At 38.0% G+C, this 72,089-nt stretch overlaps 2 protein-coding genes and 1 long non-coding RNA gene across 3 annotated transcripts; 1 reads left to right on the forward strand and 2 right to left on the reverse strand.

Annotated features, from left to right (window-relative positions):
- Nucleotides 1–25,178: 25,178 nt before the first annotated feature.
- Nucleotides 25,179–35,759, reverse strand: LOC306991398. Its single transcript, XR_013796078.1, has 3 exons — nt 35,635–35,759; nt 28,285–28,369; nt 25,179–25,314 (listed from the first exon to the last, which is right to left on the reverse strand). It is a non-coding gene; the product is annotated as an uncharacterized lncRNA (long non-coding RNA).
- A 5,675-nt stretch (nt 35,760–41,434) lies between these two features.
- Nucleotides 41,435–49,907, reverse strand: LOC306991399 (uncharacterized protein). The gene is made up of 4 exons (XM_079599173.1): nt 49,879–49,907; nt 49,543–49,615; nt 46,109–46,274; nt 41,435–44,551 (listed from the first exon to the last, which is right to left on the reverse strand). The coding sequence occupies exons 3-4, from the start codon at nt 46,237–46,239 to the stop codon at nt 41,998–42,000; spliced, it is 2,685 nt and encodes an 894-aa protein (XP_079455299.1). The 5' UTR covers nt 46,240–46,274; nt 49,543–49,615; nt 49,879–49,907; the 3' UTR covers nt 41,435–41,997.
- Nucleotides 49,908–59,233: 9,326 nt separating this feature from the next.
- tdgf1 (teratocarcinoma-derived growth factor 1) lies at nt 59,234–63,234 on the forward strand. Its single transcript, XM_079599174.1, has 6 exons — nt 59,234–59,738; nt 59,827–59,879; nt 59,960–60,115; nt 61,184–61,298; nt 61,388–61,497; nt 62,112–63,234. Exons 1-6 carry the CDS (start codon nt 59,719–59,721, stop codon nt 62,210–62,212), a joined length of 555 nt encoding a protein of 184 aa, XP_079455300.1. The 5' UTR covers nt 59,234–59,718; the 3' UTR covers nt 62,213–63,234.
- The last annotated feature ends 8,855 nt before the right edge of the window (nt 63,235–72,089 follow it).

Consider the following 72,089-nt stretch of genomic DNA (forward strand, 5'->3'; position numbering starts at 1 on the left):
TTTGATGACTTGAGATTAAAGCAGAAATCATTAAGAACATGTAGATGATGCTTCCCTTTCCAGCCTGCCATTTCCTATTAACGAGTATTCCAAGAAAACAACGTTGAGTAAATGTACCAAGCCTGCCAGGACTCAAAACAAGGGGGAAGAAAATCAAAAGTGAGATCTCTTTAAAGTCCTCCTGTGGTGAAAATCAAGTTTTTAATGTTGTTTATATGTCTATGTGGTGTTTTTAATACCATGTGCAAATTCATGAGTCAACACCATTGCTGAGTATTTTCTCCTTAAAACTGCAGTGAACCAAAGACAGACTCAAAAACACAGATTTGAAATCGCTGGTGTTTCTGACGTCACAAACTACCTTGTAACCAATTACGCCAACAGGGGAGTCTCAAGGGAAGCCAGGTTATCTCGGTATATTAACATTAGCAACACATTATTAGCTTTTTGATAATGTAGTCAAGCAAAAAGCTAATCATATTAATTGCCATTATGTGTCCGACGTTGTAAAGAGAGCGATACCATTGTGCAGCGTTTACCGTGTGGATCTCTGAGCTGGTGTGAGTGAGTGGAGGCGGGGCTAATTTGCATATTCACGGTTCCGTGTATACTAAATGAAGCAAGGGTGTAGAGTTGCATTCAATCTATTTTAAAGCATGAAGAAAAAATGTTCAGAGGAAAAAAAACTTTAAATGTTTTTTTGGTGATCAAAGATAAGTTTTAAGGGATAAAGTTATTGACTACAGGGGGACTTTTAATATCTTCGTTGTTTCTCCTAGATACAAATGAGATTAAATGGAAAACAAATTTGCTGAAGTTGTTAATCTACTTCTCATATGTTTCTCTTGACAAAACGTTATCTGACGTTTGTCTCAAGGGACCATGAAATCCAAATTGACGTTTCTTAATAAAGCACATTGTTATTTTAGAGATATTGATATACTATTATAGTTTTTGTTAATATTTTGAATTAGATTTTTACATTTTAATGTTTTAGTAAAAAAAAAAACATTATATACAATCCGGTTATTTTATAGTTTTTATCAAGTTTTAGCATATTTAGTGTTATTTATATTGGTACTTCTACTTAAACTAAATGACAAACTTTAACAACGAATTAACGAATTGGTAATTCTGTTTAAACCTCGGACCAGTGTTTAATCAAATAAAACTCCAGCAATTTCACAGCACAAGTGGAAGCTGATCTCCTAAAGAAACGGAATATCGCAATCTGTGATCAAGAACAAGATCTTGCATCTGACAACGGTAAGAATCAGACGCAAACATATTTTGCCTCCCCTCAGGCTGATTTCCTGAGCAGTTGGTGCAAGGCAGTCTGGCATAGATCCAATAGGACACATTATCGCAGAAGTGAATGTATTCAGCTGTTTTGCATATCTCAGAGGGATTGAGCAATTGGCATGAGTGGGAAATGTAAATCCTGAAGCGCGGCACCAGCTTCTGAACACGGCTGCAGGCAAAGTGTGGGATATTATCAAATGAAGTTGCAATCTGTGAACGTGCAATCTGCCAAGAACAAACATTTAGCGTTCCTGTAAATTTGCTCAATAGTGAAGTCAGATGGGGCGTTTAGAAGGGTGAAAGTGGAGTTCGGCGGGACACGCACCTGAACACTGGCTAAGAATACTTACTGTTTACTGCATACAGAGAGTGAAAGAGCACATTATGTAACAAACATCCCAAACAATAGTATGGTACATTGTCACATCATGACCTCACCATGTTGCCTGTGAGAGCCATCCAGTTCATCATCTTGGAAACAATGCAATGATTATTTTGCATTTTAAAATCAATCTTGTGTAAAAAAAATGTCTTATCTTCTGGCAGTCAGATCAAAATATATTATAATCAATGTATGATTAACAGGCCTGTTGTGTTTTTATTATGCTTATATGTGGCGGCAGCCATCCGTTAGGGGCGTTTTGTAATTTTTTTATTTATAAATTAATAATAAATAATAATCTATATTCAAATGTAATTGTGGCAACCAAGGCGGGGCCAAGAGCCTTGGGAACGGAGCGAGGCCGGTGAAGTGAGTGTTAATGCGAGTCAGCTGCGCGTCACACCGGTCTCGAGTCTCACGGAGGAGCTCCGGAAGTAAAAAAGGAGTGATGACAGTGAAGGATGAGAGAGGACCAGGGGCCTCATTTATAAAGCTTGCGTACGCACAAAACGGGGCTGAAAACATGCGTACGCCAGTTCCTGCGCAAAAGGTGGGATTTATAAAGAAAAACTTGACGTGAAAATATGCGCACCTCCACGCAAACTCTGACCCATGCGTACGCACATTTTGAAGACAAAGCAGTTTGGCGACACTGATGGTGAGTTGAGGAATTGACTGCGGATAAAGGGAATTAACCCTTTGCAAAATGGCATTATTAAGTTTGACATATTTATATACTTACAATATTTACAAGTTGCTCATAGGTCCCGGTTACAACAAAAAATACAAACTAGAAACTACAAACTTGTTGAGACAAACTTTAAGTTGGCTTGAGAAAGCCGGACCAGAGAGTTTGAAGAAGTTTAAAGTAGTTTGATGTTTAAAGTAGGTTAAAGTTTGATAGATAGATAGATAGATTTAGAATGGTAGTTTAATTGAATCTAGGGCTTCAGGGAGTTTATATTTGAGTTTTTGGCTTGTACACTAATGGCCCACCGTAGTCTTGGCTCAATTTGAGCACTCTGCAATGTAAGTCTATGGGATTTTTATGATTTTTAATATTAATTTTTAAGAAAACTGAAAGTCAAATCAGTTTGAAAAGATATAGCACACCAAGTCAGAACAGTCTGAAGGTCTGACCCGAGTTTGGAGTTTGTAGAATTAAAGCTCTAGGAGGAGTTAGAGTTGTACATTTTTAGTAAAAAGAATAATAATAAAAAGTTTAAATAAATTTCAGTAAGTTGGCTTTTGCAAGCCAACTTAATAAGTTTACATAGGATTTGAGTAAGTTGGCTTTCTCAAGCCAACTTAATAACATTAAATCACCATTATGGGTCCTAAAGATACATACATCCATGTTTAGTTTAAAGACATAAAAGGAACTATATGCTGAAAGTACGTAAATTTAATTTCTTTCACTTCCATTCTTAAATGGATGTAGGCCTATCACTCATTATGTTTTAAAAAACACAAATTTCCTTGCTCCTTTAATATATGCATGGCTAATGAGGTAATTTGCATTGTCTATATATGGTTGAATGTGGGCGGAGAAAGGGCGGTAAATGATTTTTTTTTGCGTGTGCAAATTATCAGTTAGGCTGTGATTTATAAAGTGAAAATTGCGTGCAGGTGTGCGTACACACGGTTTTATAAATCTGATATTTTTTTTGCGTACGCCATTTTTGGCTTTTGTGCGTACGTACACTTTTAGTAAGGTTCCTACGCACAGTTTTATAAATGAGGCCCCAGGCCTGGACTTTACGTTGTGTTTTTATTATGTTTATATGCGGCGGCAGCCGTCCGTTAGGGGCGTTTTGTAATTTGTTTATTTTATGATTAAAGTTATGTTTAACATTAAAAAAAAAATCTTGGTCCGGTTACCAGACACACTGCTGCTCTGCCACCATTTTATTTGTACTGTAATATGTGGAGAGAGAGATATAGGGTGTTAAAAATACCCTACTATCATACTATTTGTTCTAGCCAAAAATGGTGCCATTTCGCATTGTGTTCATGCACGTCTTATATTTTTGTTCCGAATGAAGTCATTAGTTTAGTTACAAAACTATCAGAGCAGAAGGCACTTTTAAAAGATAACTGTCTATGTAGATAACACACAGCTCACTAGGTTCTGCAACAGAGCTTGTGTATAAATAGGCAAAAATCACAACATAAAGTCAGCGGGGCCGTTTTTGACACGTTCACTGCTGTGGAATTACACATTGCAACAGCTGACTATCACTAAGAGTTAACAGGCATCTTGTTTTCTCCATGGTCATCTGACTGATCGTGCGTGTTGAGGTTGAGTGATCTGTTGAGGTAAACAATTACCTTGCTATCACTGACCTGTCATGTAGCGCATCCCTCTAGCGAGATCTTATTTTCCTGTTCTGCATGAAAATAAACTCAAAAGCCTCCCAGCGTGGATGACAACATGAAAACACCCCTTTATACTGAGACTTCTTCACGGCAGCTGGTGCGTTACAGGTTACAAGTTGATATTATGGCATTTAAGAGAGTCGATACCTTATAAAAAAGTTCATTATATGAATCTTTGTTCACGAGTGCAATAACAGCAAAGGTTTTTATAAAAGCATCTGTTCAATAAAATGTTATTGAAGGAACATATTGCATCTCAAAATTGGTTGGTTAGTGGCGAGCGTGCTGCTCATCCTCCAGCTTCAGAGGTCAATTACTTGCTTATTTTCCTTTCATGCAATTAAGTATGATGCTAGTCATTACAGTACATCAAACATCTATTTATGTAGTGGGATGGGAGTAGATGAGATGCGGTTTTCTGTGCCTCTTACAAATGCAAACATCTGACTTCAGCGAGTATATCAGGTCACACGCAAGGTCATTGTCAATGGCCACAGATTCACGGGTTGATAATTACGCTAGAACGAGATGCTCGCACGGCTTCTTCGTTTGTCCGAAGACACTTCTCCTTATCAGAGGTAAGGGCATGAGCGCATGAAGGCAGAAGATGAATTGGCTCCATTCATGCATGCACTGTTTGGCCATAATAACTTGATGCCCATGATAAATGAACGCGTCAGTGAATAGTTAACGGGCTTCATCTTCTAATACATATGCATGGGGAGTTTGGGTGGGCGGAAACTTGTGATCAAACTACAACACTTTTGTTCTCCAAGGGCTTTTCAGAGGACTTTTGGTTCTTCTTATTATGTTAAAAGCTAATGTTTTTGATGAAACTCTGATAAGTAAGACTTTAAAACAAAGAAAAAGAAATGAACGCTTTTATTCAGCAAGGGAGCATTAAAGGGGTAGTTGATTATGATTGCACTTTTTTACCTTTAGTTAGTGTGTAATGTTGCTGTTTGATCATAAACAAAATCTACAAAGTTATGAAGCTCAAAGTTCAAAGCAACAGAAGATATTTGCTTTTAAAGAAATGAAAGCTTTAGCTTAAGTTCTGCCAGGAAGACTTGATTACTACGTCACTTATTACCTTCATTTCTATCCAATCACGTCTTTATACTTTCTGTATAAAAGATCGGTACTTACACATGTTTGAGTTCGCAGATGCCGACGCGACCACAACCTCCACCCTCCCCACCACCACCAGGATGTTCCTGTCCATACCTCCCAGGGGGGTCGGCTGCGCCCCTGCCTTCGTCTTCAGGCAGGAGATGCAGATCCGCTACCCTCAGATTACGAACTATGGACGGGGCCCTATGCCAAAGAACTTTATAAATGATGCTTGCTGGGCTGTCAATAAATGTATGCTTCGTTACATCATTTTATCTCCCGAGTCTTTCTGGTAGAAATGGCTTTTTTAAGGACTACAACAAACGGCTGGTAGGGACTACACGACATTTCTCATGGGTTAGTGACATCACCAACCCTAAAATGTACATAAACCCCACCCCCATGAACGCGATTTATAGATTATCATGACAAAATATGCTAATCAATGACTAGAAGATAACTACACATAAAATACCAAAATCTATCAACTAACCATTCAAAAATGTCCTGTTGCATAATCTACATGTTGTCACTTCTTCTTGATTTACTTTTTTTTTTTTCTCAGTGCATGTGTGTGTGAGGTAAAAGAACACAAGCTCTTGAAGCTCCGCCCCCTGTGCCGGGAGCAGCAGCTCATTTGCATTTAAAGGGACACACACAAAAACAGTGAGTTTTTGCTCACCTTCAAAAAGTGACAATTTTAACATGCTATATAAAAATATCTTGAGCTAAAACTTCACATACACACTCTGGGGACATCAAATACTTATTTTACATCTTTAAATCCATTAAAAACTTGTTTTGTAATTAACCTGACTGTAGACAGTTTAAGCATCATTGTTTGCATCAAGTTCCAAATAATCAACTGAGTTTAAGTAACTTTCATTAGATTTTTGGTTATACTGCACACTCCTAGTAGGAGCTGCCCCTTATTAAATCAAATGTTAAAAAGTGAAGAATATCCTGTTAATAGATGTCACTGCATTCTCATTGATGAGGTAGAGTTGGCTCTATTTTTGCACACAGCATGGAGTAATTACTATCTCAAGCCATCTAATCACGAAAAAACTTCACCCGAGCACAAACTACCTCAGTCCAAATAGTTGGTCCACTCATTATAGCTGATGACTAAAGGACAAGTCTGTGTGGATAGTTAGAACAGGGTCATCGCATGGGCAGCCGCGGCGTGCTGGTATCGCAGAAGCTCTCTCATTATAAGACTACAGTGCAGAACGCAAAGCTTGATGACTTCTCTTCTGCAGTCGTCAACCGCCCTTTTGTCAGCAGCTTTCTGAGACGGAAAGTGGGAGGACGATATAAGTGGAAGAATCAGGTTGAATAGCGCTATCTTTATCTGTCATTACCCTTCAAAGTGTTGTTTGGGAAGATTTGGCCTAACAGAATGATAATGAACTTGTTAATTATTCAGAGCGATACAAAACTATCAAAGCCTCCGACAGAATTTACATATCACTCGCCACCCCATCTGACAGTTATTAATCTCACACATTTACGTATTTAAGGTAATGCACTGAACTTGATACGACGTTATATTCCCGAAACGCAGCTATTCGTCACATAAAACGAAGCGTGTTCTTTTAAGTGTGAGTAATGATCTAAGTAGTCATGCAGTTGGTTCTAATTGAAAATATTATGGTAATTTAAAGTGAACATAGAATGCCTGAGCATTAATTTAATTAATGTTGGAACCTTGTGGAGAATATTAAAGTGATTTTTTCTATAATTAAAGAAGCCAATCATTACACGACTATAGATAACGATTCACTTCTGTGATTTTGTGCAGATGCTTATTCTAAAAAAATACCAACTACAGAACAATTGGCATTAAGCAACAAGTGTTTAAGTTAAAGAAATGCTAGGTATAAACAAAGCAATGAACACGAGCGAATCAACAAAATGAAACCCCAAACTAGCAATGAGAATAATCCTAAAGAATTTAATGATTCTGGCTCCAATTCTGATTAAATTTGACGATTGCATTAAGATTTCTTTTATGAAAGCTCATATTCAGGCCCAGACAGAATTGACGTTGTTCACATTTCCAGCAATGATTTGCAGGGAAATGAGTGGACTTCTGCAGAATGAATGTAAACTGACCTGAGATTACTGCACTGAACAGCATTTGAGTCTGATGAGCCTTTTTGAATAATTCAGTATTATATATTTATTTATATGCATATTTAGATGATATGTTTTTCTATTCAAATGTACACCACACCATTTCATGTTTATGAATTTGTGGAATTTTTGACAATAAATTAATAAATAAATAAATAAATATAGGGTCCATTTAGGGTCCAATTCTCACTATTAACTAACTATTAACTATGAATTGTGCCTCAATAAACTCCTATTTAGTGGTTATTAGTAGTAAGGTGTTAAGTTTAGGTATCGGATGGATACAGGAAGGGATGTAGAATATGGTCATGCAGAATAAGGCATTAATATGTACTTTATAAGTACTAATAAACAGCCAATATCCTAGCAATATGCATGCTAATAAGCAACTAGTTAATAGTGAGAATTGGACCCTAAACTAAAGTGTTACCCAAAAAGTTTTCAAAGGTCTTCTCAAATGTTACTTCAAAAGCTACCTCAAAAATATTTTTTCCAAAGCAACAGCATTTTTCAGAGCAGTCTGTGGTGCCTTACAGCAGTGTTGTAGTCGTGTCACCAACTGTCGAGTCCGAGTCGAGTCTAGAGTCCAAGTCACCAAAGAAGAGTCCGAGTCGAGTCACCATTACCTGAGTACGAGTCCGAGTCGAGTCTCGAGTCCCCAGTGTTCGAGTCACCAAAGAAGAGTCCGAGTCGAGTCAGAGTCACCATTATCTGAGTTCGAGTCCGAGTCGAGTCAGAGTCACCATTATCTGAGTTCGAGTCCGAGTCGAGTCTCGAGTCCCCAGTGTTCGAGTCCGAGTCCAAGTCCGAGTCACCAAAGAAGATTCCGAGTCGAGTCAGAGTCACCATTACCTGAGTCCGAGTCCAAGTCGAGTCTCGAGTCCCCAGTGTTCGAGTCCGAGTCACCAAAGAAGAGTCAGAGTCGAGTCAGAGTCACCATTACCTGAGTTCGGGTCCGAGTCGAGTCTCGAGTCCCCAGTGTTCGAGTCCGAGTCCAAGTCCAAGTCCGAGTCACCAAAGAAGAGTCCGAGTCGAGTCAGAGTCACCATTACCTGAGTTCGGGTCCGAGTCGAGTCTCGAGTCCCCAGTGTTCGAGTCCGAGTCCAAGTTCGAGTCACCAAAGAAGAGTCAGAGTCAAGTCAGAGTAACCATTAGCTGAGTCCGAGTCGAGTCCCCGGTGTTCGAGTCCGAGTCACCAAAGAAGAGTCAGAGTCAAGTCAGAGTAACCATTACCTGAGTTCGAGTCCGAGTCGAGTCCCCGGTGTTCGAGTCCGAGTCACCAAAGAAGGGAGTAGGGAGCCCGTGAATCATGCACTAGTGAAAGTAAGAGCGAGAATGCAGCGTTAAGTGAGTGACGTCAGTGAGTGTGTTGTCAAGCAAGGAGAGCGAGCGGTAGCGGTGGTGTCCGACTGAGAAGCGTATGTGTGACTGTGAAGGAAAAAAGAGACTGTCAAGTCCGAGTCCAAGTCAAGTCACGAGTCCAGAGAATAGGGACTCGAGTACTCCATCACTGCCTTACAGTATTTCAAGTAGTGTTCAATCCAAATCAACAGATGTTCAAGAACCATTAGTAGAATCGAACAAATACAAATAATTCGGTTCACATATAAAAAAAATTATAATAATAATAAATGGATAGCCCAAAATATCCTGCTAAAAGCAAAGGTTTGACTCTCTCCAAACAAATCACAGACATGCAGATGTTGGCCCCTGGCACTGGAGCGCTCAAAATCCTCAGTGTTATCCCAGACAAACTTAGGAGTGAGAGATAACTTGACTAGCTTCACACAAGTGCATTTCGAAACACTGGAAGCTCTAAATAATAACCAGCAGGCCAGGCCCTGACTTGCTGATAAAAGCTTAAAAACACACACACAGTATCAGGATACTTCTACAGAAACCTTCAAATAACTGTAAGGAAATCCTATGCGATCATGTTTCATGACAGGGTGGAATCTGTTACGAGAAAGACATTGCATTTATAACCCCTGATGGCATGTTAGGTGTTTGTACCTTTGGCCTCTCTCGTTCTTCATGGATCTCATATTTATACTGAGAGCAAAACCTACAGGAACATTTCACTTAAAATTCATGGAGTTGTTAGTTCTAGCAAACTTTTTGCGTGACTGATTTCACAGCAACAGTATATTTAGTATTTATCTCAAACTATTTTATCTCTTTGACTGAGTGAAATTCTCAGGTACCTTCAAGGGGTCCGTCAGTCTGCAGAATACAGATTACACTGAACTATCTCTGATATGCGTCGACCTGTTTACTTGTAACACCACCAGATACTCTTTTTTGTGTGTTTGTTTACTACACTTTAAAGACATAAAACGGCATCAGAAGTGAGCTAAATCTCTCTTTAGGGAGACATCCTTAAAGGTAAAAATGATTTATGATTCAGTAAGTAATGTTTAAGTCTTTCATATGTCCTTCGTGACATCTTTTGGCTGTCACTTCAACCACATTTCCTTTTGAGTGAAGAAAGGAATGGCATACTGTGCAGTGCAGACTATTCTTAAAGATAGTATGTGAAATATATGCAGTATGTTTCAAACAATAATGCCGCATTGTTGTCACGTCTCAGTGTTTAATTCAGTGAGTGCCATCAGTTATTTAAAATATATAGGGTACAACGGGGCTAAATGCACACATGGGTAAAAGGTGCATTTGACTTTATTCACTTTTAAACCAGATGGCAGAACAATTCAGCTCAGCGCTTTCCTTAAAAGAACCCCAGTGGTGAAAATCAAGTTTTTAATGTTGTTTATATGTCTATGTGGGGTTTATAAAATGCATTAAGACAAATCATGTGCAAATTCATGAGTTAACACCATTGCTGAGTATTTTCTCCTTAAACCTGCAGTGAACCAAAGACAGTTTTAAAAATGCGGTTTGATATCGACAGTGTTTCTTACATCACAGACTACCTTGTAACCAATCACGTCAACGTGCGGCGGGCTTTAGCATATCATGTGAAGCAGGGGAGTCTCAAGAGAAGCCAGGTTATCAGTAAATCCTTCTGTTGATATGAAAAATCAGGTACATTTAGCAATATAGCGGGTGAATTATGTATATTTTGATGTTATGATGAACTAGGTCTTTCTCCACTGACGTTAGAAGTTGTTCAAACTAGCGTTTCTAAGGATGCTGATTTTTAGAGGGCAACTTTCTGACTCTGAGATGGCGAACGGGAACATGACTTGTGTAACATTAGCAACACATTATTAGCTGTTTGATAATGTAGTCAAGCCAAAGGCTAATCATATATTAATTACTGTTATGTGTCTGACGTTGTAGAGAGTCATAAAATGCATTACCATTATACAAGCCTGTATGAGTGAGTGGAGACGGGGCTCATTTACATATTCATGAGTCCGCGAATATTAAATGAAGCAAGGGTGTAGAGTCACATTTAAGATATTTTAAGGCATGACTCATTTTTTTCATGTTGAAATGTGTCGATTAGGTGATCAAAGATTAGTTTTAAGGGATAATATTATTGATTACAGGGGGACTTAAATTATTTTGTAAATGCACGTGGAAATTTCTCTGATCCTTGGCGTGATTGCGGACAGCAATGTGATGTTGATTCTGAGCTAATTAGATCTTATATTTAATTTGTTTTTTTAAATGTTGTAGATTTATGTAGCAAATGAGAATCAATAACATTATTGACTATATTTTGAGCCAAAGGTCTTGTTAATGATTTTCAGTTTTGTTCAAGTTAATTAAAGCAACGGTTTTTCAATAATGGAGGAATATGTGAAACTATGGTATGTGGGGTAACTGGTAGCTGCACATTATGGCAGATGTAGTATGACACGGCATATTGCATGCATACTGAAAATCTACACTGTGTATATAATACACACAGTCTTTACTGCAGAAGCGGTGTGTGCTGTTCTGAACACGACTCCTGACTAACATGACATCACACTCAGTCTTAATATTTTCATGAGCATGTTTGGCATTGGTTGACATTATGTAAACAATACAGTGTTTAGTAATGAGCATCTGTGCCAGGGTTCCTCATGTCGTCTAATTACTTGCATTAGGCCACATAAATTATTCTCTGTAAGCCCCTCTGGATAACAGCATGTGTGGATCCATTATGAATAAGATCATTTCAGCCAACCAATTATGACCTCTCATTTCTACAGATAGTAAACAGTGTCAGCTCAACAAATCTGCTTTGAGGTTATAATCAAAGAAGATTAAAACTTCACACCCTAAAACTAAAATATATATTATAGACAAAAACATGTTTTATTTCCTTAAATAAAAAAGTTCCTTGGGGTACAATGCAAGTACTATAGTGCTGCATACCTATTTTAAAAATGCATTTGTTTCCCCACAAACGCAAAAAGGTATTAAACTTCACAAAATATGTATAACTTTATCTATTATCTTTAAAATATATATATACAGGTACTGCGTTAGATTAAACTAGGAATGGTCATAGCACTTGCATATTGTTGTCCTATTTATTGTTCTCATTTGTAAGTCGCTTTAGATAAAATGGTCTGCTAAATGAAAATGAAAATGTAATGTAAAATTAAATATTTACAATTTATTATATATGATTATATAATACACAAAAAGAGTATGTTCTTCTATTGATGCATTATTTACCTGGCACTGCAAGTCGCGAATAGCCCTACATATGATAATTTCTCCACACATCTACAGATAACACACACTGATCGTGTTAACACTTAATATCCAGCTTGGCTTCACAATTCATATTCTCCATGAGCCACAATTACGCTCTTAATCTCTAAAACTAGAGCATCACCTCAGATTCTCCAGCACTCTTGTTCTCTTTGTCCTCTAGTTGCATTTACAAATTGCTGGCTGTTATCACGTTAGGGACAAACAGCAGATAGGACGTGTAGGATAGCAGGAGGCAGAAGGGCTCTTTGATTTTAACGGGAGGTTTCGTCGGAGAATAATGCGAGCGAGATAAGATCCACGTTTCTCCCCTTCCAACGAGACGTCCCTGGAGAACAGGGCAAAAGGAGCAAATGTTTAATCTGCACGTATTTCTACACCTCTTAGTGTTTGGCGGGCTGCCAGTCGCCACCGTCACGTTTCGGCGTAGAGCTCGGTGTCTCATTGACGCTCTGTGCTGTAACAGTATCGCTCACATCACTGGATACTGTTAGTTAATGGTGCTCTGGAAACCAGATGAAGAGTGTCATCTGAGCAGAAACCGATTCTTCATCTGATTTCTGAGAAGTGGGGCTGTCTTCATCTGAACAATCAAAAGAAGATTATTATATTCGAATTCACAATTAATTTGAAAGCAAAAACCAAGACATATATTTCCAAAAGTTTGGAATAATTAAGATTTTTTTTCATATATTAAGAATATTATAAAAGCAGTCTCTTATGCTCACCAACAAGGCTGCATTTATTTGATAAAAAATAAATAATACAGTATAATAAAAAAACTTTCTATATGAATATTTTAAAATGTAATTTATTCCTTTAATCAAAGCTGAATTTTCAGCGTCATTACTCAAGTCTTCAGTGTCACATGATCCTTCAGAAATCAAGACACATTTCTGATTATTATCAATGTTGAAAACAGTTGTGCTGCTTCAGATTTTTATGTAAAACCGCGATACATTTTTGTCAGGATTCTTTAATGAATAAGTTCAAAAGGACAGCATTTATTTGAAATCGAAATCGATCTTTTGTAACATTATAAAAGTCTTTACGGTCACGTTTGATCAATTTAATGCGTCCTTGGCTGAATAAAATTATTAACCTAACAAAACGTGCACAAAATATCCACCTGCAACTCTTTAAAAAATAATTTATCTTCCTAGGAATCTGATCAAAAAGCTGTGCACACCACCATCAATGCAAAACACTTCAGTTATTTGTTGCCTCAGAGGCAGTTGAAGTGAACTAACATGGAAGAGCATCGTTCCTGTGGCTCTTACAGTAGAGCACCGCGTTAGTTCGTTAATTCGATTTGCATAAAAGCATCTGCCAAATGCATAAATGTAAATGTTAGTTGATGTGTTCAGGAACACCTGGGGGTTTTTGGCTTTCAGCATCAGTTGGGAAAAAACTTTCAATAAACATGAATATCAGATGTGTCCTAATCCAAGTCTGCTCACTATAAATAATGAAATCGCAAACAAGAGCTCACTTATAAAAAAAAACGTCTGGTGGAAAATATCTAAATCAACTCTATAATATACACTGAACATACATAGTCAGGGGTCGAAGTTATAGCTATAAGTTTGAATGTTGTTATAACGCTGTAGACGGATGCATGAGATATAGAACCCGGCTTAAGTCTCCACTGTTCCCGAGTTCAAGAATTCATTGCTACTTTGCTAATATTGAAAATTTCTATGGTTTTATTGATAGGATTATTATGCAGAGTTAATTTTATGTTTGACTGGGCACCTCCAATTAGTCTGTCCCTCAAACAATCCAAATGGCTTTTACTTCCAAATAAATATGCATGTGAAGCTAAAACCCAATAATGACAGAAATCACTTTCATAATTGAAACCTATTCTATGCAGTTAGACAGAATGCACATTTGAATAAATTACGCTTATCAATGGCACAGCCATTTCCATTATCGATGGCATTGCTTACGTAACCCAAATGAACTGTGTAACTTTAGACTAAAACTAAGTTTTAAATGGAGTAAGTAACTTTCCCATGATTAATATGCTGCTTTTCAAAGGAAAGCAGGTGGTAGAGTGTTTGTACTTATTCTTTGGGCAAATTGAACACCAGCATCCACAGAGAAGAATGGGGATAATTACTTGGCTAAATTGGGGAAATGTTGCTTAAATCAGAAGAATACACAGGAATAGATGAATTCTGCTCGAGGCTGAAGTAGCGTTCGCTCCATTTGCACACCTGACACCAGTTTTAGTTGTCTAATAAAAATGTGCCGTCGTTTATGCGATGCCCACAGCCTTTTCTAATTAGTTGAGCCTTAATGAATGAGTTTTGCAATATCATATCTTACAATTTCACCTTGTGAGCATTTAATGGAGCAATGCTGAAATCTAATTTGCTGAATCTCAAAAAGAACAAATTTAATAGCGTATTCTCCTCCTCGTCTTTATGAGGTTGACAACAGCCTTCACATCCACTGAGCTTACCCACAATTACTCCGAGGCTTCAAAGACACTTGCTGCTCTTTTGAGAAGCGTAGGACATTGCCCTTGGCTGGACGGGGAAAAAAAACACCCCAAAATTCTTAAAAGCAGCCTTTCATTTCTTTCCTTTTTACAAGACCTCTTACAGGAATAGTTAAACAAAGTGATCATCTCATCAAAACTTGTATTATTTTCTTTCTTGCACCAAACACAAAACATATTTTCAAGTAGCTCTTTTCCAAACATGGCCTCTCAGTCGGGCTGGGACGATACACCAATCTCCCGATTCGACACGATCACGATACTTGATCGTATTGGGTGCCGATACGATATGTAATGCGATTTTTAAGAACTGAGATTCTACAAGTATTACGATTCGATATTGCTATGCATTGCGATTTCTGTTTTCTGGCATCTCTCTGTCCGTCATTTCACTTTCTCGTGTCCACTAGTAACACTCACCGATACAACACATAGGGCTCAACGCTAAGGATTTTTTCTACTGGCCCAGTTGGGGTTTTTGTTTCACCACAAAAAAAGTAATAAATAAATAAATAAAATAGGCCTAGTTATTGTCTTCATTGTTTTTGACCCATTACCTTAAAGGACAAGTTCGGTATTTTACACTTAAAGCCCTGTTTACAGATCGTATCTGATGAAATAGAACGGTTAAGATTAAAATTTGGACACATGCTCCTGTCTCGAGAATTTTAGGTTTATTTCGCTTTTGTGGACCTATTTTGCTAAATGCGTCACACCCGTGATTCTTCCGTTGAGAGCTTGAATAATAGACACTCCAGCCCAGTTGGTGGCGATAATGCACCTTTGCCAATTGCAAGCAAACCGCTGGCATTTCATTGAATACACAGAAGAAGCAGAAGAAGAAGCGGCGGAGTAATACCGTACCTCACACATTCAATACAAGTCAATGGAGTTGGACAAAAACTACGATAAAACCTGTTGGAATGCATCTTTTTCAGCGATTTTTTTTGGGACCGTATCAGTGAACACCCCTGACCACTCGGTGAGTTTCACGTCTTTGTAAACGAAAATTTAATATGTTTTTTTAGGAAGGAATCTTCCAGTGCACATAGACAACCATTGTGGGGGTGGGGGGGGGAAGCGAAATAAACCTAAAATCAGGAGCATGTGTCCAAATTTTAATCTTAACCGTTCTATTTCATCAGATACGATCTGTAAACAGGGCTTTAAGTGTAAAATACCGAACTTGTCCTTTAACAAATAAGGTTGTGACAAAACTACTAACTTGTATAAATTTCAAATATTGTTAAAGACAAGTAAACTGTCAGAAAAAAATATTAGCAATAGCTCAAATACAATTGAACAAACATACAAATAAAATAAACACTGCTTTTCATGTTTTTCAGGTAAGTAGCCTATAACAGTAATTTTCTGATTTTCAGGTAGAGAAAATGAATAATCAAATGTAAAATAGCACTGAATAGCAGTGCTGTCAAAAAGTACCAACTTCGGTACCAAGTAGTTACTGAATTTTTTTTTATGTGATGCTGTGAGCACTGTTGAGCAGAATCGTAAACACCTCGGATTGGCCATTGTACTCACGCGCTCATCAAATATGTCTGTGATTGGCTACAATGATCAACGCTTCAAAAACATGTTATAATGTACAAAAAAATATACATCAATGACGCTCTTCAAAGATACACACGGGAGCGTTTGAAAGCAGGCTAGGCGTATATCAGGAGACCGGTCCTCTGATAGACCAGGACCTGCTTGTGCTTTCAAACACTCCTGCTCCAAAATTCGGACATACTACATCTGCCATGTTGTTACTGCCATGACATACCAGTGTCAGGTGCATCGCTTTCCTGCCATACATAAATCCTCTCCTGTGGCCTCATGGTATAGTAAAGTGTCCATCGAATTCAGTTCAAAACCTCAGCGAGATTAGTAGGTCAATTGACCGTTCGCAAAGACCCGCCCTCCTTAGTTACTGTCACTATGTCCGACAAGCTACGCCGCTCTCATGCCACACCATGTTCTCACGCAGTGAAAAACACATCGCAGAGCAGAGAGGAGACTGACAACACGCTGACAGACAGGACAGACCAGCTTACTTTCTGGTTACTTTTGATATTAAACATATTAAACAAAGTCTCACCTTTCAAAATTGGTCATTTTTACAAGAAATTTAAACAATAAATATCGTTGTGGCTCTTTAATGTGCCTGACAGATCGCTGTGTCGCCTCAGTTAAAGCTGCTCGTGAACCGATCATCTCTTCCGTCTAGTTCATTTATAGCATCAAATAAACATGAATGAACATCAGAAGGAATGTTGTTTTAACCGCGGAAAGGCGTCAGTACACTCCGCATCTCAAGTTCAAATCCTCCAACGTTAATCTACTAACCCTCCTGACTGCAAAATGGCGGATGGCGAAGTATGATTGGTCAGATCACCTGTCAATCAAGCTCCCTGCGAAGGGTCAATTGGGGGCTTTACTGTTTTTTGAAAACTATGTATTCGGATATACTAATCTTTTGGCGTACTGTATTTCACATACCATATAGTAGGAAAGTATTGGATTTTGGACGCAGCGAGTCAGTTACACATATTTGAAACAACATGATGGTGAATAAAATAGTGCATGAATGAAAGTCATCTCTTGTTATCTGTTACTCGTCTTTTTAAGACATTTATTTTGGTCACATTTCATATAATGAATTAATTGAAAATGTTAGTTGAAAGTATCGCCATTGTATCTGTGGTTCTGATACTGTTGTCATCAGGTTTCTCCGTTTTAGACCAAACTATAGAGTTCAGTGCAAACCACTATCATTCTAAGCCCTTGTAAATTGGAGAGGAGAGATCTCGCCCGCTGAAGATCAATTGGAAAGTGTTTGTGGCTCGCAGCGCAGCTGTTGCAAACATAATGACGCCCTCATTGTTTCATCACTAAAGGGTCTGTGACATCAATTAAATGAAATACTCAAAAGGGCTTCAACTCAGCACAACTTTGGAAGTAAAGGGAGAAACGTTTTACAGCGAGGGAATCATTTCTTTCATCATCTCCTTTATATTTTATCGAACACATGCTTCCATTTCGCTCTTTGCCCCCAAGAGATCTTTTATCAAATCTTCAAAGACAGTGCATTGTGGGACATTTGTTTCCAACACATTATCCTTTTAAGTCCAAATCAGTTGAGAGGCATAATGGGTCTCTGGTCTGTTCTGATGGGATGCGGACAGCATGGATGAAACAAGAGCTAAATGCAAATAATACAATAAAATTAACCATTTAATCGTGCATGGTTACAACAGAAAATAAATAGATGTATTTACTTTTAAAATGAAAAAAAAAAATCCAACATTTGACATCATAGGTCATACCACGTCCAATTATACTACGATATTCTGTTGCCAATTTATTTCAAGTATTTTCTTCTGGCAGAAGCTAGTCAAAAATATGCTAAAAACTATGCAAAAAAAAAAACTAATTTACACTTTTAAAATGTCTAACTTTGGTCCTGAAGCAAACTTATGCTAGTTTATGCAAATTAATGTAGTTGAAAATTTCTAATTTAAACTTCTAGTCCAAAAATAGAACTAGTAAAGTAATACTAAACCATTTATTTTTAATATTTTTAATCATTTGTATGATATTGTATTATATTACAGCAGTATTATATAAAAAAATCTGTTTGATTTTTTTGTTTGTTTGTTTGTTTGTTTGTTTTATTAATTACAATGTACTTTAAATGGGATGCCTTTTCTAAATAATTAAGGAAAAGCATATCCACAATTACAGATTCCTATCTGGGGAAAACAGTAGATAAATTGCTCAGCAGCATTACAGAGGTTGTGTGAGAAAACAAAGGGACTGAAACTCCAAATCTCTGAAACACAAATTCACCAAACCTCCTCAGGAAAAAATAAATAGTTCAGCGTATGAATCCCATACAAACTGTCCTGTCTGAATAGCTCTGATGTGTTCAGGTAAATGGATGCCCGTGCACTGAAAACTCCAGTGTGTTGTGGACTATTTTTTATTAACCAAGAACAGATTTCATTTTTGATATCATGGCCTGTCTTGGTTCAGTGTAGCTCCAGGCAAGTGAACCAAAAGTCCAAAAAAAGGCCTCTAAAAGTCACACAGGATCCAGTCAGACATGCACAAAGAGACTTGAGGTCTGGCCAAACAGAAGCTGAGGCTAAAGTCGGGCCTTAAAGCCAGAGGACGGATTCTTGAGCATTCAGACAATGTGTGTTTGTTCCACAACATCCCCTGACCATAAAACACCTTTAGCATTTGATATCATCTCAAAGACCGCATTCACACTGCAGTGTTGAGAGCAACAACAAGCTGAGTCCCATATATTATCATTCATCGTGTCATTCCATCCTGACATTGTGATACAGCAAATTTCAGCTGTGAAAATTAACTACTGCAAATTAATATGTGACCACTGACCAAACACAAATTATCTGGTATTATCAAAATTATTAATGTCAATTCTGAATAAACATACGGATGACTCCAAATACCATGTGCAGTTTGTGCACAAAGCAAACTTTTAATTATAAATGACCATAATTAAGAAATGCAATATTTTCCTTAATACATTTTCAACAATTCAATACATTTTGACCAATGGTTCACAGCAAGGGGGCTCGGCAAAGTTCAAACCTAAAAATGACTTAAAATAGATTTTACAGACAAACAATGAAAAATCAAAAAATGTCTTATTATAATTCACCCTACCAACAACTGTCTTAAAACCAGAATATACAAGGATCCTAACTCTATACAACTTTTTCAAATCCATAAATCACACTTTTAAATGATTGAACATGTGTGCTGAAATCAGTGTTATTTCAGTGTCATTGAGACACTACTATACTACTATAGTTTCAATTCGTTTTTATGTTTCGTTTTTATTTATAGTTGTAATGTAATTAAATACATATATCAATACAGTTGAATTATTTAAGTTTAGTACTTTTTTTTATTATATTTTATTTAGGTTAAACTAAATGACAAAGAGACGTTTACTTGTCAACTAGCTAAGCTAAAATAAAATATGTTCAAGATTTAATACTTTATTTCAGGTCACATTTCTTTAATTTCAAGTAACACTTTTTTGTGCTTTTTTATCCAGTTGAATCTAACACGGACTCAAATTGATTAAACAACAATCGCTAAGCTTAAAAAGTTAAGGATACAAACTAACATTAAGTAGACCATAATTATGATGCATGTGCTATAAAATCAGACTACTTTTTTTTATGTTGTGTTTGGGAGCTTTGCAGACATGGTCACTCACTATGAACGGTTACTGTAGAGATGAAGAGTCTTTATAATTTGTTAAATGGAAAAAGGGGTTTAAAATCATGTGAGGGTGAATAAACAAAGCCGATTTTTTGGCTGAATTATTCCTATAAGCAGACATGTGACAAGCGTATTTAGTCACAGTGTGAACATGTCCGTAAATTGTTTACATTCCCAATCGTGATATTGCAGCTTTTGAAATCTGGCACAGGCACAGTGGATGACATCGCTGCAAAGTTTCCCCCAAGAATGCAACAAAGAGGAACGGCACATTTCTGTGTGTGAACTAATCCCGATGATTGACACCCCTGTTTACCTGCATCCCTTTAGAGCCTAGAAAGTGAATAGATCTCCTGTCAGGGCTTTCCTTATCTAGCCCTCTTTCCTCTAGTTCAATATTTTCTGCAACCACCTGCCAAAAACACACGCTCACAAACAATAAATATCATGTATGGCTTACTCAACGCCTGCACTTTACCTTCTTCCATTTAAATGACACTTCACGCATCTACAGAAATATTTGCTCTCGTCTGAGGACGCGGCCACGGTCTCTCTCGCGCGCTCATCCGAGATGGTTCTGCCACAACTTCTGACATGCACACAGACTGGGGGAGGACAAACAAGCCTCGAAGCAGCAAGGATCCCAAGGCTCTGCTGGAGAACAGGTAAACTCACTGCAGATTACGGCAAGCTCTGGAAATGGAAACGTCTCATTTCATCAATCACTTACCGTATTTTCCAGACTATAAGTCGCACTTTTTTTCATAGTTTAGCTGGTTCTGCGACTCATAGTCAGGTGCGACTTATATAAAAATGAATTCATACTGACTGAGATTAAACAAAAGAAAACCTTACCGTCTACAGCCGCGAGAGGGAGCTCTAGTTGGCGGAGTTGTTCAGAAGCGACACAGAGGATGAAGAATTCAATGGATTTAGAGATCGCGGGAGCTTGGTGAACTTGCTTAACGGTAACTTGTTGGATTTGCTGGCTAATGTTAATTTAGCCTATTCAGCCTTCCAGGTATATGTTCTTTATGCTATTGTGTAGCTGATTAACTGTTAATGTGTTACGTTAACATACCGGACACCTATTCAGCCTGTTGTTCTGTGTGCTATTGTGTAGTTGAATAACTTGCCTTTAAATGTCTGAGTTCTTGGTCTTGGATTTTGTGAAATAAATTTCTAAATAAATGTGAGTGCGACTTATAGTCCAGTGCGACTTATATATGTTTTTTTCCTCTTCATGACGCATTTTTTGACTGATGCGACTGATGAGACTTATACTCCGGAGCGACTTATAGTCCGGAAAATACGGTACTTTACTTTGTCTTCACACAGGCATCAAAGAGGATTTAAGAGCGCTGAAAGAGGCCATCATGTTTTCTGTTGGAAGCAATTTACGAAGCAAGAAAAACTGCATTCGGATCCTCACACATGTTTAGTAGCTGCTGTTAGTGACGTTTACTCAGATAGATAATAAAAATGGTGTAGAAACTATTTTCACTTAGAAATTGCTAGTAAATAAAAGCAATTACAAAGAAACGGCAAGAAACACACTGAATTAAACATGAAATTAGTATTTTAGAAAACTAGTATTTTCTTGTAAAATGTATTTTATTTATATCTATTTTACACTTAAAAACAATTTTCACTCATAAATTGCAAACAATTATTAAGAACCAGCTCATTAAACTTGAAATTGTAGGGGAAAAAAATTATATATATTTTCCTGTAAAATGTACTCCAATAATCTTTGTTTAAAAATGTGAAAAATAATTTTAACAGTGCAGTTAATGTTAGTGGTTTGAACTGACCTCCAACCACTTCTATATTATATATTAGTATTATCACAGTCAGAGTATATTATTTTACACATTAAATAACGTCAATGAAGCGCATAGCAGCAGGGAGCTAACTCTTGCCATGAGTCCTTGATAATTGCTGTACTGTCCATGAAAATTGGACATAATTAACTGACAAGGCCCGAGATGATTGGAAACAAGATCAACAGAGGCCTCGGATTGAGACGGGTATTATCACGCACTCGAGCATGAAACGAAGGCACTAATTGTTTCTTTAAGATATAAATGGAAAGATTTTCAAAGCATTAAAGGGCAAATCTAGAGCTCAGATTTAAGGATTGAAAAAATTGACACGCATACAGGTTTGCTCCAAAAAGACACTCGACATTTTCCATATTGAGGGATTTCGTGCTGAACGTTGCATACACAATGCTTAATTGCTTTTGGAAAACAATTGGGGATTGAAATCCCACATCATTATTCCTCCTACAGATGGAAAAAAAACAGTTGACACCAGCGTTGTTGGAGTGTATTCAATAGTCATTTGCCACTTGGCGGTTGGATTTCTTCAGACTGCAAATTTGCAATTAAATACAAGCCTCACCAGCAACCCTGAGGATACCGAAGCGACATACTCGCTCAATGAACACATAGAGCCTCGGTCAGCAAACACGACGCTCTGGCTTACTGAGCATTATGGGCACAAATTCGCCAACGTCATGTTGCTTGTCTTGTATGATTCCAAAGCTAATTAAAACACACTGCCACGGGAGACTGTGCAGAAATATTTGCACCCGCGCAAACGACATGCGACATTAGCCTCAGAGCAATTTCTCAAATGCCACTCATCAATCAAACCGAACACGAGAGTGTGGCAAGATGGGACAATAATGTCACAGTTAGAGATGTGCACGACAGCACGCTTTCCAAATCAACTGCGAAGCTCGGTTTAATTAGGCTTGTTTAGGGTCATGTGAGCCAGACATCGATCAGACACATTTCTTAAGGGATGTTCACATAAGACGTGTTCTTGCATTCAGAAACAGCTTCATGGAGCCCTTTATGAATGCAATAATGCAAGATGCATCAACCAAACAAACAAATGCTGTGTGTCATTTTAACAGCTTCTCAGAGAAGTTGTGTATACATTCTTTTATATATATATTTATCAATATTTATACTGTAAACTATTTAATTTATTTTATGGACCATAAAAATTTGAAATTAAACACATATAAATTATGTTATGAACTAATTTTAAACTAAAAGAATGCCAAAAATATAGGGCTGTCAAAGTTATGAAAGCGGTATAAACTTATTTGAATGTCTTTAAAATACATCAAATTTTTAACACATTGCTCTGGGAAAAGAACTTTATAAACTTGAAAATGTCACAGTTATTTCATCCCAACATTACTCTAATAGGCACTATAGGCATAAAAAGTAGGCTAACTGACTACAAATGCAAAGTAAATCTTTCTAAATAATATTTGCATAATTTTACGGTGAAAATTATTTTATATATTAATGCCAGTTGTTTAATTTAGAAAACAACTTATCTTTATAACATCATGCTTAATGGGGTCATGACATGGTTTTTTTTATTTTATTATTATGTTCCCTTAGGTGCAAATATAGTATTACTATAGTTTTTTTTACAAAAAACTTTTAAAATGTAGTGATTTATGACCTTTTCCCACCCTGTTTCTCATCCTCTGATTCAAACAGTCTGTTTTGGGGGTGTTTCCCCTTTAAGAGTTCAGTGTCAACGCCCACTGTTATGATTGGCTAACGTCAGTGCCTATGCATCAATTATTAACGCCCCCAGCCAGAACCTGTGCGGATTTGGCGTATTTAAAAAGTAGTTTAAAGTTTTAAACACATTACTTACAGTTTGCGTCGTCGTTGTTGAGCCCAGAATAGTCGGCACGGACTTATCTTTGAGCAACAGTTTTCTGGCAAAGCCAGCATCATTTTGGGATTTGTTCTCAAAACAGTCATCCTTCAAATGTACAGAACACACGCTTAAACTAACACTGCTGTGACTGAGACGTCCGCAAAAAATTAAGTGCATCCATTTTTCCCTGACGACTGGATCTTTCGCAGCGTATTCAAAGATGTTGTTTGTCCACAGCCAGGAACAGCACATCTGCGGCATCGTAATTTCCCCTGTACACAGACCCACTCGCTGTCCGTCGACTGAACACTTGTGAGGCGCGCGGCGCGCGGGCGCGACAACGATACGAAATGAGCGTAGTTGTCTTGCGCTTAAAGCGTAGTTGTCTTGTGCTGGAGGCGGTCCATATGCAAACGCTGGTACGTCACTTCGCACCGTGACGTCACTTCTTACCATGGATCCAGAACGAGCTGTATTTAGAGCTTGATTAAATAAATTATTCGTTTATAATGGGGAGGAAGTCTTAAGCTATGAAACTTGCAGGACGTTTTAATGGTACAAAGACCTCTTATATACCAAAAGATCAAGGCAAATTTGGTTTCTCATGTCATGACCCCTTTAATATTTTTTCTCTCATGGATGGATTTGGAGCACCTGAAACCAAAAAAAGTTTAAAAGTCCTGGTATAAATGGGTTTTTATATAAGGAAACAAATATTATAACTGCCTTGTAAGCAGAATAATGTATAATTTTTTTATACAAAACAGTTTGAAAACCCCTGATCTAGTTGACCATCATGTAGTACAACAATCCGTTAAAGCAGGAAAATATCTACATTATTAATATTTGAGATCATTATCAGGATACAAAAGACTTCATAAGTAAGTATGTCACCGAGGTCAACATGAAGAATTACATTTCAAATTAGAAGTGTGCATGACTTTCAAATGATGTGCAGCGATTTGCAGGCCAATCTATAATAACTCCATGCCTCGGCTGATAATGAAATTATTCATGTTTTAGAAGGATTTCTCCAATCCAGATTGGCCTGAAATCCAATTATGCGTTTGCTCAGTGGAGAACATTTTTAACGAAGAAAAAAAAAAAAGGAATAAGAAGTTAATAATGAACTACCAACTGTTCTGTTAAACACTGAAAGTACAAAATTGATGCCAGTATGCAATATGTTGTCTGACGTTAGACCAGCAAAGTTGTAGCCAAGGTCAAAACCTTTAAGATACAAAAATACACTACTTCTCCATGAAAGATATTACAGCAGATCAATGGTCTCAGAGGCCGTGTATCACAGAAGAGCTTGATATTTTTAATGGCATTAATCTCTATTCTGTTCAGCACGGTTCTTGTTCTGGGATTTGGCAAAAAACTACTTTTGCCGAAGGCATGCAGTTTGGTGCTAAATAATATTACTATCATTCAGGTAGGCTAATTATGCTGTGAAACACACACATTACATAAATTCCTGATGGGATAAAATTTCACCCTACATGTTACTACATTAGAGAGGTAAAATGGGTTGGAAATGCCATTTTCGGGGTTGTGTTTTTACTGTAAAAAGTATTTGAGGCCTTTATGTTGTAGTCTTCAGTGTCTAAATCAGTTTAACTTAAAGAGGAAATAACAAACGATCACCTTTTCACAACAGTGTGAATGTATGTACCTTCAAGAAAGCCCATGTTTTTGACTGACAGGCTCTAAACGCTCGGCTCTCCTTGAACGTCCATTCTCCTCCACACATAATTACCCATAATCACTTGTACATCCTGAGGAGGATTTGCTCCAGTGAAAGGTTTCAAGAGCCAGGGACGAATCCAGGCCTCTCTCTGCTCTAAGTGGCAAAATCAGAGGGGAAAAAAGAGAAAATCAATGTGGTCAACCGCTCGATGGGTCCAACACACATAGAGCTTCATCTGAGCGTGCCTTTCATCCTCTATATGCCTAACTTTTCATTTTCTTTACGAGACCTTCATCCACAGTTACTCCTCTAGTGCTCTCTTTTTCCCATCGTCATCCTTTTAAAGCATTAAGATGGTGTGTAACAGCTTCACTGAACACTGATGCCAAGCAATTATTTCATATACAGCTATGTCAGTGTTTATATTCATATGCAACATAACAATTCAAACAGGATTTCCAGAGATACAGTTGCACACTATTCTAGAGCAACATGTTAAATGCATGAAATATTAATGATTTCGTGAATAACCTGTAAATGAAGCCCATCAATCCATAAGATCAATATTATGCGGACATATCACAGTTCATAATAGTATTAATAAATGAAAAATATAGCTACATTTCAATGAATGATTTATTATATATTTCTCAACAATAAAGATTTTACAGACTGCATCAAAAAAAAATTATATGTAGCAAAAAAAGTCAAAATATATTATCTACTATAGTATATTTTTCCATATACAATGTTAAGGTGTTTTTTTTAAACACCAACAATAATAATAATCATCATCATTAAAATGATGTATCCATGGTGCATGCACAGTTGAATAATAACAGGAAATTCTACAAATGAAAGCTACGAATATCCACATTTTGATGGAAAAATTATGGCATTCGGTGCAAAACATTATTTATTAGATTATAATGTTCAACCAATTTGAACTTTATTTTGAACAATTCGAATCATTAGAGTAATTTGACAAAACCTATTTCAGCCTGAATTTGCAATAATTCATAATCAAGTGTTTAGAATCAGATCATACAACAAATGTACATGGACCAACAAGTACAATATAAAGTAAAACCAGGTGAATAAATAACTTCCATTAACTATAAAGAACATGTTTGGCTCTGGAACTACAGTAGACCAGCACCAGTATAAACCACTGAGGGAATTCATGCTTATCTAAGCCAGTCTGTACAGTATCTGTGTCCCTAATACCCAGCGATGGTAGCGAGAGAGTTACAAGATGTTTAAAGGTGAACTATGCAGGGTTTTTTTTAGCTTAATTTGCCTTAACTGAACAGCTTCGGAGTCATTGGAATGGTTATATGACTTTTTTCGGGTTGAATGGGGGTCGTCTCGCTTCCCCTATCGCCTGTGAGCGGAAAACCCCCCTTGCAACTTTGGGCCGGCGAACCGAGAAAGTATCTCAGGAACTATCGTGTGATATCAGGTCTCGCGATGTAAGGAATTGCTTTACGGCAAAAATAAATCTGCAAAAATTCGGTCATTATCACGCTCCCTCACGCTGTTCGAACCCGAATGAAGAAGACGTTGTAAAGAAAGTCCCGTCTGCTTTGTTGTCGTTGATCTACTAGCCTCTGGTATCTGAGAGTCGCCAACGAGTTTTTACGACAGTGTTGTCAAATATCTATTACGGCGGTGTAGGGGGAGCGAATAAATTCCCTAAATTGCATAGCCCTGCATTAAACAATCACTGTTAAAGGGTTAGTTCATCCAAAACTTTTAATTCTGTCAGTAATTACTCACCCTGATGTTGTTCAACCCCGTAAGACTTTCGTTCAACTTCGAAACACAAATTAAGATATTTTTGATTAAATCTGAGAGCTGGTTCACTCCTCCGTAGGCTTCTATTGTAATTGACACTTGCCGGCACAGAAAGTTTTTAGTCCAAGTGACTACAGTGGGTCAACCATAAGTTTATCAAGCAATGAGAATACTTTTTTGTGCGGAAAAAAAAATTAAAATAACTTTATTCAACTATTGATTTTCTTCTGTGTGGGCCTCTGAGTGAGTTCACGTTGTGTAACAGCGCAGCACTTCTGAATTGTACTTCAGAACGTAGGCTCACTATTGGCCGACGCTGGTCATGTGTGTGATGCTGGCCAATAGTGAGTATTCTCGTTGCTTGACAAACGTATGGTTGAGCCACTGTACTCACTTGGACTATTTTAATGATGTCTTTACTAACTTTCTGGACCGGCAAGTTTAAATTACAGTGATAAGTGAGTGAGTGAGACAGCTCTCAGTTTTAATCAAAAATATCTTAATTTGTGTTCAGAAGATGAACGAAAGTCTTACGGGGTTAGAACAACATGAGGGAGAGTAATTAATGAGAGTAATTAATGACAGAATTAAACATTTTGGGTGAACTAACCCTTAACACCCACTTCCCTCCTGATACATGGCCCGAGTAAAACTCACATCAAGTCAAGAATAAACTTCAAAACTAATTAGTAAATATTATATAATTTCAGCAAACCACTAATATTGTTAAGATATATTTATTTTGTCATTTGCTCAAATTATTTTAGCACAACATCAAAGCAGAGGAACATGATTGGTAATGAGTCTCGTTAACACAACACCGGCAACAACTTGCAGCACTGCGCATGCATAAATTAGGATTATTTTCACTTAATGTCATTTTAAAAAAAAATCACAGATTTTTGATCTTTAATACACAGTAACTAGATTTAGACGACATAAAGACACTAGACTAGAAAATTCCTAGGATTAAAAATAGACAAACAATTTATTATAACCAAAAATCATAAATGTGCATGGGCTGTAATTACACGTCTAACACACTTGGTTTATCTGTGCTCAGAAGCAAATAAAGAGGCCAATATATGACATAATGATCTATTTCTATGCGGTTAAGTACAAAGATACAATTTAATGCTGCTTTTCATAACTATAATAAAATACCTGCTTCAGTCTCATTTGTAAATAATGATTTTCAGTCAGCTCCAAAGGACATTCAACTTTAGATTTAGCACGAGTGCATGCATAACCGTTATTTATCTGGAAAGAAAAGTCATGTAACTCATTTAAAGGTCCAATGGACAAAACATGAAACACTCCACATACCTATTTAACATGATTTCTCAGAGGGGCGTCCACTGGAGGGCGATGTTACAGGCGACTACAGGTTTATAATGGCAGCACAGTGAGCCTGCAGTGAGAAAACTGAATTATGCATTCAGACTAAAGACCTCTGTGCTACTTTTAAGGGTTGCCTTATGGAGAAAAGCCCCAAAGACAGCTTTTCTGAAGGCTTACTGTTTGGGGTAAATGTGAAAACCAATAAAGCTGAAGTGTGTAATTTTTTAGATGCTAAAACACTTTGTTCTGTCCCAGTTTAATACGCAGAGTCAAATCTACCGGTATGCAAGTTAAATAGGTTTAGCATTATGTCCGAATTCACAGTACTCAATATAAAAGAGTAGGCCAGAAGTACCAGGATCACCTACTAATTCTGCCAAGATTTTGAAGTGTGCATACGATGAACACTTTACTATCCCATGATGAGGCCACGGGAGAGGATTTGTGAATGTCAGTGAAGTGGCATAACTGAACAGGGTACTAGGTCACATGATAATGACAACATGGCGGATGTAGTCATAGATATACATAATAAAGGCTAGATGTCTAGTCCGCGCTGCTGGCCAGTAGAGGTCGACGTCCGCACCTGGCGGCCATCTTGTCACAGTCAGCTCGCTCACTCGTAACATTGTGTTTTAATGGTGCATGTACTTTTTAAATAACCGTAACTTGCTCAATTTTCTACCGATTTGCAAACGGGTTGGTTTGTTATAAACGTCAGAGATGTATTTATGACACCGCATACTTATGAATAATTATAATATTATATATTTCAACATGTTCGAGCATCCACAATTATAGCCACGTTAATAACGTTTGTAAGAAACCAAACCGTTTGTAAATCCGTCAAGATTTCAGCGAGATAAGAGTATAAGAGATAAGAGACATCTAGCCTTTATTATGTATATCTATGGATCTAGTTCGTCCGGAATACATTAATACTACACACACTCATACTATATAGAATATTACATTTTAGCGGAGTAATTACTCATTAAAAATAAATAGCTATTTAAAACAGTATGCGATTTCAGACACGGCCTATAACTTTGGCACTTTCAAAACATTGATTAGTTTAGGGCGGGACTTTCTTTTTGTCTGACCAATGACAGACAGGAATTGCAATTCTGTTTTGGAGACACAAATTACACACTTCAGCTTTAAGAATCAGTGACCCACAAACTACAAGCATCCATCATCACTGCAATAGAGAATATAAACTCAAACATATTAGTCAAAAATCAATAAAGGAATTATAGCTATAAATTTGACCTAATGGCATTTCTTAATTGAAAAGTCCAGATCCAAATAATGACAGATGGTTACATGATGGAGAAACAAGAATAGGAAAGAGATGAGCTTCCCTACACAGCTCACTTTTTATTCTTCCATATCAAACTAATAGTGAATTTTTTTCAAGCTATCGTCAGCAGTCTTACAAACGGCCTCTGCAGCTTCCTAGGCATTTCCCATGGTGCATTTAAAAACCAAATGTGGCATCTCTGGAAAAGAGCGGCTTTAATCCGAAGTGCATTGCTGAAACAGTGACAGGAGCATGTCGAGTGACAGCACCCCTGCATATTTGATGCTTTATCTCTCCCATTGGCCCACTTTTCTTGCTGATCTTTTAAATGTACTTAACCTGCTATCATTTCACTTACTAGTCGTGCATTTCATGCGATGACAAAGAATGCATGCATTTCTGATGCATTCTATTAATACTCTATTTCTCAAATGCAGCTGAATAAAAAAAGGAATAATGTGCATTGAATTGTTTTTTTTATTTTGTATTAGTGCAAAAGGAAGTGAGGATATGGGATTCCAAATTAACACAATAAATCTATTTCTCTTTGTCAGGTAGCTAGTCGTAGGTAATGAGTTGCTGGGGTTTTTGAATAATTGAAAATGAACGGAGGAAAATAAAAAGTCATATTGCATTTCCTTTACCAGTTTTTAATAACTGGGTTCCACAAATACAATCTTCCCCATAGCGAATATGATGCAAATGCAAAACAGAGCTCCTCATGCACAAAAAAGCAGAAGGATTCTTTTCTCATATCACCTTCTCAGGTTTTGGTGTGGCAATAAGTTTTTCTCCTCTGGACGGGTTCAGGTACTACTTTGCTGATCGTAGTCATTTTGTTTTTATTGGATGGTCACAGATCAGAGGTTGGTCCTGTTAGTACTGGTGTCCCCCAGGGCTCCATTCTCGGTCCTTTGCTTTTTAGCATTAATATGTTCCCACTCGGTCAACTACTAAGATCTCTTGAACTTAACTACCATTTTATGTTGACGATACGCAGATTTAGATTCACTCAAAACCCAGTCAATGTGTGGACATTTCCCATCTTTCCAATTGTATTTCAGAGACTACGATATGGATGACAATTTCCTGTGCTTGAATAGCAGTGTTGGGGAGTAGTTAACTACAAGTAGCGACGCTACTAACTTAACTACATTTTTCAGTAGCTTGGCAGTAACTCAGTTGCTTTTTAAACAGTGTAGCTTTTCCAGTAGCTAACTACTTTTTGCAGCAAGTAGCGGTGTAGCGCGAGCAAAAGCTACATTGCGTTTTGTCGAGCCTGCACGAATCAGCGCGATGCCAGGATATTCTTCTTCTTTAAGAGTTGTGACGTTCGCGAACGAACCGATTCTTTTGAACGGCTCATAAACATGAACGATGGGAGCCGAGTCGCGGCTGGAGGGGAGCCGTTCTTTCTGTCGTTCCTTTTTTCCTATGCGTGTTTCACACAGATGCACACAAATTAGCTCCTCCGCGAGACAGAACAGTTATAGGGGGAGGGGCGCACCCAGCGCAGGGGTGTTGTGTGATGATAGTTGTGTTCCATTTTATTTATTCTAATTTTATCTACAGTAGCCTATATATTTAAAACTTTAAATATTTTTTGTTTTCTATCAAAATGTTCTTGTGTGATAACAATGTTCTTGCGTGGAAGTGTTTGTAGTAAAAGCTGTTTTGCACAGAAATTCATTGCAGCCGGCTTTGTTTTTGATGTTTATTTGTGAGTAGGTATGAATAACATAGTCAACGTAGCTTTACACATACACACACTTTGGTAAATCCAAAATAGTGATGTCACTGTCTAAGCAGAGGGATGTTGTGCGACCCTATGGCCACACATGACAAATGAGGTAATAATCAATATTTCAGAATAATTCAAACTCAGATATTGGTGTGTGATATCTGAGTTTTAATTATTTGACTACAAATCTCACCTCATCATTCCTCCCAGTGATTATTTCCAGGCTAAACTGAGATGTCCCCAAGCTGGCTTCTTAAAACTGACTACTGGTAAGAAGAGCCAAAAACAGATCGCTAAGATCCGGATCCCCTCAAAGAGCCATTTTTTGCCATTACCGCCACCTGTTGTTTAATCACGCATCTTTCGGCTAACGGTTCACCGACGTACAGAAGTGGGTTGACACACCCATATTATCCATTCAGCTATTTGTAATATACGGTGTTCAAAAAAATCTAAAGTAGTTTCAATGTAGCTAGCTACTTTTTGATAGTAACTTGTAGTGTAGCTAACTACTTTTCCAAAAGGGTAGCTTGACTGTAGTTTAACTACTTTAACTTACGAGTAGCTTGTAGCTTGTCAAACTACAGTTTCAGAGTAGCTTCCCCAACACTGTTGAATAGTGCCAAAACTGAAGTCATGCTTCTTGGCTCTCCCCATCAACTGTGTAATGCTGGTTCTTTAGCTTTGTCTGTTGATGGTGTTATTTTTGATGCCAGCCTGTCATTTGAACCTTTTGTGAAAAAAATACATTTTTTTTTCATCTCAGAAATATTGCACGTCTACGACCTATGTTGTCTTCGTTTCTGAAAGGTTGATTAAAGGATTAGTTCACTTTTAAAGTGAAAATTCTGTCATCATATACTCACCCTTAAGTTGTTTCAAACCTGTATGAATTTATTTCCTCTGCTAAACACAAAGGAAGATATTTAGAAGAATGTCAGTAACCAGACAGTTTTTGGTTCCCATTGACTTCCATAGTATATTTTTTTCCTACTATGGAAGTCAATGGGAACCAAAAACTGTCTGGTTACTGACATTCTTCTAAATATCTTCCTTTGTGTTCAGCAGAGGAAAGAAATTCATACAGGTTTGAAACAACTTAAGGGTGAGTATATGATGACAGAATTTTCATTTTAAAAGTGAACTAATCCTTTAACTCTTTTGTTTTCTCATGTATCGACTATTGTAATGCTCTTCTCGTTGAAATTTCTAAATTGTGTATTAACAAACTTCAATATCTGCAAAATTGCAGACCATACAACTCCTGTTTTGGCGTCGTTGGATTGGCTCCATGTTAGATACCGTGTTGATTTTAAAATCCTAATGTTAACATACGAGGCATTTCATGATCTGGCTCCTCAGTACTTGGCTGATCTTCTAACACCTCAACTTGTGATCTCAGAGTATTTTTAGTCGTAAACACAGCTTCGTTCTAGGGATGACAGGGCCTTTTCATATTCCCCAATAATTGTGGAATTCTGTTTGTATTAGGGAAGCAAATCGCCACAAAAAAGCGCTTTGAGAAAGCAACTTTTAAAAGGTGCTATACAAAATAAATGGATATTATTATTATTATTATTATATCAACTTTAAGAGTTTGAACATAAACAATGGCCACAAAAGTTATTAGGACACTTAAGGCACACAAAATGTACGCATTTCATTTCATTGCATAACGAAATATCAAAGAAAGTGTCTGTATCTGCACTCAAATGCTGCAGGAGCTTTCCACAGACCTATCTTTCATTTTCTCTGTAGTTATTGCATTTTTTTCATCTAGTCCAATGGCATTCAGGTGTCATAGAATTACTTTTGGGCCGCTGAATGCAATAAACAGGCTTATCCCAAGTTGATCCTTTCCATACATATATATATATATATATATATATTAGGGCTGGGACAACGCGTCGACGTCATCGATGACGTCGACGCAAAAAATACGTCGACGCAAAATATGCACGTCGATTCGTCAGACCCAAAACAAAAATGGCGGCGTCGGAGAGTAGTTGCAACACCACTCGCTCCTCAGACTTTCAGAAGTGCAAACGCACTCGGTCCTCTAAAGTATGGGAATTCTTTAATGTAAAAGGAAACAATTCCGTGATATGTCGTCTGTGCAAAATGGAGATGGCCTTCCATTCTAGCACCACGGCAATGCACCAGCACCTGAAGAGGCGCCACCCGGGAGCAGCTGCAGATGACAGCTGCACCGTAAGTTTTTCTTCAACTCCCCACTTTGCACTCGATGTTGGAGTAGGCTATAATACGTTGTCCAAACCTAAGGTTTTAGGCTACAGTGTATGTTTTTTAACTACGTGTGTTTGTGAGAGAGAGAGAGAGAGAGAGAGAGAGAGAGAGAGAGAGAGAGAGAGAGAGAGAGAGGCGCGGACGCGAGCGAAAAGTCGCATTGTGTTTGATTATATTTGTGTGTGTGTGTGTGTGTGTGAGAGAGATGGAGGCGCGGGCGCGATCGAAAAGTCGTAGAGTGTTTGATTATATGTGTGTGTGTGTGTGTGTGAGAGAGGGGCGCGCGATCGCAAAGTCGCAGAGTGTTTGATTATATTTGTGTACGTGTGTGAGAGTGAGGCGCGATCGAAAAGGCGCAGTGTGTGTGAGAGAGAGAGAGAGAGAGAGAGAGAGAGAGAGAGGCGCGATCGCAAAGTCGCAGAGTGTTTAATTATATTTGTGTGTGTGAGGCGCGATCGAACAGTGGAAACAAAAACATACTCCGTCATTTTGTTTATACAGAACATCATTCAAACTGCAAAGTGTTTAAGTTGTTCTGTTAGACATCAAGTTGTTGTTATTTTCATTACAAGATGCACTTTTTTTCCGGCCTTTGTGTTTTCAAGGTTTTATTGAATGCTACCTCTGACTAAGAAATGCATTACTTTGCACTTGTATAATGTTTTATTTTGGAATTTTAAGAGCAATAAACATATATTGCAATGTTAAGGAATTCATGTTTTTTTCATTCAGACATGTAAATCAACATGTATAAATTGCTATTATAGTCAATTAATGGGCAGATAATCGATAATCGAATCGAATCGGACTGGGAAAAATAATCGTTAGATTAATCGATGCATCGAAAAAATAATCGCTAGATTAATCGTTTAAAAAATAATCGTTTATCCCAGCCCTAATATATATATATATATATATATATATATATATATATATATATATATATATATAAGTGCGAAAATCTATTTTTGAGTATAAAAGGGAACTTTATGTACATACATCACATAAGTTTTGGGTCTGAAAAAAATCAAGAAGCAATACTTCAGAGAAGATAAATCAGAAACACGCGACTGAATGTACGTTTTGATGTTTCCCACATCCAACGAGACTTGTTCTACTCTGATATTCTCAGTCAGATCTGAGTCAAGAGCTCATTTTCACAGGAACGTCAGAGATCTGTGGTCATTACTGCTCAGTCTGTGAGTCTCTGGAAGAGTGAATTCAAAACTGTACAAGCTCCTCCTGAGAAATCATTTTAGAAGTCCTGCCATGCAGTTAGAGGAACATTTCTTTGCTGTGATTCAGTTTTTTTATGAAGCATTAATGACGTGGTCTACTGGTCTGGATATGCAAACGCGTGTATTACCTCAGGCAAGAATTTGTTTCTGAAGGCATTGCAACTTCAGCAAGCAACTCGTCCTGAGGTGTTTGTGCTTAAGACATGAATGATTCCTCAATTCGTCTTGTGCAGTGCTGCTACTTTACTAAGTGATCAGATTAGTTTTTCCTCAACTGGCAGACGATAAAATAAACCTAATAAATCCCATTCTGGGTATCAATCTGGGATTCATCGAGATTTTAGACTTCTGTTCAATATGCCTTATTGAAGCACTCTCTAATGCTGCACCTGCCTAATAGTGTGAAATCAAAATGTATCATTGAAAACCATAAATAAAATAAATTAAAAGCATAAAACAGCCTAAATCGCAATATGACAATATGACACTGTAGTTTCCGGCCGAAGTACGGCCACGTGCCGCGTTACCATGGAAATGTAATCGCGCGGGCTTTCGGTGTTTTAAGAATTCAAAAAAACGGACCTGCATCGTTTGTCTTTACAAAGCCATTTTAACCCCGAGAGTTTCACCCCAATTCACACATTCAAGGAGGCAATTTCAACAACCATTTACGAGTTTTATGCAGGCTGAATGGGTTCAACACAGGGTCTCCCTACAAGCCTACACATAATGAAGTCTCTCGGTGACTGAAGGAACGCCTGCAAAAGAAATGGAAAACCTTGGTGGTTATAAAAAAATATATTTACCTTGACATTTCATAGTTTAGATGGGTGATATTTTTCGAGAAGAAATGCGGTCGTTTTGACATTAAGTAGGTAATCCGAGTAACAAGTGTACGCTGTACTGAAGTCTGCTGTACTCGCGTGTGATTGGTCAGCGCGTGACAACCCTCACTCCTCATTGGCTCTTTAGACTGTCCATCACAAATATCGGAGATACGTTTCTTAATAAGTCATTAATGTTGCAGTGTCTCCTCACATTTGTAATCTACTTCCGTTTGAAATAGTTGATATTTCTTGGAAAATATATGTAAAAAAAAAAAAAAAAAAAAAAAAAAACAGGAAATAATTGTATTGTGCAAGATGGTGTTTGTTGTCATGTAGTTGGTTTAATAGGCATATATTTGGTGGATGAGGTGATTCTTATGAGGTGATTATATTTTCTTGCAGGTGAACAAATAGTGATCATGCAGCACATTTCATGCTTTCCTGTTTTTTTTATCTCGAAACCCCTCACATATCCTTTAAATACCCATCAGTTGTGGCAAACAATAATTCTGCCATTTATGTTATGAATGCCTTGAGTAGAACCGCATTAGCAACGTGAAGCATATGGCACTGCTAAAATGAATAACGCGCAGATGAAGTCATTACAAGTTATAGGTGCATTAAGTGGTCTAATGATGACAAAGTTTGGGCAAAGACAATAAGTAGCATGAAATTCTGTGCTGAAGGATAAAGTGAAGGATAATTTTGCGAATCGGCAGCGAGAGGAGAGTTGATGGATGTGAGCAGCTTCAGCCCACTATATCTCACTGCTGTTTCTGTTCAAGAACCGTGGGACACCTCGAATGCTGACAGTAACCAGCCCAAATTGGCTCCTGAACACAGCCTGGGTTCCACCATTGGTGATGGGGGTCTTAGAAATGGCTATATATCTGGGTTGGGGGTCGACAGGTCCTGTACGCTGGAGACAAGCGGCTCAAATGTGGCTGCATCATTACCGATGCTCCTGCACAGAAACCTAGCATGAACATTGAGCAAGACCAGTTTGATGTGAACCTGCTGTGAAACCTGATAGAAGGGCCTCTGGAAACAATTGTTTGGCCCAGGGTGTTTATAGATAAATAAAAACTAAAACCGTATAGAAACATTTTCATCATTTGAAATAGGCTACAATAAACATTAGAAATACACTTTCAATAAATGCACAACTCAGAGTAATTAATTAGACTCCACAAATGATTTAAAAGTTCATTTTCCGTTAGTTGGATGTTAATGAAGTGCACTTATAAGATCAAGGACACAAATTAAGTCAATGGTGTTTCGATTTAAATGCTCCATTTCTGAGCAGCAGCAAATGACTGGACAATAAGATAGCAGTTTTTTCATTAAATAAGACAGCAAAGACTTTATATATATAGTCTACTACCCATTTTAGCTCAGTTTCATGCAGTCAACGGTGACCAGAAATGAATCTCACTGTCTGATCAGTGGGTGACTATTATTATGAAAATGAGTAAAAAATTATTGATAACCAGAAGCTTTAGCTTGGACAAACACACCTGGTGGAGGAGTTTTAAAAGGCGTATTATTTTAAATCTCTTCCAGGATTAGACCTAAACTCGGTTCCTAGAGATAAATAAAGGATTATAAATCTACAGATTGGGGATTTAAAATGCTTTTGATTTATTAATTTTTTTCCTTGAGACCTGTGACTACTGCAAATACTAAAACATCTTAGTGCTTATCATGTCTCGTTTGAATGCTTTTTAATAGATTCCTTCATGTGTTCTTTTGAATGGAGGAGACTGTATATGGCAAAATAAGTATTCTTAAAGGAAAGTTAGTTCACCCAAAAATGAAAATTCTGTCATTAATTATTCACCCTCATGTCGTTCCAAACCTGTACGACTTTCGTAAAAAAAAAAAAAAAAAAAAAAATTTTTTTAAATGTATATAATTTTATTTATAACAGTTTTTATACAAACACAAAACAGATCAAAGTCTCACAAAATGTTGATTTTTATGAAATCTGAGAGCTTTTTGTCCCTCCATTGACAGCTACGCAAAACTGACACTTTTTTATAAACTGACAAGTTTATAAAGAGATCGTAAAACGAATCCATATGAATTGAGCGGTTTAGTCCAAATTTTCTGAAGAGACTCGATCGCTTTATATGATGAACTGATTGAATTTAGACTTTTATATTAACATACATAAACATTCCTCAGCTCACACGTTTTGGTAAGCAGAAGCTCAAGCATGTTAGCTTGACGTGCAGGAAACCAATGAGGTTAATTCTCGTGTTACGCAGCACGTTTGAGCTTCAGCAAGAGCCAATGAGGTTAATTCTCGTGTTACGCAGCACGTTTGAGCTTCAGCAAGAGCCAATGAGGTTCATTCTTGTGTTACGCAGCACGTTTGAGCTTCAGCAAGAGCCAATGAGGTTCATTCTTGTGTTACGCAGCACGTTTGAGCTTCAGCAAGAGCCAATGAGGTTCATTCTTGTGTTACGCAGCACGTTTGAGCTTCAGCAAGAGCCAATGAGGTTCATTCTCGTGTTACGCAGCACGTTTGTTTTTCAGCAAGAACCAATGAGGTTCATTCTCGTCAAATTGTCAGTTACGTAACTGTCAATGGAGGGACAGAAATCTCTCAGATTTCGTCAAAAAGATCTTCAATTGTTCAGAAGACGAACGAAAGTCTTACAGGTTTGGAACAACATGACTGTGAGTTATTTATGACAGAATTTACATTTTGGGTGAACTATCTTTAAATGTCAAAACAGTGGTTTCCTTTGGCTCTTGATTTTTTTTTGTTAAAAACCTTTGGAACCTTTATTTTTAAGAGACAATCACGCATTGCTGCACATGAGGCGAGTTGCAAACCATCTGAAAATAAGTTGACTTCAGAAGCGAACCGGATAACAATAAACCTACTCTATACATTACCTGCTTAAACGTCCCTGTGGGATGAACGCAGAGATGCTGCTGAAGTGGAAGCAGTTTGATGATATATCGTGTTTGTTTCTGTGTGTGTGGTGGAGAGAAAGAGCGAGGGCTCTTTGCAGGAAAATGAAGTGTCTGTGCGCTGCCCGAGACATCCACACTAGTACATACCCTCTATAATTCGGTGTCAGACCCTCCGCTCATTAATTTTACTGCAATGTTTCCAGAAGTCCTCTGGAGCGATGCGTCTGGGGTAGACAGTCCTGTTCTCCCTGCCATGACAACCACAACCATGCCAAGCAAATATGTGCTTAAAAATACACACAGGGAGGCCTGTAAATATGTAATGTTATTTCTGTCCTAGAGAGCGATGACTGTCACTTCATGTGTGGTTGAGGAACTAATAACCAATAAAGACAGTCTTGCAGAAGTGGATGTTGTTATTGTCAACTAAAACTAAAACTATTACAAATAATTTAATTGAAACAAAATATAAAAATATTAGATGGAAAACCTTCAACTTATACAACCAGTGGGACACTTATTGTTCTTTTTTTATTGCCCTTTTTCCCTATCACATATTTTAGAAATCATCATAAATTAGTAGGGGTGCAACGATACCCTCATGTCACGATTCGATACATATCACGATACGGAACTCACGATATATGATATTATTGCGATACTCCAATGACATATGATAAAAGGTTAGCAAAAAATGAACTGTTGATTAAAATGCTAAATTTGTTATTACGTTGTGTGTGTGAATAAATAGGCTTGGACTTGGTGTTAATAACCCTATGCACAGGACAATAGTGACACCAGAATAACAATATTCATGATTCTGAAGCTGAAAACAGAATTATTTTAGATGAATATGCTGCACTCTGTCACTATATATTTTAAATAATGTAGGACACTTTTTACTGGTAACAGCAGACATTTGCCATTATCAGGAGCCACAAATATTCCCCCATTATTATACATTATATTCAACATTATATATAGTTTAATATAGTACTGACACTAAAACTCTGAAAACGTGAATTTTTTCACACACAGTAATTTTCATTTTGGGTGAACTATACACAATACGTATTGTTGCATTTTTGAATTGCGATATATTGTTACATCCCTATAAATTAGGTATCATTCGAAAGCTTAATTACTCAAAATTCATCCTGAGAAATCCGTTTTGAAATTGGGCATTGCATTACCATGAAAACGGTTAAAATCCATTTAGCAGGCGACACTTTATTTCGATGGTCCACTTTAGACATTCTACTAACTATAACTACATTTTCAACATGCCAACTAACTTTTAGAGTATTAGTAGACTGTCAGTAGACTAGGTTATAGTTAGGTGTTAGGGTTCGGGTTAGGAGAATAAGTTGACTTGCAGTTGCCAAGTTACTTATAGTCATAATGTCTGTTGGGGACCAACACAATAAAGTTTTAGCAAATTTTAAACAGACAGTCTATTAATACTCGAATGACAGTTAGTTGACATGTAGTTGCAAAGGTACTTATAGTTAGTAATGTCTAAAGTGGACTATCGAACCGGCTCCTCCCCCTATGGGTGGTGTCGTGTCTCATATTACAAAATGTACTGCACAAACACATATCGTCGGAAAGGTCTGAGACTCAAGGTTACCATATTTGGTTTTGTGATATAAGTGATATTGTGACAGAAAGTTTTTAAGTTGTTACAGGAGAACGCATTAAAAAATCAATGGAATGTGGATGGCTATTTTTGGCTAACTTCAAATTTGGTACACAACTTGGTTAGATATATGGCTTTGACTTTATAGCATTTTAGAGGAAAAGGTAAAGTACAATACATAGGTCAGTACATTTGCTTTATAGTAAAATTATTTACAAATAATGTTAACTCAAATTAAAATGCAAACTGGAAATATTAAAATAAAAGCTAACTCAAAATATTTTATATAATAAATACAATTATGGCTGGCAAGTTTGTCAAATCACTGATTTTATGAACTTAACTGCATGTCCAGATTCATGAAAAGAACAGACATTAGGCTTTAATTGGTCTTCAAAAAAGAAATGGCAAGGAATTGCCTTATGAACTTTTGGGTCATATTAAGCTCAAGAATTCTGCCTTGAATTCTGGCCATCATTTAGAGAAGCATAGAGGTTTTAGTGGTTTGTGACAGATGGTAAACCAATGTGTTCATGCAAAACAAAAAAATGGGACCAGACGATTATCAGCACATTCTAGTCATTATTTAGTAGTTTAATTTGTGCAGTGTAAACAATAGCCATGCATGAAATGCCTTAATGAAAATATCCATATTTGTTCTGCACTCTTGAAAGATGATCCATGTCTGTCACCAACATGTCAGTGACAGACACTGTTTCAGGTATAAAGCTAATAAAGATCAATTTGAGCTAAACAAAAGAAATCATAAGTTTGTCAACCAGTAAGCCAAATGAATGGGTCGAGATATTATGTAATAGTATATAGAAACTATTATCTTGAAGTAATTGGCATGAATATTTGACTTTTTCACGTTTATTTTTAGTTGTTTGAACAGGAAAAAAACAGATAGCAGAGCACATCATTAGCTAATCAGTTAATTAAGGGAGATAGTGGAAATGTAATATTGATGCATGCCAAGTAATCTGTCGGAAATAAAGATGCTGTGACCATTTCAATCAATATGATCAGCTGGGTTAAAGTCCAGCTTAATTACAAAATAAATCAAATATCTATGCTTGCCAGTAAGGATTGATGCTAATGTTATGCTTTTCATTGCCAGTAGGTGGCAGTATGGGATACCCTGTGATGTGATTTAAAATGGATTAAACTACATGTCTTAGTGCTAATGATACTAATTGGTGATCTATGATGTATTATCGTATTTTCATATATTTTTAATATTTTGAGTAAACAAATTGACATAAAAAATCTTAGAAGTCATGCATTTATGTCTTTAGAAGTCTTTAAAATCAGCACTGTATGATGCATTTGTATGTTGTATTTTCTGTGCATTTGATTATGTATCTTTGCAGTATAAGTGTGGTCGTTTGCAGGCAGTACTGCAGTTCTCAGTGTTGCAATGTGATCATTTGAATGCAGCAGAACTGCAGGTTTCAGTACTGCGTCAAATTTAACAACACTTCATTCGTGTTTATGTTAGAAAGTGCTTGACCACATGCATGTCAAGTCATTATTCTTTATGACTTGAAAAAGAATAAATGATGTCCATTGAAACTTGAACTAGAGCCACAGTCCACCGCTGTGTGTGAGTGACTGCATCAAAATTAATGATTTGTTGTGGTTTGTTGCACAAAATATGAGACAAAATGTATTTCTCTGCACATGCTACACAACTTTATTGTGGGTTGAATCTGTAGAAGTTTTAAAAACATAATTCGTCATATATTTTAAATGACTCTTGAGCTCGGTAATCCTTACCGACTCTTGCTTGTTTTTGGGCCATTCTTTGGCACACACGGATCAAGCAGAAACTTCCAGGAGTTTTCCCAATCGCTCAGAGATATAGAAACCGTTGCCGGCTCATGGCTTTTTAAATTATTTGAGAATTTCCAAGATTCCATCCATTCTGCAAACTTTCCTTTTCCATCTTCATCTTCCTTGTTGCCTGATCTAACATTACGCCTTGGTCGTGGTTGCGTCTTTGCTATTTTACACGCATCGCTCCATCTCTTCTGCTGTGGTTTCTGCTGATCTATGTTTGAGTAAATGTGCTTTCTTTTTGTTGCAGTCTTTGTCATTATCACAGATTCATCCGCAGCCGAAGCAGAGTTGTTCCCGTGCTTTGAGTCAAAGTCCATCTTCATGAACCTCCAGGACTTGCTCCAGACTTTCAGCATCAAGTCTTTGACCAAAGCAGAAGGTAAATAATAGATATGTTTGTGTTTTGAACAAAGGATCACGTCTTGTGCACTGAATGACTTTGACTTTGCATCAGGCCATGAGGCGATGTCCTTTGGTGGTTGTGGGTTTGACATCTTCCATGATTGACCCCACTCTGACCTGCCCTCAAACTGGACGGATTTGAGCATCGCAATGCTACTGACATCCGACGTTAGCTGGAAATTCAAATAACATTCGCCTTGTCTTTGGTAAAACTCTGTGCCAGTAAACATCCAAGAATTATCCCAATCTAGAACTTCTTTTTTTATGAGATGTGCAAGTCCAAGACCATCAAACCTCTTCTTAACCCTCCATGAGTCATTCCACTCTTTCGCGGGATGTCGTTCTTTGAAGGTCTGATAATCGAATGATCTGCTAAATGCATTCGATGCTCTGCGAAGTTCCTTTCTGCCTTTGATTTCCATTGATTTCTCAAACCAAGTATGTCCAGGCTGGAAATCCTCCAAGCCGGAGAACCTCCAAGAATCCGTCCACTCGGTCATGGAGGGTCTATCATGGTTGCGCTGATGAGTTGATGATTTCCATGATTGTTCCCAGTCTGCCACAGATCTTGCGTATGTCTGTTGACGCACTGGCTGGGTTGATGGACCTTGCCTTTGTCTTTCCAGAAGATGCTGACGTCTCGTAGTCCTCCAGGACTCGGCCCAGGTACGAACCCCTGCTGGTCCATTATGCGGGATATCCTCATTTTCTAGCACTCTTCTAATAGGTCTGGGCTGAGCATTGGAAGACCAACCCTGCTGCCACAAACTGCTGTCTTGATTGAGCGTTACGTTTGTGAACCTCCAAGAACTGGCCCATTCAGTGAGAGTTTGTGATGTGGAGGAAAATTGTGGAAGTGGACGTCTCATGTTCCTTAATGCTCTTTCTTCTCTCCGCTGGCGTTTCAGCATCTTCCAAGAATCCTTCCAGTCAATTTGCTCTGAGAACTGGAGCATCTCTCCCCGCTTTTGGATTCTTGGCAAAGCAAGTACGTTGAATTTCACATGTTCACTTTGTTGCTTTAAATTGTCTGGTTTCGGTGTCTCAACCTTAACTTCCACATCCCTACATTCAGCTTTATTTATCTCTTCTTTATACTCTAACAGATTTTTTATGGTCGTCCATGATTTTTCCCAATCAGACGCCGGTGCATCCCTCCCACCAAACTGAATTGTGTGCTTCAACTCTCTAGGCACATTCATTATCACATTGCAGATGTCAGGATGTAGTTCCTCCACCGCATGAGATTCGATTGATTTCTTCTCTTGTTGTGATGTGGTTTTTGCAACCCTCCAAGATTCACTCCATCCTAGATTATTACCTGTTTGTGACTTCATATGAAGCTGCTTCTTTAAGTACATCCAAGAATTTTCCCATGGTAATTCAGCTTGTGTTTCCTCATTATTCAAGGGCTGAGTTGAATCGGGCATGATATCCCCTCCTTTCACAGGCTTCATTGTCTTCCAGGATTCGTGCCAGTCTATTGCACTTTCCTGATTCTGATCTCTCCACAGGTTGTAAAATGTGTTGCTATCACTTTTATTAGTGCCTTCATGAGACTCTTTTAGTTTCTGAGTGAATATCCAAGACTTCTCCCACTCTGCACTGGCCAGATCTTGTTGAATGAGCTTGAGATCTAATGCTTTGCTGAGCTTCTCCCACAGAAACATGTCATTGGAGCTCATATTGTTGTTGGTGTCAAGCCCAAGATCAGACCAGGGTTTACCGTCAGTACTTGGCTGAAAATTGAGACACTTCCATGACTGTCCCCAGTCAAATGCACGGGGACTTTCTTCAGGTTGTGGCAAAGGCTGCGAGAACTTCCAAGACTTCGACCACACCATCAATCCCGGGCAGCTTTCATTGAGGTGACGTAACAGGGCCAGTTTGTTGGCTTTTGTTGTTTTCGTCAGGTCCACTTGCTTCTGAATCCGACTGCTCTGGAAACCTTGCGGCCTTCCCAGGTGCGTCTTTTTAGCCTTGTGTGCATCAAGAGTTGATTCTTCAGGAAGCTTTGCTTTTCTCTCCAGTCTTTTAGGGGTTTTTATCTTGTAGGACATGCGCGCCTGCCAATCTTGATTGATTCTATGACAATTTTAATTGGAATGGACAACAAATGAAAAAAAAAATCTCATTAATTAATGTGGTTTGAGTAAGCTTCTTTTGTTTTAACCGATTAATTAAAGATAGCTGTTGTTATTAAAATGAATATTAACACAATTAAAGCAATTAAAGTTGAAGCGACCACAAGCTCATTATTAGTCCTGACTCCTGAATGGCCTTATTATCTGCAAACAAAGTAAGCAGAGAGGCAGATGGGATCAAACATACAAATGCTGCATTCATGCCATATCAGAGCTACTGTAATTATAAGATGACTCAGAGAATCTTCTCTGAACTTTTCTTGTGTTTGTCAGAAATTATTATTTTCTATATCAACGCTCAAAATGCACCATTGTGCATTTCTCCAACTTGCAATTATGAGTTTGAGAAAGATGTGAGTTTTTTTATGGGGTTAAAATTGTTTCATTATTCCAAATAAATAGATTGAAATTCTGAAATAAATGTAAAGAGTTTCACAAAAACTAATAAAATTCGATTTGCATATTATATGCATATTATAATTGTACTATTAGTTTATTTATTTAGAAAAGGGACAGTGTACATTAATCAACAGTCACGAATGTAAATGTGCCCAAATTAGCCCGAAGGCTAGTTTTCATTGGTAGTCCCTTGGATTGGTATAGCTCAATAATTGGACTCCACCCACCATCTCCTTAAGCCAATCAGATAACAGCCATTTGCGCTGACCAATCATAGCACGCTCAAGCTTCAACCAATCACAATTTGTGATTTTATTCTGCACTGGCTAAAATAGGAAGTATAAGGCCCATACAATTGGTACAGTAAAACATGTTTAAAATGTGGATTTCTTTAGACCATTACACCGTGTATTACATTTACATTTAGTAATTTTACATTTAGTCATTTAGCAGACGCCTTTGTCCAAAGCGACTTACAAATGAGGACTAAAGCAAGCGAGTCATTGTGAAGAGGCAAAAACAACGCAAGAAGTGCTCACAATACAAAGTTCAGGCATTGCTCAGAGTAGCATAAATCATACAAAGGAGGATTAAAGGGAAAACATTTTTTTTTTTTTTATTACTATTATTAAGCCAAGCCAGTAGTATTATATTTTAGAAACCTTTAAAAATGCCAGAGAAACAGCATTCAGCCTCGCCATAAACATGTGAGTTTGTGTAATTGGTGAAATTGCTGTCACACAACAGCCATTTTATTTATTTGTGAATTTGATCCATTTTTGTGAAACTCTTCACATTTATTTGTGAATCTCAATTTATTTGGAATAACGCAACAATTCTAACCCCATATGTTGTTATAAAAGGGAAACTAATAATTACAGTAATTTTGACATGGCATGAGCACAGCAATATAGCATGATCATAGATATTACAAAAGGGTTACAAATATTTTCATCAACAAAACATATCAACAAACTGCCTCAAATGCACTTTAAAGAAAATGTTTGGCCCACAAAGTTGTTTCATAAATATTGAGTCATTTTAGAGAGTTTTTCTGATTGACAGATGCAGTAAAATGAGAGATTCGGCAGGTCCTCACCTTTCCAGAGCACTCTTCCGTACCCTCTCCTCTTCCAGCTGTCGTTTCTGTCGATGCTCCCTCAGTCTGATTTCCCAGACATCCTTCATAATTGAAGAGCCACATACTAACACCTCTGCGTTTTTGTCCATTATTGTAGAGACTCCTGCTGCAAGCGGAGATGAAGCTGTCAGTGGAAGAGCGAAATTGGATTTCACAAGACTGCAATGTTCCCTTGCATAAACTAACCATAAAATGTGCATTTGTTTACAATAGCTCATCTAACAGCATGCATTTGATTAAGCTATTTCATTTAACCAGGGCAGGCAATTAAATATAAACACGGTACAAAACAAATGCGGACAAAAAAAATACTATTTGAAACATTTGCGCAATTTATAGAATACATTTAGCATGCAGGGAATCATCACTTATCAGGCAAAAACAATACCACATGAAATTGCTTCCGTGATTAATTCTAAAATTGCATTACTGGATTGTTCTTTAATGCTATATTTAAAAGCAATAATCGTGTTTACTGCTAGCAATATTAATTGCAATTTCATAAGTGCACGCAGCATCCAATCCTGCGGTCCTGTCAACATAAAAGAGTATTTCTCTGCAATAATGAAATCAAAAATAAATGTTTACCCGTCTGACTGTCCTCTGTTAAATGAGCATCTGGCTTCAGAAGCGACTCATATAAGTGTCAACTGTAACTTAACTGGCCCGTGTAACCAGGGCTCTTGACCCGGCTATTTATAACACCCCGCGGGACGGTTGCCACGTGGCTCTGTAACTCGTTAAAGAAATGCTTGTCTGCATTCATTTAAAAATATTCTTTGTATTTCATGGGACTATACTCGACCAGATTCACCGTTAAACCCGTGACACGAGTCGCTACAGGGATGTCCTCACACTTGTATAATGGTTAACGTCGAGGGAAGGAGATGTCAGATTTCAGAATGAAAATGATGGAGCTGGTAATTAATTCACTGCATTTAGGTGGTACATGACACATTAATAACTTTATTCCTTTGAATTAGGATGGAAGGATAAAGTACAGTGTTTCAGGGCCGTGCACTCAATATAGCCACTAGAACATGATGTTTGCAACGAGGTTGAAATATGTTATGAATGTACAAACTGTATATGGAAATGACTGGGCATACAGTAGCGAGTAAAAATAACCATGAGCCATAAAGTCGTTAATTTAAAGGTGACACTTGCTTACACTGCATACATATAATCAAATATATTTCATATTTATATATTTCATTGTACATTTGACAAACTTTGATTTCAATTCAATATCTCTTGTTAGCAAGTTTGCACCAATATTATTTTGGTGTTTTATTCTCAATGCTGTTGTTTTTTTTTTACAAATTAGAAACTAATAATTACAGTAATTCTGACATTTTATGAGCTCCGCAATAGCATGTTCACTTCACAGATATTAAAGTGCCCCATTACCATGCAGTGTGTAATATGATCCTGGACCACAAAACCAGTCACATGGGTCAATTTTTTGAATTTGAGATTTATACATCATCTGAAAGCTGAATAAATAAGCTTTCAATTGGCGTATGGTTTGTCAGGACAGGACAATATTTGGCCGAGATACGACTATTTGAAAATCTGGAATCTGAGGGTGCAAAAAAATCGAAACATTGAGAAAATCTCCTTTAAAGTTGTGCATTTATGTTTGCGATTGTGCTGCATTCACTCACAAAAATACATGTTTTATATATTTACGGTAGCAAATTTACAAAATATCTTCATGGAACATGATCTTTACTTAATATCCTAATGATTTTTGGCATAAAAGAAAAATGTATAATTTTGACCCATACAATGTATTGTTGTGTATTGCCACAAATATACCATGCGACATGTGACTGGTTTTGTGATCCAGGGTTGTGAATGTAAAAGGTCTGTAAAGTTATAAAGATCGAAGTTGCATGACAAATAAAGTTATTGTCTCCTAAAAGAAAGAAGTGATTTTGAACTGCTGAAACGAGATGGCGTCCGTTTTTCTATATCAATTCGAGACTGAGTCATTCCCTTTCTGCCTGACGACTCGTTTCAGCAGTTCAAAATCACTTCTTTCTGCACTGAGGAATCAAGCACTGAGGAAGCCTCCGGAGCCGAAACTAAAGTAAGAAAGAGGCGTTTCGTTTCCGACGCACACTGTAAGCGCCAATCACGACAGACTGGGCCATCTGGCCAATCAGAGCAGAGTCTTTCAGTGAGGAGGGGTTTAGACAGACTGAATCTTCAAATGAACTGTTTTTAGACTCTGAGAAATGAGGTGATGTGCAATGTATATTATAAGAAAATTAAAGTATTTTTTGCCCTTGGCTGCATGTAAACCTATTGTAGTCTCCAAAACAAAATTAGGAGCCTTTAAAATAGCATAATAGGGGCACTTAAAAAAAAAAAAAAGGCAAAGGAATGAGTTAAAAAATATAATAAATTTTTGAACGTGTATAAAATATAACTTTTTCAATTCAATATCTCTTGCTATCAACTTTACACCACTGCTGTTTTTCTCTTTTAGTCTCGATGCTTGCATGAAAACTTTTCATTTTGCACCGCATTTGTCCTTGTTTCTCACAGAAGTTGCTGACATCCTGAATCGTAACCTTTCAAACGGAGTGAAGAAACAGTGCTGTGCCATTCAGAAGCCAGACAGCTCATTAGGAGAGAGAGCGTCAACCTTTGCGCGGCTGATAATGATTCGTCTGTCATTACCGTGTCAGTTTTCAGAATAGAAATCACAATAATCAGGTCTGTCAAATGTTCCCCATAAGAAGCAGAAACTTACACTCGCTGTCACAGCCAAGAATGACATGCATATTCAATCAATAACGCCTTGTCGAATGAATCCTAATTGAAATATTTCATTACATCAATCCAAAGGCAAGCTTGTTAAGTGTTTTGCAACATTTAAAAGAATAATCAACCCAAAATTCATGTAAATCAAAACCTGTATGCTGTTCTTTTTTGACAACTCTTTTGCATACAGTGACAGTTCATGACCATGTCTGCCAAGCTTCATAAAGGACAAAAAGTAATATAAAGCACAATGAAAGTGGACTTGTGCCTTATATTCAAAGTCTTCTGTTATTTTATGAGCAAAAGGCTCACATTTAGCATTTCCAATCTCATTTTCTTGTTTTTCCACAACAAATCGCAGCTTTTGGGTTTGGAACAACATAAAATGACAGTTTTCATATTTGCACTATCAGATGATTACAATTCCATCAATGGATGGCATTAAGTATTTCCTCAGATGAAATTGGATTACGGTCCTGATAAGGGATAGTTCACCTGAAAATGAAAAAAGCATTTTGTGTTTTGTGAAACACAAATCCAATTTCATATTTGGAAAAAAATTAAATATTTGGAAAACGAATATACCCAAGTCAAGTAAAAATCAAAGCACTTCTTACCGGTGTTGATGTTATTATATCCATGTAAACATGCTGGAACACGTAATGGGCCTGCACTGGCATTATCCGTGGGCTTGTTAATTATGGGAATGAAACACAAAGATATGTAAATGAATTATGAGCCAGCAGGGGGCTCGTCTGAGTCAGAGCCTGAGAGCTTCACTCAGCATCATCATCAAACCGCTGGTGTCTCGTTTCCTTTCACACGCAGCGCTGATCGTACTTTTATACGACATATTTTGGCCGGGGATCAAATGAATCCCATGTGATAAAGTGATGAAGTTACATAGATTTAATCAACTTTGACATGTATAATATTTAAGGTCTTATATTTACATGGTTGGAGATCACTGTTGCTCGTGTATGAAGACAACTTTAATCCTTTCATTTTCTTTGCACTGGTGGAAAATGAATGAACTGCAAACGGAGTGAAGATGAAGGTCAAATCACGTTTCTTGTTGAGGAGAGGTAGGCTACTTTCACTGTAAAAAATGTCACCGAAAAGATTTTTCGAAGTTGTAGCCTATATAAAACAATGATTATTGGAGTTTGTTTTAAAAGAAAATACAATTTCAGTCTTTCTACAACAAAATTTAATTTATTAAATTTAAATATAAATTTAAACTATAATGATAACTATACAGTATTAGCATCCACTCCACCGCAGCACACAGTAAATTCATCTGCAGTTTTAAATCCTTGAGCTCTTTAAAGCAGGATGGATTCTGATTGGCTGTCAAGGTTTTTATCGTGCATCAGCTGACAAAAAAAAAATCGTTCTGAAAGTGATTCCAGCGATATTGTTTCTCTGTGCCATTATCGTCCTTGGCAGGGTTTGACATTAACTTTTTTGTTCAGCCACTGTGGATAGTGGTTTTCCAAAGTTAGCCACTCAGCATTTTCAGTGGCCACAGTTTTGACATCGATACCATGGGGGAAAACTGCCATATACATTTTTAATATATCTCATAATTTGGTGAGTGAGTGAGTGACTGACTGACTGACTGACTGAGTGACTGACTGACTGACTGAGTGACTGACTGACTGACTGACTGACTGACTGACTGACTGAGTGACTGACTGACTGACTGACTGACTGAGTGACTGACTGACTGACTGAGTGACTGACTGACTGAGTGGCTGACTGACTGACTGAGTGACTGACTGACTGACTGAGTGACTGACTGACTGACTGACTGACTGACTGACTGACTGACTGAGTGACTGAGTGAGTGACTGACTGACTGACTGACTGACTGACTGAGTGACTGACTGACTGAGTGACTGACTGACTGACTGAGTGACTGAGTGAGTGACTGACTGACTGACTGACTGAGTGACTGACTGACTGAGTGACTGACTGACTGACTGAGTGAGTGAGTGAGTGAGTGAGTGACTGAGTGAGTGAGTGACTGACTGACTGACTGACTGACTGACTGACTGAGTGACTGACTGACTGACTGACTGAGTGACTGACTGACTGACTGACTGAGTGACTGACTGACTGACTGACTGACTGACTGAGTGACTGACTGACTTGAGTGAGTGACTGACTGACTGACTGACTGACTGACTGACTGACTGACTGAGTGACTGACTGACTGAGTGACTGACTGACTGACTGAGTGAGTGAGTGAGTGAGTGAGTGACTGAGTGAGTGAGTGACTGACTGACTGACTGACTGACTGACTGACTGACTGACTGACTGAGTGACTGACTGACTGACTGACTGAGTGACTGACTGACTGACTGACTGAGTGACTGACTGACTGACTGACTGACTGACTGACTGACTGAGTGACTGACTGACTTGAGTGAGTGACTGACTGACTGACTGACTGACTGACTGACTGACTGACTGACTGAGTGAGTGAGTGACTGACTGACTGAGTGACTGACTGACTGACTGAGTGAGTGAGTGAGTGAGTGAGTGACTGAGTGAGTGAGTGACTGACTGACTGACTGACTGACTGACTGACTGAGTGACTGACTGACTGACTGACTGAGTGACTGACTGACTGACTGACTGAGTGACTGACTGACTGACTGACTGACTGACTGAGTGACTGACTGACTTGAGTGAGTGACTGACTGACTGACTGAGTGACTGACTGACTGAGTGAGTGACTGACTGACTGAGTGAGTGAGTGAGTGAGTGAGTGAGTGAGTGACTGAGTGAGTGAGTGAGTGAGCGAGTGAGTGAGTGACTGAGTGAGTGACTGAGTGACTGACTGAGTGACTGAGTGACTGAGTGACTGACTGAGTGACTGACTGAGTGAGTGACTGACTGACTGACTGAGTGAGTGACTGACTGACTGACTGACTGACTGAGTGACTGACTGACTGACTGACTGACTGACTGACTGACTGACTGACTGACTGAGTGACTGAGTGACTGACTGACTTGAGTGAGTGACTGACTGACTGACTGACTGACTGAGTGACTGACTGACTGACTTGAGTGAGTGACTGACTGACTGAGTGACTGACTGACTGACTGAGTGACTGACTGACTGACTGACTGAGTGACTGAGTGACTGACTGACTGAGTGACTGACTGACTGACTGACTGACTGAGTGACTGAGTGACTGACTGACTGAGTGACTGACTGACTGACTGACTGACTGACTGACTGACTGACTTGAGTGAGTGACTGACTGACTGAGTGACTGACTGACTGACTGACTGAGTGACTGAGTGACTGACTGACTGAGTGACTGAGTGACTGACTGGGGTGCGTTTCCCGAAAGCATCGTTAGCCAACTATGGTCGCAAGTTCCATCATTATCAGCATAGTTCAACGATTTGGTGTTTTCCGAAACCATCGTTCCAACGAACGTTCGCAAACAGCATCGGAAACTTGTGTGGTTGGAACGACAGCTCTCGAGCTGTGGTTAGAAGCATAGTTTCTAGTTTACATGAGATATAGACTGAATAAATCCTTATCTTTAGCAAAATAAGCAAGCTGACATTCAGTACAACCCGTGTTATTTATTTAGAATACATACAAATGTAATTTACGTCTTTTAGTTTGTCAAGAGATTTAAAACACCGTTTTTGAAGACTGCGCATGTGCGAACGTGCTCTACTATGTAAGAACGAGCCAAATATTGAGTCTGGTAATAAAGCAAAATAACTGAGAAAAATTATAAATGGTCTTCAGATGACATGTCTGTAACTTATATGACAAAATCTAGCGTTAATTCGATCTTAAAAAGATGAATTAAAATAATTTATTAGTCCACCACGTGCGAGACGTCATAAACCAACGTGGTTGAACGATACTTTACGACATACGGTTTCGGGAAACAGTCGTGACGAGCTAGTTGATTTCTCCAACGATGCATCGTACTATGGTAGTTAAGCAGTGAGCTATATAGTTGTACGGGAAACGCACCCCTGACTGACTGACTGACTGACTGACTGACTGACTGACTGACTGACTGACTGACTGAGTGACTGAGTGACTGACTGACTGAGTGACTGAGTGACTGACTGACTGACTGACTGACTGACTGACTGAGTGACTGACTGACTGAGTGACTGAGTGACTGACTGACTGACTGACTGAGTGACTGAGTGACTGAGTGACTGACTGACTGAGTGACTGACTGACTGAGTGACTGAGTGAGTGACTGACTGACTGAGTGACTGAGTGACTGACTGACTGACTGACTGACTGACTGACTGACTGAGTGACTGACTGACTGAGTGACTGAGTGACTGACTGACTGAGTGACTGAGTGACTGACTGACTGACTGACTGAGTGACTGAGTGACTGACTGACTGAGTGACTGAGTGACTGACTGACTGACTGACTGACTGACTGACTGAGTGACTGAGTGACTGAGTGACTGAGTGACTGACTGACTGACTGACTGACTGACTGAGTGAGTGAGTGAGTGAGTGGTTGAGTGAGTGGGTGAGTGACTGACTGAGTGAGTGAGTGAGTGAGTGAGTGAGTGAGTGAGTGAGTGAGTGAGTGAGTGAGTGAGTGACTGAGTGAGTGAGTGACTGAGTGAGTGACTGACTGACTGAGTGACTGACTGACTGACTGACTGACTGAGTGAGTGAGTGAGTGAGTGAGTGAGTGAGTGAGTGAGTGAGTGAGTGAGTGAGTGAGTGAGTGAGTGAGTGAGTGAGTGAGTGAGTGAAGAGAGGAGGGTTTGTGTGTCACTCACTGTCGGAGAGAGAGAGAGAAAGTGCAGCTGGTATGGTGTATCTATCCTTTGGAAATTGAGTGCCTATTGGAAGCGTTTCAGATATTTTAGTATCGATATGTATTGACACATCAATATTTTTGACAACACTTACACTTAGTTTATTATTTCAGATGCCTTTTAAAAAAATTAAATAAGTTGTTATACATGAAAGTATTATACAAACATTTAAGACATTTCACCTTATATAGAACATTTTTGGCATAAAGGGTTCTTTAAAATTGAGTCAAGAAGCCTAGGGTTCAATAAAGGACCTCATCTAACCTTTTGTTCTAAGAGTGTACAATAAAAAAATGTGAAAATCAAACAGAAGAACACTGAAGAACGGACCAGCATCAATCTGGTATCTTATGCACAGGCAAATGTCTTCATAAAATGTACTGTAACAGTCTTATTTGAATTGCAGTCTAATTTAAAAAAAAAAAAAAAAAGTGAATCGTACAAGCACACATTTAATCTGGATTTGTCCCCTCAAATCGGTGTTTCGCTGTCCACCTCTGCTACTCTAATTACCTCTCATATTCCTCTGGCAGCAACATGACAGGCTGTCAGCCGTAAGAGACAGAAACGCACCTGTGAGCAGAGAGAATAAATCACCTTTTGACTCCTTCTGTGTCTATAACAAAAGGGCATCCGACCTGAAGACAGCAGAGCAGCGTGAAGAAGACCCGTGACCTTGGCGGCTCACTTGTTGCTCATTACCAGACATGATTTAATATCTCTTTATGTGAGTGAATTATCTAATTAAACCTCAGTAGCCCATAAGCAAAGGAAATGCATGCATTTATGAACTCTCCTTTGCAGAGAGTCCAAATTAAATTGCATATGAAATAAACTCTATTTTCAGGTGGTTTCTTGATGAAAACTTGCTGCTATGATGCTATTGTTGATGTTGCAGGACATTGCTATACACTCAGTATTTATTTTAATTACCGAAAACTATTTTTAAAAATAGAAAAATAGTAAACTACAAAAACGCCCATTTGTGAAATAGTTTGTTACTTGATGCTATAAAAACGGTGGTGTAACGTCATGATTAACAGCTGTGATTGACAGGTTCTCTGAGCGAAGTAGGCCTAGTCACTGAAGCACCAACAAACTTTGAGGAGATTGTATACTTTATTTTAACAAGCCTCTTGTCGTACTGCAATCAACAGACATCAAAATTGGAGCAGAACGGAGCAGACATAGGTCAATTGAAAAGTGCAGGGAGAGTGTGTGCATTCTGCAAGAGTGAGGTCGGGGCGTTGATTTTGCAGCTTTACTTCCTGCTCACTACTGCGCAGGTCTGGTCCCGAGATCGCCACTGCGCAGGTCTGGTCCCGAGATCGCCACTGCGCAGGTCTGGTCCCGAGATCGTTACTGCGCAGGTCTGGTCCCGAGATCGCCACTGCGCAGGTCTGGTCCCGAGATCGTTACTGCGCAGGTCTGGTCCCGAGATCGCCACTGCGCAGGTCTGGTCCCGAGATCGTTACTGCGCAGGTCTGATCCCGAGATCGCTACTGCGCAGGTCTGGTCCCGAGATCGCTACTGCGCAGGTCTGGTCCCGAGATCGCTACTGCGCAGGTCTGGTCCCGAGATCGCTACTGCGCAGGTCTGGTCCCGAGATCGCTACTGCGCAGGTCTGGTCCCGAGATCGCTACTGCGCAGGTCTGGTCCCGAGATCGCCACTGCGCAGGTCTGGTCCCGAGATCGCTACTGCGCAGGTCTGGTCCCGAGATCGCCACTGCGCAGGTCTGGTCCCGAGATCGTTACTGCGCAGGTCTGGTCCCGAGATCGCTACTGCGCAGGTCTGGTCCCGAGATCGCTACTGCGCAGGTCTGGTCCCGAGATCGTTACTGCGCAGGTCTGGTCCCGAGATCGCTACTGCGCAGGTCTGGTCCCGAGATCGCTACTGCGCAGGTCTGGTCCCGAGATCACGACTGCGCAGGTCTGGTCCCGAGATCACGACTGCGCAGGTCTGGTCCCGAGATCACGACTGCGCAGGTCTGGTCCCGAGATCGCCACTGCGCAGGTCTGGTCCCAAGATCGCTACTGCGCAGGTCTGGTCCCGAGATCGCTACTGCGCAGGTCTGGTCCCGAGATCGCTACTGCGCAGGTCTGGTCCCGAGATCGCTACTGCGCAGGTCTGGTCCCGAGATCGCTACTGCGCAGGTCTGGTCCCGAGATCGCTACTGCGCAGGTCTGGTCCCGAGATCGCTACTGCGCCGGTCTGGTCCCGAGATCGCTACTGCGCAGACTCAAGTCCCAAGATGTCAGCGCCAAATCGGGACAGTGGCGGCTTCAGTTCTCACCAATGGAAGAGAGCTAAGGGGCGTCGTCCATCTTCTTTCCGTCTGTATTACGTGTTCGGCCTATAGAAGCGTAGTTTTTCTATACAAAGTAACATCGCTATCTACTGGCCTGGCAGCAGAATACAGCGTTTTTAGTCGGTTTCACAGATCTGTGTGACCGGGATCGTTTTGACAACGTTGCCGTCTGTACGCAAAAAACGCAAAGGAAATACTATTCTGGTTTTAGTTCAACGTGGTCGTGCAAAAGTAGCTACCCTAAGGCCCCGTTTACATGAGAACGCTCGCGGGTGAAAACATAAAAAATATTTTATCAGATGTGCCTTTCGTTTAGACGGCGACGGCGTTTTTGGGGCTTAAAACCGCAAAAATTTAAAACCACCCTCCAGAGTGGAAATCTTAAAAACACTCCACCGCCGCGTTTCCGTCTAAAGGGTAAAAACGCAAAAGTCTGCTATATATATATGCTACATATTTTCCCTGGCAGGACTCCCAGTCCACCCTGTTGTGGCTTTGTGGCTTTGTAATTTAAGGTTGTTTGGAGCAATAACTCCAAACACCTCCTCGTCTGACAAAATTGTCAGCTTTTGCTGTTCGCTTCGCCATGTTGTGTTTTGATTTCGTGCTACTATAGGGAGAGAAGAAGAAGGAAGGTTGTACGCAGGCGCGCGGACTTGGTGTTGTTGTGTGGCAGTGCTTCACATTGCCACCTAGCCGCCTGGAGTGCACACTACATCGAATTTCACACACTTTTGCGTCACTATATGCACGCAGATTTCCCCCCCATAACGCTCGTCTAAACGCAGAATAAAAAGTGATAATGCAACGCCACTTTTGCGCTTTCTCTTCAGATCGTTTCCGTGTAAACATAGCCTAAGTTAACAGTAACAACAATGACAGTGATGCATGACTTACACTTTTAAAAATCAAGGTTCTTTAATGGCATCGATGGTTCCGTGAAGAACCTTGGAATCTGTCAATGGTTCTTTATAGTGGAAAAGATTCTTTAGTTTAGATTATTCACACTAAGAGAAAAATTATCTTTATTAAAGAACTGTTCATGTAATTTATTAAAGAACTGTAATTCGAAAACCCGAATTTATTTTAAAAAATGCACATGAATGTTGATTTAATCATATATTATTATTAAACACAAAGCCAAAAGGTCATTAGGTAATGCTCATGGGTCAAAGGTGCCTATCATGTAATATACCAGCAGCTTGCAGTCTGACCTTTAGCCTTTCAGGGCTGGCCTCTGTCACGTGGTCCACCAACTTTATTTAGCAACTGGTCTTGTTCACGCGGTCGACGTCTGCTGAAGATCTTTCCTCAGATGGACAGAGCGGGTGTTCTGCTGTGAAACAATTCCCTGCAACAATTAATGGAAATGTTGGCATGAATGTAAAAATAAAAACGTTAATGGCACTAAGAGGAAAGCTCTCTCGGCGGTGATGCATTGTGCTTTAAAATGAAAAATGCATCAACCTGAGCCATGTAATTTGCATCTAATTTCTTTTGCAAAAGGATTTTTTTTCTTTTTTCCAACCGGACAAAATTAACTTTTTTTCATTATGCAGAAGACATACATGAAATGTGAAATGTAAAATAGGACAAGTCTGTCTCTAAAGCTTGCATTTGGATAATATTGTGCTTGTTCTGTTTAAATATAATAATTTTGACTTTAAAATTAAGTTGAGGTTTAGAAAGAGAGAGTTTGTGAAAAGAGAAACCAAGGTACTATACTGAAGAATATTTTGACGTTTCTGGTTGTATAGTTGAAAAGACTGAATGACAAACTAAAATGTTGTAAAGTTCTTCACCTCACAGGCTCAGAGAAATCGTCTAATTAGAAACCAATAAGCAAGAATAAGGACAGAAATAGAGACGGCAGCGTCTGCTTGTGCTTTATGCTCCTCTTTAAAGAAGTGAACTGCATCAAACACAAGAATTTCCTCAAAGAAAAAACTTACTCTAATTACTTTAGGCTCTCAGAGGATATATATATACTGACGTTCCTTTGGAAATGTCAGCCAGTGGGAACAAAATCACCAGAGAATTCATTTGATTTTCATGCATAAATGTTATAAACAAATTAGAAATCACCATAGCAATTTTGCATCAACAACAACAAATACCAAACTACTTCCAAACAAATATAATTTGATGTTTATATCTGTTTTTAATTTTTTTGTAGATATAAGCTAAATGCAATATAAACATATAGAAATATGTAAATACACTACAATGTGCAATTAAAATGTACGCTTTGTGCAAAAGCAGGTGTGCACTGGATTTTGAAGCTGAATTAAAATGTAAAAATAAAACTGTGAAGGGGAAAAATATATGCAATATAGCAAAGTTTGACTTATGTTTCCCTGATTTAAAAAAATACCAGAGTGAACCGAGCTGGACTTTATTATTATTATTTAAACATGTGGATAATAGTCAGAATAAATAATGAGTACATGCACTAAGCAATGATCTAAATAATGTAAGCGTTTTTATTTTTAACTTAAACCAAAACACCACAGGGGAATAGGGTATAAAAAATAGATACCACCATACTTCCCCAGTTAATTGGTTAAATTAAGAACTGCGAACATTTTTTTGTAGGCCTATTATATTTGTTTTCTGAAACGTTATGTTTAAATATGCAAACAAGATGTTTAAATTTGGCATTATAGTTAAATATGCACTAATTTGCATACATTTCTAGAACAAAAATCTGAACAATGGATAAAGCCAGGTTCAAAATTCTTGTTTAATTAATATATATATATATATATATATATATTAGAGTCCAAGGCTTTTAAAGAAGGGATTTGGGAAAATTTTATCACAGAAAATACTGTCACCAGCCAGAAAAAAATCATATTTTTTTAGGAATAAAATGCTATATAAAATCAGGCAAATTATATATAAACACCCCCTCTGTAAAAATAAAGAACGTTCACCCAAAAATTAAAATGATCTTATTTTGTGTTCAGCAGAAAAAAGCAACTCATACAGGTTTGGAACAACATAAGGATGATGAGTAAATTCTGACAACATTTTTCAGGTGAACTATCCCTTTAAAGATATGAGTAATTGAAATCTACACATGCAAATAGATAAAGTGCTCTAAAAGATCCCCTTAAAAGTGTATTTTGGATGTTTTCTTTCCACTAATCTGAAAAAACACTTTATGAAAAGCCAAAAATCTCAAAATTGACAGATGGATGAAAAAACAGTAGCTAGTTGTTCGCCTTAAGAAACAAAGATCCTTGGTAAAAAAAAAAATACATTTAAGTCCCGCATTATCGAGCATCAAAGTGCTCTGATAGCCTCTAATCGCTTCTCTGTGATACTGAAGAGAATCGATTCATTTCAAACCGGTTTGACTGACGGAACGAATGTGAATGGAGGCTCGTTTGCATCTGTGGGTGTGCGCGCGATCTCATGTATGACTATGGGAGGGGTTTACAGGTGTTAATGGCGCGTCATGAGGGAGTCTGGAGCACTAAAGACCCCGGAGAGGGACAGATAGAGGGCGGTCTGGTTATTTGGTGTTTGTGATGGTGACAGTGCGGATGTTTTGATGGTGTTGCAGTGCATCAGTGTTGAGCAGAACAGTCACATCACACGCGCGCGCTCTGGGTGTTTTGCAGTTTGCCAGCGAGCGGAATGACGAATCAACTGTTCAGGTGAGAAAATGATTCATGATTCTTTAATAATCGGAGCGTTTGTCTTCTTTCTCCTCGGGCCTCACACATTTGCTCTTCTCCTCTACAGGTTCTTGCTGTCTGCTGTGGTGGTGTGTCGGGCTGTTTCTACTAGTGAAGCAGGTAAAAGTTGACGTTTAATTCCGTATGTGGCCGGTTGTTTCAAAGCTTCTTTCTAACACGGATAACGCGTTTTCTCTCAGGTTGTGAGGGCTCAGAATGTGGGAAAGCTGGAGTTCCTGGAAAGCCAAAGCAACAGGCGGAATTCTTGAATAAGTTCAATGAAATGAACACGCAAACCCCGCAGCGTCAACACCGCAACGCAGAGGCCGCGTTACCGTTCATCGGACTGACTGGAGGTGAGCTCATCATAACCAGAATGGAAGACATGAATGCATGCATGGATTGATAAACAAATAGACAGATATAGATGTGGTCGATGTACAGCTTATGTGTCCTGTATTTATGATGTGTATGCAAGTCACCGGGTCAGAAAAAGTTAGGAAACATTACTATTTTTAATGTTTTTGAAAGAAGTCTCTTATGCTCATCAATGCTGCATTTAATTGATCAATAATACAGAAAAAAACCGTAATATTGTGAAATATGATTAGCCTACTATTTAAAATAATGGCGTTTCTATTCTATGTTGTTAAATTATAACTTATTTTTGTGATCAAAGCTGAATATTCAGTATTATTACTCCAGTCTTCAGTGTCACATGATCCTTCAGAAATCATTTGAATATGCTGATTTATTATCAATGTTGGAAACAGCTGTGCTGCTTAATTTTTTATTTTGGAACCTGTGATACTTTTTTCAGGATTCATTGATGAATACAAAGTTTAAAAGAACAACATTTATTCAAAATATAAATCTTTACGATCATTTTTTATCAATCTTACACATACTTGCTGAATAAAAGTAATATCTTTGGAAAGTCACAGTTCCTGGACACAGGAAGTTATAAATAAAGATTAATGGAGTTTGATTTACAGAAAATACTATATTCAGATGTTGTAGTGGGTTGTGAACAGCTGTTTACTAGCAATTCCTGAGTGAAAATGTTTCTACATCAGTTCTTTTTCTTTCATTGAAGACATGGACAAAGGAAACTACTTGACTTTAATTGCACACCATTGTAAACAACACTTACAAACATGAACCAGAGCAAACCATGTGCCTGAAGTAGAAAACTGTGTGTTTTGAGCATTTAAGCCGGAGTTAAGTGGATTTCTCCATTTATTAATGTGAATTCCAGTGTTGTCGAGCGTGACGGCCTGCACAGTGTCTGGATGGTTCATGTTGTGTTGGGAAGCAGATGTCGGTAGCAGCTGTTTAGATTACACGTCATAAATTTTTGGGGCTGCTGTTTTGCGTTCGCTTCCTTGTATTTAATATCTTCATTTTGCTGTTTCTCATCTCAGTTGCTAAACAAAGTCGTACCTGCTGCAAGAATGGTGGGACGTGCATTTTGGGAAGCTTCTGCGCCTGTCCGAAGTACTTCACCGGTCGGAGCTGCGAATACGACGAACGCCGCAGGTAACGGAGTAACGTCGAGGTTGAGCTGTGTGTACAGCGCTGTTGAGGTCGCGCAGGGTTTTAAAATGTTTGTGTTTTTACTTTTACAGCGATTGTGGTGTTATTCCACATGGAGAATGGGTTCAGAAAGGATGTTCATACTGCAGATGTGGATATGGACTTTTGCACTGCTTCCCGCATGTTTTCAGCAAAGACTGTGGTGAGTTTGTTGTAAAGGCTGCAAGTTTTGTTATATTACAGTATGGCCAGACACATTTAAAGGGATAGTTCACCCAAAAATGTATGATAGTTCATAATTTACTCACCCTCAAGTTGTTCCAAACCTGTTTGAGTTTCTTTCTTCTGCTGAACACAGATATGTTAAGGATGTTGGTAATCAGACAGTTGACAGTAACCATTGACTTACACAGTATGGAAAACAAATACTATTGAAGTCAATGGCTACCGTCAACTGTCTGGTTACCAACATTCTTCAAAATATCTTCTTTTGTGTTCAGCAGAAGAAAGAAACTCATACAGGTTTGGAATGACATTAGGGTGAATAAATGCTGATTTTTGGATGAACTATCCCTTTAATGTCCTGTAAGTAATTTAGTTAGAGATAAGCAACAATAGGCCGCAGACAGAAGTTCTCACCTCCTCCAACGATGCCCTAATAGGGCTGTGAATCACTGACTAGCGCTTGATTCAAACGGGCCGCAAATGATTATTCGGGGCGTCTGATTCTTGTTTGAGTGCCTGTTTCTTCAAATAACATTCCTGTATATCTTTTCATGAACATTTGTTTTTTTTTCTTTTTTTGTTTTTTTTCAGACGACTCTCAGGAAGTTCGGTGGTACCGTTCAAGCGGCCTCAGAACGTTGTCATCTTCAATCATCATGTTTATTTCCTTTATTTTACCCTTTCTAGTGTAGATTCAATTTCTTAACTGGGTTTTGTACATGGCATTGAAATCTAACACAGCAGAGACGGACTACAAACAAAAAGACGTTTGTTTTAAGTTTTCTTTCTGGGCAGCATTTATTGTCGGCACTGAAATGCATTTTGCTTCCAGTGGAAGTGTAACTAGCTGTGTTAAAAGCAACTGTTTAGTGAAGGAACAAGTGTATATAGGATTTATATTGAAAATATATTGTGTTTGTGTCAGTGCGCAGCCAAACCAAATGGATTCTGTCTTTTTCTATGTCTCTGTATGAATTTATTGTACCAGAGAGTGCACTAGCTGAAAGTAAAGCTTTTTTATAATCAGTGTCTGCAAACACACCCGCGTTTTCCTTTACGAATATACATGTCATCTTAACAATGAGCCGCAGTTCTTGATTTAAAGTCAAGTTCTCGCCGCTCAAATGGTCTCGTCCTCATTTGTGCTCCACTTTCGTTTGCTGTGCTTGTCATTGGAGAGAGAGTCAGATAATGCTCAGATAGCCTGTGATTGTTGACCTTTCGGCTATTTTCTCTTATCTTATATAAACAAGTCGTCCGTCCGTCCGGCCAATCAATCTCAGTGGCTGGAATGACTATCTTGACCTTCTTGAGTTGGCCGGTGATGCACTGTAACACTCTGTATGATTGAGCGAATGAATTTGTCTCATCCAATTAAAACTTGCATCAATAACTGAGATGGCTGACTGTTTACTGACTTCAATTAAGCAATTTATCACGGACGCTGAAAATGAGATTGGATCCCGACAAACTGAGGCTGTGAATAACCATGACTTTAGAGGGCAAAATTGTTTTATAAAGTTTTGGGGGAAGAAAATAAAAGGTCATTGTAATGTTTTTTCCCTATTCTGGTCATATTTATCCAAGCTCATTTTTCAACTTCTAGTACATTTTCTAAAGACCTACGTTCTTCTAGAGAATCACTTTGTGTCTGTGTCCCTCTTCCTGTTGGTTTGCTGAATAAACACAGAGGCTCGGGCCTGTTTTACACTACAATGCTGGGATCTCTTTGGTATTAATAGCCGGGTGGGGTTGGGGAGACCATCCTAAGCCCTGCATCTTCTCCATTGTCAAGCGTGATAACGGCCTCATTCTGCTTGAAGAATGTGCTCTTACATGCAAAAGGCCTCGCATGAGTTCAGTAGTTAGTCAAAGAGATGCTTATAGGGGTGTATTGTGTGATAAATGACCAGGATATGGCTCAGCCTGCTATTCAGGATTTAGGATTAGAAAGTTGACTTCAGGCAAACTCATTTTTGTGTAAGGAGAAAGTCACAAACTATATTTTCTTTATTCTTTTCCTGTGCTTTCTCAATATTCCCAGTGGTGAGTCTCATTATTGAAATGCAATCATTTTTTAATTCTTATTTACAAAAGCAAAAATAAAAGGCAATGCAACATTTATTAATGCAATTATATATTATATTTACAGTACTGTAGATTTTTTTTAATGTTTTTGAAAGAAGTCTCTTATGCTCATCAAGGCTGCATTTATTTGATCGAAAATACAGTAAAAACAGTAATTTTGTGAAAAAATATAATTTAAAATGACTTCTATTGTAATATATTTTAAAATAAAATGTATTCCTGTGATCAAAGCTGTATTTTCAGCATCATTACTCCAGTCTTCAGTGTCACATGACCCTTCAGAAATGATTCTAATATGATGATTTCAAGAAACATTTATGATTATTATCAATGTTGAAAATAACTGTGCTGCATATTTTTGTGGAAATGTATAAAATAATCTTTTGTGAGGATTCTTTAATGTAAAAGAAGGATTAACATTATGTATTTACTCACTTTTTATAAATTTGATGAGTTCTTGATGAATAAAAGTACACTCTAAAAAATGCTGGCTTGTTTCAACCCAAATGTGGGTCAAATATGGACAAACCCAGCCGTTGGGTTCAATTTTTTAATTAAAAATGTTAACCCGACGGTTGGGTTTGTCCATATTTGACCCATATTTGGGTTAAAACAACCCAGCATTTTTTAGAGTGTATTAATTTATTTCAAAATAAAATCGTACTGATAATGTTCTGTTTATCTTCATTCTTTCTCTAAGACAGTCATGAGGTTAAATGGAGAGCAAAGAAAGACTTTCTGACTGTCTACTTGAGAAGAAAGAAACATAAGTTTGGAAGTTGCTAAACGAAACTCTGATCTGTTCATCATCTCTGAATAACTGTACTATAAATCTCAGTCATATGATCTCAACATGTATACACCACTGTTATGATTGGAGGCATTGTTTTAAACAGATGTCAAAACTATATGTATTTTTTTAGGTGAATGCTTTTTGGTGTAAGTAACATATTTTACAACTTTTAAATGTTAAAGACTTTTTATTGGAGTCTATGTTGAGAACAGCGAGACTGAATCTCAGTGCTAAACTGATCCTGCTGATCTTTAACGCCATGAAGAATGACTTTAATCTTCAATTAGGTTTTACAAATTTGCACAGCAAGACATCAAATCTTTTCAGGTGTTTCAAAATTGTGCAAATTCATCTCTACAGTTTGTTGCTCTAAAACGTTGTTGGTATATTATAATCGTAATCATGCAAATGATGCACTGGAACCACATAAAAAAAAAATCGTACTGACCCCAAACCTAACGGTAGCCTATAGTTAATATACAATTTATAATAAATAAAATTTAAAAAAGCAGTGTATTACAGAAAATGTAATCCCAATTGATGAGAAAAACAACCAAAAAATGTTGTCATTAATGATATTGTAAACCTCTGGGACAAAATGTGACTTTTCTTTTGGTTTTGTGGTCTGTGTTTCTCATTGGTCGCCAACGTCAGAGTATGTTTCAGCGAAAGTGAAAGTTTTCTCAACTTGTGCCACTGTCACAAACCCTTGGGTTTCTCCTCGACGTCCTTGCGACGCACCGTTCCCACTGAACGCTGATTCTCAGGGTCCCCGAGGCCTCAAACTCTAAAGTGGCATTAGACATTCTTTAAGTTTCATTGATCCTCTTAAAATAAGCTGCTCTATCTTCTAACCTCCAGAGATTAATCCAGTAGCGACAAAGCTCGGCACACAGAGAGACTTTTTTTTTGACCGTGTTTCAATTCTTTGAGCTTCAGGAAGTCCCACGTTTTCCAGAGTCATGACATTCAGACACTCCGGAAAGGGGATTAATGGGAGCGTTTAGAAAGTGACTCCTGAGAGAAACTCACTCTGGACTATAGCAAACCTTTGTCCTGCTGGGAGACTAGTCTTCCCTTCCTCTAACGTCCCGCTGGTTCAAATGCGATTGTTTGGACGATAGCGTTTCAGATGCACAAGCTGCCCGGCTCCTTTGATGGACGCCTGGCATGTGGGTTTAATTGGGCTGTAGGCGCTCCGCAGGAATCTCCTCGCTGAAAAGCCTGGATGTTTGGGATTACACGCAGGAAATCTGTCTGGGATTGTTGTCTGGTTGAACGGGGGATGCTTCTGTAGCAATTGCAGGTAAACTTTTAAGTGATTGCATCATTGGGGAAAAAACAAGGGTTGGTTTCAATCCAGTTCCTGCAAGAGAGTGTATCTTCATCTTTTCAGAGGTTTTATCCATTTGATGAGATACAGGAAGCCCAGGCACTTCAAACACACACTCTTCCTCTCTCGGCAGGTGTTCTTTTTCTTTTCAAAGTGTTTGATTCAACTTTAATGCTCATATAGGTTCATTGTCTTAGATATGCACGGCTCAGCTCAATCCAGGCCGGGAGTCATATACTATTGATAAAAAGATGGCATTATTAATGCATGGCACCGAACCCGCATATTTGACTGCGGAACGTTTCATATGGAAAACCAAACGTGCAAAGTATATGCACCAATCAAAATCCTCAAAATCAACATTTCTTTTTCATGTGGCCCTAAGGTTTGCTCAATCTCCCTCTGAAAGTATTACACAGAAGTTTATTGAACTTAGAATGAAACTTAGTTAAAGCTTCCAGCTCAAGGAAAAGCTCATGAGACGAACACAAATCTCTCAAAATATGAAAAAAAGCCTGTTCTTTTCTGTCTAAGGTCATGCTAAGAATCGAGATGTTCTGTTTATCTTCATTCTTTCTCTAAGACAGTCATGAGGTTAAATGGAGAGCAAAGAAAGACTTTCTGACTGTCTACTTGAGAAGAAAGAAACATAAGTTTGGAAGTTGGTAAATGAAACTCTGATCTGTTCATCTGTTCATCTGTTCATCATCTCTGAATAACTGTACTATAAATCTCAGTCATATCTCAACATGTATACACCACTGTTATGATTGGAGGCATTGTTTTAAACAGAGGTCAAAACTATATGTATTTTTTTAGGTGAATGCTTTTTGGTGTAAGTAACATATTTTACAACTTTTAAATGTTAAAGACTTTTTATTGGAGTCTATGTTGAGAACAGCAAGACTGAATCTCAGTGCTAAACTGATCCTGCTGATCTTTAACTCCATGAAGAATGTCTTTAATCTTGAATTAGGTTTTACAAATTTGCATAGCAAGACATCAAATCTTTTCAGGTGTGATTTTAAAATTGTGCAAATTCATCACTACAGTTTGTTGCTCTAAAACGTTGTTGGTATATTATAATCGTAATCATGCAAATGATGCACTGGAACCACATAAAAAAAATGTAGGATTATTTATTTATTTTATTTAAACCTAAAAATAAACAATGTTTTAGGATTGTGAAAATGTTCAAATGAAGAAAGGTTTTGGCATGAAACAAGAAGAATTTAAGATGAAAATGTAAGCTTTTAACCAAATATCAGTAAATAAGTTCAATTTATCATGTAAATTATATTCTCTAAATGTATATTATAATTATATTTATGCAAATTATATCAAATGCACTGGAACCATATTAAAAAAATCTATCTATCTATCTATCTATCTATCCATCTATCCATCTATCTATCTATCCATCATTAAACCTGGAAATAAACAATGTTTTCTTCAAATAAATAAAAGTACTGACATAAAATGAAAAGGAAATATTAGAAGTTTTTAATCCAATGTAAGTAAGTGAAGTGTAGGCAAGAGTCAGATTGTCTTGCCTACATTGAAGCTTGAGATGTGTTAAGGCCCTGTTCACAGCTGGTATTAAGATGTTTTGGTGGATCGGATCACAAGTGGGCGACTCTAAATACAGGAGTAAACGGGTCTAAAGCGCTTTGAGCTCGTCCACTTTCTGCCACTTCCAGAGGGAGTGGAAAACACATTAGACCGGATTGCTTTCGTAGTGTAAACGCTCATGTGGTCGAATGTGTTCAAACCGCCACTAAAGACCGTCTGCTCTCCGTCTACTGACCTCATGAGGGAACATTACGGGAAGAGCTCTAGACAGACGGGATTTAAACTTTATCGGCTGAAGACCCAAGTTTGGTTTGAAGACTAAAAACGAACCAAGCACAATGTTCTCTCTCCATTCCTGATTTCTAACACACACTCACAGCGTTCGGCTGATCTCGCGGCTCAGAGAAGCTGATTCTCTCCGTATGTTTGTCTGTCGTCTCCAGGCGTGTTCATATGTAAATTTCATGAGCTTATTTTGCTCGTTGAAAGATCTGAAAAAGCCCATTAATTTACCCTCCCTTCAAAGAAATCAGGACAGAAGTGGTTGAAAGTGAACTGAATGTGAACAGGAATGGGTTTCCCTCTACTTGGGTCTACATGTGATCCGATCGACCAAAACGCATCTTCTTAATACCAGGAGTAAACAGGGCCTTAGAAACATCTCAGATCATCTTTTATGTGGCTCCAGTGCCGCTGAGACAATCTCACACACATGCATTTTTCAGTTAAACATTTCACTTAAATTGTGATCCTGATGATATAATTTGCTTTGAAACTGTTTGGCCTGAAGATATAGAGGGTCTCAGAGTTCTGGACCTCACTGTGTGTTTGTTATCCTGAGATATAATGCTTGTCACCGCGGGCTGTTTCTCAGGATCATCCCGGTGGAAAGCTTGTGTGACAGTGGCAAATGTCTCTGGTCTGTGGCAGTAAACAGAGGTATATAGGGTAAACAGAGCGAGGGCCGTCAGGGGCCAGGACTCGGGTCGGGGGACCGCAGTAATAGGGAGTTAGCAGCAAAGTGCTGTCTGCCTTACACTCACACAACAGACAAGCCTATACATCACAGAGACGGGGGACATATTTACCCTGACCCGCACGAGAGGAGGAGGAGGCGGAGACACTGACATTATTACAGAGACTCTGCTCTTCTGCAGCGCTGCGAAGGTACATGAGGAAAAAAGGAATTGCCTTGTCTTATTTTATCATCTCTCTCTCTCCTCGGTCACCCTTTGTACTGTCATCTTCTCTTATCCTTTGTTCTTGCTTCTATTTCTTTTCCGTCTGTCCCCTATCTCAACATTTCCTGTGGCTATGTTTAAACTCATCTGCGCTCTGTCCTTTCTTCTTCTTCTCATTCGGAGATTTCTCTTCTTATCTGAAGGTGGTATGTAAAGAAGGCAGGACTGGCCGATAGTCTACAGCCGTGGCGGGTCACGACCCAAAAATGGATCGGATGGGTCACGGACCGGGGCGGAAAAACAATCATGCAGAGGATAGGAAAAAATACATATTTTATAAATGTTCATAAAAGAAAATATATAACATTAAATATGGTTTCATTCACAATAGTATGCAATAACTATGTGTTGAAACCATTTAAAGTACTCAATTTTATTTTATTTATAAATAAAAATGTGTATAAATAAAATATTTTTATAAATGTATATTATTATTTATAATCTTTATATTATATCATAATATATATTTCATACTTTATATATATATATATGTAGGCTATATATATTGAAATTTAAAGGTTCATTTAAAAATGCTCAATGATTTATATTAAAATACATGTTTTATCATCATGATATATTATTGATATAATATATCTGTATATAAAAAATATATATTATTCATTATGATATTTAAAAAAATTATTCATAGTTTTCAAATATTCATAATTCTTTTTTTATATTACTTTTGAACATGAAGCCAAAAGAAAATTATAACATGAAACGTGGGTTTATTTGTAATAAACATGTGCCAAAATGTATACATGAAGCCATCAAAATTCAAGATACATTTAAAAATGCTCAATACTTTTATAATAAAAATTTATATTAAAATATATGATCCATATAATGTAATCTTAATATATAATAATATATTATTAATACTCAAAACATATTTTCAATGTTTGTTTTAAGGATGCTTTTGTTTACTTTGTACATTTAACCAAAATATTACCCTTTTAGAATAAGTTATGACATTGAATATGGATTAGTAAATATGCAATAGTAGCCTAAACACAGTTTGCTGAAAAAAATATGTACATTTGACAAAAAAATGCTCAATAATTTTATAATAAATGTGATATTAACATATTAACATATATTATCGGTAATTAAGGTTTCATCAGTTACTTTAGTTATCATGAGCAAGAATTGATGAATAAGAATGAACAATACGCCTAATTCTACAGCATTTATTAATCTTAGTTATTGTTAATGTCAAACTTTACTACAGTATTACAAGTACTGTAAACACTGTGAACCAGTGTCTATACCACAAATTTTATTTCTCGTGCCATTTGTACGCCAAAAATAGTTTTTGCGTGCATATGATACGCACTTTATGGCGTGTAATACGCACGCACTGCCCACCCCTAATCCTATGGTTTTCAGTGCGTAGCATATGCACGCAAAAAAAAATATTTTTTGGCGTATAAATGGCACGAGAAATAACATTCGTAGTATAGATACGCACTTTCATGAGATCGTGTTGGAACTAACATGAACAAACAATGAACAGATGGATTTATTAACTAACATTAACAAAGATTAATAAACACTTTAACTACCCACATAGCAAATGTTTTCTGGCCCAGCTCCGGGCCAGACAATCACTTTTCCCTTGGCCCAAGTACCGCAAAGAATGACGGCCCTGAACTGGCCCAGAACTGAATTAAAGACAAGGGTCACACATGGGCCCATAACTGGCCCGAATCTCAGCCAGTTAATCACCATTAACTGGCCCTGAATTGGGCCAAAACAGGTTTTATTATTAGTACCAATTCTCAGCCACAAGTTAACCAAATCAACACCACCCTTTAACCAGAAACCCCAAAACTGAGCCATATCCCAGCCTAATCTTACTCAAACCATGTGAACAAAAAGTCAGAAAAATTCAATTCAATTCAATTTAAATTTTATTAAACAATAACATAAAAATGATTACACGTAGAATGGTGTAACAGTGTGAAGACTGTAGTAATGCACAAGCTACAAAAAAAAAAAAAAGACAGCTAGAAATGTGCAACTGTGCTGCCTGAGCCATCTAACTAAATTAACCAAAAATTGATCTAGCACTGATATTTTAACATTATAGTATAATTTCCATTATTATTATTATACATTACATTATTTACATAATATAATAAGTGGGAGAAACTTGAACGGTGTTGCCTGAGCTAATTAAATGAATCTAAAATGAATCTAGCACTCATATTTTAAAGGGCACCTATTATGGAATTTTGAAATGTACCTTTCATGTAGTGTGTAACATAGATCTAAGTAAACAAAAACATCCTGCAAAGTTTGAAATATGAAAGTGCACCGTATATAAAGTTATTGTCTTTCAAAAGTAAGAGTCGACTCGGAGTCATTTTTATAAATCGTTAGAAGACCGAAGCTTTTTCTCTGACTAGATGACGTCAACTTGTCAAGTTATTTGAATACGATACGCCCACTTATTGCGCTCCAAGGCCAGGGAAAATATCATGGCGACGAGACGCTGTGTTCTGAAGTGCGATCTGCCCAAGGAGGAGCATTTGAAGACTAAGTGGCTACAATTCATACAACTATACCACAGAAGTATAGTCCGAGCCTTGTGCTTTGTTCGCGCCATTTTGAAGACGATTGCTTTACCAACTTAAATGCAATCAAACTTGGATTCGCGAGCCGGCTGATATTGAAGGAAGGTTCAGTTCCAAGTGTATTTGCATCAGCTTCCTTCTCCGTATCACAACCTGTAAGTGTTATTAATAATTAATTGTTGCTTTTATGTTTTATGTAGCATGCTTGATAATTATTTTGTTTGTTGAGTAAGCACCGTTTAGCTTCTAGGTCTTCAATGACAATTGTATTGAGATATGTGAAGTGTTTGTCGTTGTTTTCGGAGTTGTCTTACCTCGTAGTAACATATAACTGCATATTTTGTTGTTGTTGTAAAAACGTTATGTTTATGCATCGGGCTAACGCAAACAAAGACTGATTGTGCTTTTATAATATGAACTCTGGGCTATGCTCGCTAACATAACATTAAATTCTTTATCTTATTTTTCGTTTTTTACTACAAACTACAAAGCAGTGGACTATAATCATTATTATAACACAATTTAATTGATAAAAGCATCATTGTACTCCGTGTTAAACAATAAGTATTATCTAATATCTCTGTAAACACTGCTGGGTCATCTGACCAATCAACGCAGATTAGCGTCGCGCAAAGGAGGGGTTTTGAAAATGAGTCGTTGAACGAATCATTTGGGAGTCGGTGAGCAAATCAGGTAAAAATAAATGCATATTATACGACAACAAAAGTGTTTTTTGTCATTGCATGCATGTAAAACTGTTGTTGGGGACTCCCAAACCAACATTAGGAACATTTTAAATGTCATAATAGGTGCCCTTTAACATTATAATATAATTTACATAATTAATATTATTATATTATATTATTTACATACTATGATAAGTGGGAAAAGGTGATCCTATTTAGGAGGACTGTCCTCAGGAACTAAAGTAGAGTTCTGCAGCCCCTCTTTCCTCCTCAATCG

The sequence above is a fragment of the Phoxinus phoxinus genome, assembly GCF_949152265.1.
Source record: "Phoxinus phoxinus genome assembly, chromosome: 23".
NCBI classification, from domain to species: Eukaryota; Metazoa; Chordata; class Actinopteri; order Cypriniformes; family Leuciscidae; genus Phoxinus; species Phoxinus phoxinus.

Coding starts and splice junctions, on each gene's coding strand:
- LOC306991399 (XM_079599173.1), bottom strand. CDS start 46,239: ATGGACAAAAACGCAGAGGTGTTAGTATGTGGCTCTTCAATTATGAAG. Junction 44,552..46,108: donor CGGAAGAGTGCTCTGGAAAG/GTGAGGACCTGC, acceptor AAATTGTCATAG/AATCAATCAAGATTGGCAGG.
- tdgf1 (XM_079599174.1), top strand. CDS start 59,719: ATGACGAATCAACTGTTCAG. Junction 61,299..61,387: donor GAATACGACGAACGCCGCAG/GTAACGGAGTAA, acceptor TTACTTTTACAG/CGATTGTGGTGTTATTCCAC. Junction 61,498..62,111: donor TGTTTTCAGCAAAGACTGTG/GTGAGTTTGTTG, acceptor GTTTTTTTTCAG/ACGACTCTCAGGAAGTTCGG.